A 71,756-nucleotide genomic window follows, 5' to 3' on the forward strand; every position below is an offset into this window, starting at 1 on the left:
AATGAATTATTACATCTTCCTATTGTCGCCTTGAGTCACTCCGAGCTGCCACAGCGTCAAGAAGCCGCGCAGCAATTCGCACTTCTCCGTGCTGGCAGAAAGCGCTGGTGAGAGAGAGATCTCGGGGCGCTTGGAGAAACCCCCGGGCACCGCAGCGGTGGATATCGCAACAGGTCGAAAACTGGTTATCTTTCCCCTGTTCCTCGCCTCGGCACCCCGGAGAGCCCGGCCGCGGTAGTCGGGGCAGCCAGTGGGGCGCCACGGCGGCCTCCAGCCGCGGGCGGCTCGCCCGCCCCTGGGCGCCGCTGATCGGAGGGCGCCCGGACCCCGTCTCCGCCCCTTGGGAGGCGGTGAGAGCGGCCGGGCCGGTGACTCAGGGCCTCCGGGGCGGGCGCGGGTGTAAGCGCGGCGGGAGGCGGAGCCGCGGGAGCGGAGCGGGCGGGACGGGCCGCCCCCGCCTGCGCGCTCTCCCGCCGGCCGAGCAGTTTCTGCCCGGCAGCTGTGAGCACAGGTGGAGTCGCGGCGCTGCTGTGTGAGTGGTCCCGGCGGGAGTGGGAAACTTCGGAGCGCGGGGCGGGGGAGGTACCGGGGACTCGACGGGTCCCCGCCAGCCGCCCGCTGGCCTCCGCGGCCGCGGGGTGCGGGTGGTGTTGGGAAGAGGTGCCTCCGGCGTCCTTGCACGGAGTCCCTCCCGCGCTTGAGCGGGAAGGGCTGTGCGGGATGGGGGTGGGCCCCGGGGCGCTTCCTGCCCACATCCCCCAAAGCTCCCTGGTTGCGCTTGCACCCCCAATGCCTCTCCTGCAAACCCGCGGCTGTGCCCCGCTGTGCCTGTTCCCACTCCATCCTCTGGCTGCACCCGCATCCCCGATCCCTGTCTGCACTCTGCTGTGCCTTATCACAAAACCCTCAGGCTGTGCCCAAGGTACCCCTTCTGCACCTCACACCCTACACTGCCTGGCCTGCAAGCTTTCCGTCTGCATCCCACACCACGTGTTCCCCCAAGCACCCTGCAGTGCCTGTCCCCCCGCAACCTTCTGGCTATGTTCCCCACATGCTGACCTCATCTTCCTGTCTTGAAGAACAATTTGCACGAAGGATGAGGCGTGGGGATGGCCTCCACCTTGCACAGAAGGCTGCAACACGGTTTTCATTTTTGAAAAATGCCTTTCCCCCCAGCTCACACCAGAGAGAAGCATGGTCCCAAGCATCAATAAATGAAATGGAGGCTTCTTTCTCTGCAGGGGCAAAGGTTGGAGGCAGCCAGCACATGGCCCATGTGCTTAAGATGATGATATTAAAATGTAGGGCAGGAGCGATGATGTCTAGTCAGGGGCTGTCTTGCAAGTTAGAAGTAGAGCGGCTGTCTGGCTTGCTGTCTTCCTCCTCCTCAGAGACAGGTCTCCTCTGCTGCTGTGCAAGGCGGGTCCATCCCTTAGGACTGACAGCAGCAGCAAGACCTTGAGCTGAGGAAGCAGGTGGGTGACCGTGTGGGTGACTGATGAGGCCACATTGTGCCAGTCTCTTGGACTTGCCTTTTGCAACCATTGATGTTGTGTATGTTGTTTGAGCACTGTAAATATGTTGACAATTTCTAAAAATGTTTTAAGTACATTTATATTTTGGTTGGGTTCTGGGTGTCGCTGCCACTAGGACAGAATTGTGTGGTACTTGAAAAGGTGTAGTGAGGCTGCAGACCACTGACTTCTTTGCTTACTTGTGTAGGAAATCAAAATGAGTTAATGAAAGCTGTTCGGACAAACTAGAAACCTTGCAGCTGTGTATAGATACTCTTTTCCATATTCCATTGTAACTCGGTCCTTCACAGACCTGTCTGTTCTGAACATTGCCATGTAGGAGAAGTTTGAACAAGTTTTTCTGGTTATCAGGAGCAGCCTGGGAACAGCGTGCTGCCTGACTTACTCTGCTGCTCAGCATCTGGGGTGCTGCCCAGGAAGCGTGCAGGCTGCCTTGGAGCTGCCTTGGGTAGTAGAGGCGTTATCGTTGTGTATCAACATAGCATTAGGCAGTGTGGATGTACTCTGAAAATGCTTCACTTGAACTTGTACATTTGAAGAAAAAATACAGAGACTGAGGATATGAAAACTTAGCCAAACATAGGCTTAAACTCTTCACAAGCAGCACCTCTGTTGCAAGTGTGGGGAATAACTCAACTTTATGGTATTTCATTATAATGTGTCAATCAACTTTCTATCAAATAGTATTTATTTACTGGTAGAGTAAGGCAGGTTATGGTACAGGGAACAATATTCATGGAATGCGTTGGGAAAACTGCCACAGCATTAGTCAAGTAATACATGCCAAATAGGATTTACCTAGTTATGAAGCTCACCGAGTACCATGAAATACCTATCAACTAATTACATACCAGTAAAAGAGCTAATCGGGTACATTTTTGTATCCTGACATGACTAGATGACATTTGCTGTGTGTGCTCTCCTTGCTGTGCTGTGCCCTTCCTGGCTTTGTTTCACTTCAGTGCAATAAATCGGGAAACACTTTTTTTCCCCTACCTTGGACTCCTGCTCTTCCTCTTGAATCTACTTCCCAGTGCTTCTGGTTTAATGCTTATCTTATCTCTTCCTCTGTCCTGTCCTTGTCCGATGGCTTAACACACAAATTTCTGGAGGCGTGGGCAGATGCAGAGCGAGGCGAAGGGGTGAGCAGTGCCATGAGTGCTGGAGTTGTGCGTGCTGAGAGGGAAGTGGGAGGACATCGGCTCTGTGCCTTGTTCAGGTGCAGGAGATGGGAGCCAGGATCCCTTCCTGGATCTTTGTTAGCTGCCTGTAAAATCATGTTTGTTGTATGCTGGATCTAGCTTTGCAGACTTCAGGTGGCACTTCTCCCACCCCGATGCCTCTCTGCCTCAGCATGGCTGTCAGAGGCCACTGCCCTGTAATTCTGCTGGTGAAGGCTGGTGTGAGCTCCCTGATCTGCCTCAGCCAAAATGAGATAGTTTAGTTCCCAACTATGTGTTAAACTAATCTGATTTGCTTTGCCTGCAGTGGATTAATGACCATTTGTAAGATATGGGTAGTAGAGCTGTGGCACATAGGCAAGGATGAATAGATGAGGTGGTGTCATCTTCAGTGGCACAGCATCACTTTATAAAAATAATTTTAGAGCCCAATACTCATTGACTTCAGGCTAGTGGTTGTCTGAAGCTTTAAGCTACTTCCCAAAGCCTACATAGCTGAAAAGGAAGAAATACTCCATTCCTATCACTCCTCTTCTGCCCCTCACTTCAGCTCTTCACTGTTCTGGTTTTCTTTCTCAAGGTCACAGCAGGTGACACACACAGGTGCAGTGTTTTTATCAGTTTCCCCATTGCTCACGTACATATTAAGTTTGAGAACTCACAGATTTGATTATGTTTTTCTCTATTGCAATTTATGGATGCTTCAAACAGAGTATTTATGGATGCTTCAAACAGAGTATTTAGGAGGAAGCTGGTCTGTGCTTGCAAGCTGCCCCTGAGATGGAAAGAGAGGGAATTAAGTACTGGGAAACTCAAACAGAAGCTCTTTCAACATTAGGAGTATCTGTTGCCATGAGATAGATTTAAAGGATTTCACAACAGTTTCACGGTTGTTTTAGGTTTAATTTTAGGATATTTCTTCTCACTTAAAGTTGTTTTACATATTATTTAGAGGCTGGGTAGTTACTCTGCATTGTTGGGCAGTGCTCGGGATCATGTCCTATGTGCCTGTCCAGGGGCCTCCATGCAGTATCCAGGCCCAGTGCTGCAACTAGAGGGTAAACACAGCCTAAATGGTGAAAACTAAACCTTTTACTCCTTGAAAATATAAAATTATTAGAACAAAAACGTAGCATTAACAAAATAAATTATTCACTTTGCAAGCTTGATTGTACTTTTTCTAACAGAGTTCCTTTAAAAGGGAAGAAAATGGAAGCCAGAAAGTCATGCAATAGTTTTATTTTCTGTAGCTTGTTGCCACATACTCAATTTACAAGAAGTTTTGCAAAGTTGTGAGTGATGTAGCAGTTAAGATTTTTTTTCTGTCCTTCTGATACTTACTTGAAATACAAAAAGTAAAAAAATATTTCAGCTGAAAAGAAGTATGTAAGCTTACACTGATGGGAGACACTACAGCAACTCAGGTGTCTATCTGTCTTTTGTTTCAGTGTTTAATGCTGACCATTGAACTGGAGATGTTGAAGAGGTGGTGCTTTGGGGTTTTTTGGTGTGTTTTGTTTTGTTTTTTTAATTCATTTAATAAAATGCTTTCCATATGTCTGATGTATATCCTGACTTGTAATTTTTTTTTTTTTCTGCATGTATTTTGCTATTTATGTTCTCTCTGCTTATGATGGTTACACAAAACATTACGGAAGTTGTTGACTACAGAAGATCTATAAGTAGTTCATAAATTGAGTAATGTAAGAAGAATACACAGTTTAGAGCACCACAGGTGTAAAAGTATCTTGGTTGTTTTCTTGGTTCTGGATGAGAATCTAAGGAATTGGATTTCAGTATCATTTTTAACTTTGAAATCCTGAGCTGGCACACAAAACTCAACTACTTGTAAAGCCTATGCAGCCCAAAGCAAGCTCCAGGTTCCTGCTGCAGAGTAGCACAGATGTCATGAGGAGAACAAATATAGGTGTCAATAAACTCTATGAATCATCTTATTTACCAGGAGCAATGGTATTCAGATTGCCCCTCTTAACTGTGTCAGGGCTTTATTACTTGTCACGTTAAAAGCAGTGAACACTGACTTTTATCTCCACTCCTGACACCGACGTAGGCTGGTGATGTAGTTTCACCAGCATTTCTTTTATCTTGAATGCTTTTGTCCTTGTGTCACCTTTCTGTTGTGCTGGTATAACCCTTGGTGAAGCACCAAGGAACTGGTCTGGATTAAAAATACCCTTTTCTTTTCTGTGAGGCTGGCTCCCCCACCCTGGATCTGTTTCCCACTACATTTTATTATGCAGCCAGAAAAAAAAAACAGTAGTTCCAGCACAAGTCAAGGGTGACATGGGAGCAGGTATGAGTAATGGGGGAGAGCTTGAATAAATTGACATTGCTACCACTAAAAGTGCTCTTAGAATTGCAAACTTACCCTGTAAACAGTCAGACTTGTTCTGCTTGAGAAGCTGCTTGTATCAGCTTTATGAATTCCTACATGCTGCCTGCGTGTGTTTAATTGTTTTGTGAATTCTTTGTAGTTTGGATTATCTTTTATGTTGATATGGTGCCTTGCACACTGGGCTCCATGCCTGGAGCCTCTATTCAAAGTCTTTCTTTTTTTTTTTTTTTAAAAGCAATACCTCACTAAATGTGTGTGAATATGATGGCAACTTTGTACAGTGCACTGTAAAAACCTGTACATATGAACAGTAAGTATGTACAGTGCAAAAGTTGTGTATTCTACAGGCATCAATGCCCCTATCACAGTGATGGCATGCTGGCTTTATGGATATGTCTGAGATAAAAACATAGCTTACTAAGAATAACTCTATTCCTTTTATTCTTTGTTTTCTAACAAAAAAAAAAAAAAAGGGGGCAACTCTTGCTGGAGTCTGAAACACAAAGATCAGTTTGTTGATTTGGAAATAATTTGCATTGTATCATCAATCCTGAAATGGCTTAAAACAAAGTCACAAAAACCTGATTCAATGCTTCTCTGTGTACTTTCAGAGTACTGGTATGGTTCACATTGGTACCATGCCCTTTTTTTCAGGAAAGTTATTTGAAGTGATAAGTAGACTATTATTATTATTATTTTTAATTGTGTTTTACCGGTTCAGTTAAAAAGTAAAGTGTGTGGAAATTGTTACCAATAGCTGAAGCTTATTTTTTTTCATGTGTACCTTAGCAGAGTGCAAGGTGACTGGGAAGGAGAAACTCCTTAGTTTAGAAATGGTGGTGGTGGTGGAGGAGAAAAGATCTTTTTGAGGGGGGAAAAAATTGTTTCTCTTTTAGTTGAATTTTGAAATACAGTATTTGTCAAATGAATCTGATTTTTTTAATAGACTTTAGAGCAATTTTTTTTTTTCTTTTTGGTAAAATATTTTTTGTATTGTTTTTGGTGAAAAGGTATGGGCTAAAGCATCTAGAGTATCAGGGTTATTGGCCAGATGTGCTCATTTATGCTATGCTCATTCGATTAAGTAAATACTCAGTATTTGTTTATCATGTGGCATTACAAATATATGGAGACAGGCAGCATGGAAATGTCTATAGTCTGTTCAGAGAAGTAATAACTGGTAATGTTGCCTTCTCCTGTAGAGGTGAAAATTACTTTGATTCAGTTATATTGCAAGTGAATACTTCAGTGTATTTTACAGTATTTGCATTTACAGAATCCAGTACAATCCCTTTTTTGTTTGTTTAGAAGTATGGTTGGAAACATCTGGATTAAATACATTCTTTAATAACTTTTGTAGTTAGAGTTCTGTGGCTTTTCTTTTCAATACTGAAGTAAAAGATTTGCTTTTGAAACTTTAACTGTACAGAATGGATCTGACAAGCTTAATGAAATTATGGTAATGCATTTTGATGAAGATCTGCAGAAGACACTGTGTACAAAAGCCAAGAGGCTAATGGAGTAAGGTCAGTGTTCACTGTCAACTTTGAAACTAATCCTTTTGCAAAAACTACGTGTGAGCTGTATTCTTCAGAAAGCTTGTTACAGATACTAATTCCTTCAATTGCCTGCATTATTACTTATGTGCTGACAACATTGTTTCTGTAGCACCTTTTGTTCTGTACCAAGTTAGGTTGTTAAAGCGAAGTCTGCTTGAGTTAATGTTTACACTAAGAATCAATAAACTGTAGGGCAGGGCCGTAAATAGCTTTACATGTAGCTGTGGTGTTCAGGAAGTCCACTTATTTTAACTTCTAACCATGAATATGACTCTTACATTTTGGAGAAGGGAGAATGTTGGGAGGAGGGAGTGCAAAACGTAGGAGCTGTTAGAGCTCTCTGTGTGCCCCTTCCGCAAGTCCTTGAATGAGTATTTGAAATGTTATTGGGTGAAAAAGCCCCCAGATGAATTTCAGTTTATCCTGAAACTATTTCTTATAAGCTGAAGTTGATCAGTTAGGAAAGCTTATCCAGAAGTTGCAGAAATAATGTTCCTGAGCAGGGACTGGACTGTGCAGAGTTCTCGTTTGATCTGGGGATTTTCCCAATCTGTTGAAATGAGGCTGCTACTGTATTTCAAAACTGAACAGCTTAGATACCGCATTTGGACTACGTTTAAAAGCATGGGACAGAAAATTGTCTCTGAAACTGTGGAAGTTGTGCAATTTGGTGTTCTTGCTTTTATCTTGTAAAGACTTTACACGTATCTTTGTGGAAGTGTGATTGCATGCCATTGCTTACTTTCATCCAAGCTGCTGGAGCATCAGGCGAAACTTAATTGAATCTAGACAGGCTTTTGTGATAAGGAAGGGAGCTGCTTTTACAGATGGTGAAATTATATGACCTTGACTCACTTGTTGAGACAACAGCAGTGGGAAGAGGTCCGGTCCTCCATTCCAGTCAGTGGGAAAGCATCGTGCTTTTTGGATATCATCAACTGGATGAACCTGCAGCTATATGATAGTCAGTGTAGGTGAAAGCAAACTCCTTGGTTTGAGTGTGAACCATAAAATAATCTTTACGTGAGTAGGAGAGACAGAGTGGAGAGAAACTACTGACTATGCTTGGAAGCCTGCTTGGGTGATGAGGGCTGTGGAGTTGCTTTAGGTTTGGACAGTGGTGTGTGGCCTGGTAGTTTTGCATGGTAACTGGCACTCAGCACTTCGGTTTTGTTCACAGCTTTGCTGTGCTGACTGATGGAAAAGATGTTTGGTTTTCTCTGTTCGAGTGCCCCATACAGAAAGGGAACTATACACACTGACCTCTTCTGCAAAGCACTGAAACCTGTATGTAAAAATACTATCTGAGACTTTTTTTTGGTAACTTAAATGCATAGTTATATATAAGCCTAATCTTTCTTTGTACTGGCAACAATCCAGTTTTCTTCTCTTTTACTGCCCTTACATACTGAGCAGACTATTAGACACTTGTCTGTTTCTTGTATACTCGTGTTTTACAGGAACATTAGTATTAGGCTGAGTATTCTGCTGCCTGCCAAGCATCTGTGCTGGAAGTATTATTGTATCCTGTGTTATTCTGATGTGGCACATCCACTGCCTAATGCACTTTGTTGATGGGATACATTTTGTTTTGAGCTATTTGTATTTGGCAATCTTTCAGGATTAGAAAGAGGAAAAAAAAAAGTGCAGTTGACTTGGCCACGTATAACTGTGCATCTCTACACACTGTCTGGCTGAGCTGATCTATTTTAAACTCCGACAGCGTCTTGTCATCCTGGGTGGTCTCTAAATGCTTGGAAGGATGGTAAAAGCTGCATTCTGCTGTAGTAGTGGAAAATACTGACAGAAAATCCTTACAACATACCTGTGATTAAACCTGTGATTAATATGATGTTTCATTCTGTTCTTCTGTGAAGTTATTATTTGGTGTTTTAAGCTGATTTTAAAAAGCTCAGCTGTTACAGACTCACAGCCTGCTTAATGCTGCTTTGTACACTGTTCTTGAGCTTCCTGAAAAGTGCAAAATAATGAAGATTTTTAAAAATTCCTCTTAACAGAGCAACTAAAGTCTAGCTAACTAGATCTGGAGCAGAAATAAACCTCCACAGCTGTGTAATGCTATTAATATATGTTGCCCTTAATATCAGCCTTTACTTTGCATTTTGTGTTATGTGAATTCCTTCATGTTGATTGCTTGGAAGTTGAACAAAGAGCTGATATATTTTTAAAGCTGGATTTTTATAACAAGATCTTGTTTAAAAAATGTTGTAAGACACTTTTGCTAATCAAGTCAGTTAATGTTTTTAGGTGATGGAGTTTTGTTTTCATGTAAGCCCTTGAGATTGGGTTGTTAGCTGAATACTGTCCCACACAGCATTGCTTTGCCCTTGGAGCAACCTTTTTCTTTTGCCTTCATAGGACTTTGTCTGCTCTGAGACACCTGGACTGGATGTTTCCTCTCTCTAATGCTTGTAGGCAGCTATGAATGTCCCTGTTCCATACTGTTTGAGTCCTGACCCCCAGGACTTTCACAGGAACCCTTTGGAAGTCCAACACTTCTTTAGTCTTTAGAAGGGTACCTGCACAGTAAGTGGAAAAGAGCATTTCTGGAACTGCCGTTAGAACGGAGACAAAGCAAAGTTGCTCCCTTTTTGGTGTTTTCACTGTGTGCCCAACTTCTGTTGAACTGGATTGCCCTCCAAGGGGTACAGTCACCTCAAAAGGGAAAGGTGCTATGAAAGGTTATTGATGGAAGAAGTAGTGCAAGCAGCGTACTCAAATTTCAAACAGAATCAAAACACGGTTTCACAATATACTAATTTCCATATAGCCATCCCTGAACTCAATGTACATGCACAATGCAACCCTGACAGTGGCTTTGACTACAGGGTGAATCTGCAGGATCATTTCCTCCAACTGTCCCTAACGTTCAGATATTTCATTGCCGTCTGTTCTTCATCCCTCTGTGATTCCTCCCTTGAGTACAGAGTACAATAGGCATTTACTGGAAAACATCTGGCTTTTCCACCTCACCTCCATTTCTGAAACTGTATTTCACGTCTGCAGTAACTCTGGTCAAGTATAAACTTTTTTTTTTTTTTTTTTTTTTTTTAAGTGGAGATTCTCTTTGTGATGCAGGGGAAAAAACAGGAGTGTCCAGAAAAATTAGAAATTCATTCATATTCTTACTGCTCTGTTTAGCTGTTCTGGCTGAGAGTCCTGAGTCTCCAAACGACAGTATAATGTACCTTCGTGGGTTGCCTGACACTAATAATCATGAGTATATTTTGTAGTGATTAACTAGACCTTTCATCATGCTGAAGAATGCTGATTTAAACACCACCAAAACAACAAAAAATGCAAGACCTTTATATCTCATTGCATATCCCTCAGTGATTTGGAACCTCCAGCTGCATGCAGCTGTACAAATTATCAGCTCTGAGCTGGAAATATTTAGGATGGGGCAGTGTAGTAGCTTCCTGGAGCATTCCAAAAAGCACATTCACAACAGCACTTGATGTGGCGAGGGTGAACTTGGGAGCAGCCGCAATTTTTATGATACCATAAACACACTTTCTTGGGTAGGGGGAGTGTTCTGAGACTTCAGTTTAGAAACAGATTTCCTTTAAAATGGCTTTTGTCACCCTAAATAAAGCTCTGCCATCGCCTTTCACTGTGCAGCCGCTGCCTGTGTCACACTTCCAAGTGCTGACGGTTGCACTGCGTGGGTCCTTGCAGACGGTGCCAGACACAACTGGTTCTAGCTTGCTTTTGAAAGAACCTCCTAGGGTCGACACAATTGCTAATATTTACACTGCTCAACAGCATGCCTACTATGCTGCATGGTAGCTTAAATAAAAAGGAGGGAAGGGAGGGAGGGTGTCAGTTCTAGGTCAGCTGCCTTTAAAATTTATGCCTGCCTAATGCAACGCCAGCAGAATCGGAGCAGAAGGAATGCATTATTTTGCTGCTAGGACCCAGAGGGTGGGTAGGTTGAGCAAGTACAAGGTGGTGGGAAACAATGGTAAAGGAAATAAGCCCACGTCAGCATGAGAAAGTGGTGTGGGAGCAGTTCAGTTTTTGTAAATTGCTCCATTAAAGACTGAACAAAATAATATATCATAACTCTGCATGGGTGTTATCAGTGTTACTACTTACTAATATTCTGAACCCAGCAAGATTACAGCTGGTGCAATAAAAGTTCCATAAAATGACATTGACTTCGCAATGTCATTTTGCCACAGCAATTGCAGTGGCAGTAGCAGAGTATGTGCTATAGGCTAGATGTGACTGAATATTTTTCACTTTATTTGCTCACCTCTTCTGTCTTAAGGTGAATACTGTCTTCTTATGGTAATTATTTATATTTTTTGGCTCTCCTTCCTATGAAATTTCTTTCTGCTGTATTTCTGTGTTACAAAAGACACCAACATCTCCCCATCTTTGTCTACCACAGGTGGAAATTTATGGTCTAGTTTTTACATACTTATTTTTCTCTAGTGCTGAATAGCTACTGGCACATTGCCATTGATTACTTAGTTACAAGATGTCTTTGGAAATAAGGAGGCTTGTCTGCCTTTTTCCGCGTCCCCCCCTCCCCTCCCCCATTAGTATTGGCTAGTTTAACAAGATGTTAATTGTGTAACAAATCTTATTCCCATTTGTTTTAAGGAGCCTTATCTGGAAGCTGAAGTCTAGCTCTGTGTTTCTCTTTTTGTTTAGCTTCCATGCAGTGTCCCCCACTGTGACTGTTTAAGTGATGGGTAGACACAGACTAAGTTGTTTAGTGCTCCTTGGTAGAAAGCTGCATTTATTGTAATTAATTGGATGTATGAGATTCTCATATGCAATTAACTCCTATGCATTTACACTTAACTGTTAATGAGGACAGATGATATGATGGACACAACTCAGTGACTCAGCTTGCTGCTGAAGGGAAGGGACAGTCTCACTCATGCACCTTCTTATATTTTGACATGAGTAACTTTAATCAGGCAGATAAATACAAGAAATAGTACTCCTAAATGGAGTCAGTTGTAAGCCATCCTACTTGGAGGTTCAAGAATGATACAGACTTCAGGTAATGGTATCACAGAGGACAAGGAGGGAGAGCTTTAGACTGATCACCAATCTTGGAAATGTTAGCTGAGTCTGCTTCAGTGAGTGCTTCACTGGCCTGCCCTTTGTCAAGTGTATTGGCAAAGTATTGATAACTGATATGAGGATGCTCTTATCTGTATTCCATGTGCTTCACCTTAAAAGAGGTGTCTAGTAGAAAGGTGAAGAGTCTTACCGAAGCATCCAAATAACTACAGTGTGCACTCAAGGAATCTTCATCACCACGATGAGAAGAAATTAAATGTCACTAGTCCCATTTTGTGGATGTGTCCACAAAGCCCATTCATTTTTAGTCCTACAAAATACAAGCTTTTGATGCCATCAGACATCTTTGATCTCTTTCATTCAAAGCATTTAGTTAGTAGTTGCACTCCCTCTGCCTTTTTAGACCTTACCTGTAATTGTGTCTTTAAAATAATATACTTCCTATGTAGGTTAAAAAACCCAGTCTGTGCTATCTCTTCAGTGCAGGTAAACACCACTCCTTACCCCTCTAGTTCAGCACACAGTTTTATATTCTGGTTTGCTTGGTTACTAAGAATATGTATGCACTTTAGAAACACCATAGCTGTAAATAATTCTTACATGTATTTATGAGAACTGTCCCTGCTGTAGAGGAACAAAAAAAACCAGAATAGGTAAAAGCTCAGCATGTCAACATGCAGAGGAATGAGTGGGGAGCACGGGGTGTATGAATTAGCATGAATTGTGTAGTGTGGCTGAAAATACTGGATTGTGTTTCTGCTGTCTAGTCCCTGGTTCATGTTTTGTGAAAGCCTGTGTAAAGTGACCCTAAGCTTAGCTGATCTGGTCTTGAAAGAAAAATTGAAATACTGCAGGAAGTTTTCCAGTTACATAATAAGCAAGGAGGAAAAAGGAAAATCTCTTAAGGCCTTTGGGTAAAGAGATTATCCTGAGTCAAATATAGCTCAATTATTAATTAATACTTTGTCAAAGGTTTTTGATAAGGCCGATGACATATCATTATCTAACGGAAATGAGGTTGCATCAGTAAAAACAATTACATCATAAGTGAACCTTATTTTGACTTCGAGGTGAAAGTTGCCATGCGATACATGCCACAGGACTCACCATGTAGGCAGGGCTAGGTGACTTGTGAGCTGGCTGAACTGGAATGAAACTTAAAGGAGCCAAGTGCAAGTCATGCACTGAGGGACCAATGAGAAGAGCTGCGGTTTTTAAGCTGGGTGCAAGAGCCACTTATCGTAGCAGAGGAGTAGGCAGGTAAGGCTAGCTGCCTGAAGGATGTCTGTCATGCAAATTCTCAAGTAAAGAGATTTTGGTGAAGACACTGATAAGTTAAAATTCTAGGAGCTTTTCCCCCTGCTTATGTTTTTTACTTTCTCTGAAACATTGGCAACATGGGGAGAGAAAACTCAATATGGGAAGATACACCAATGACCATGGTGTTCACTTCCCAAGTGAAACTGGGAATCTTTTCAGGGGCCTGCCCAGAAATCTTTCATGTACACGAGTTAAACTGATAATCAGGTTCAGCCTAGTACAGAAACTTCCTTCCAGGCTGTGATTGCAGGGACTGTTTGGACTTGATGTGTCTTTCTATGTGATGCTGGACGTTAGTCCCTAGGATCACTTTCACATTTATCACTGCAACCACAGATGATCCAATTAAAATAGTGGTGATGCCAGATCTTTTCCTGCCTTTCTGTAGCACCATGCAATTTTTGTGGCTTCAGTTCTCACTTTGTAGAGTGCCCCTTGTAGCTTGTGATGGACTAAGTGATGACTGGCTGAGGAGCAGTGTGTGAACTTCTTGACTACAGGTCTAGTACATGATCATCTGTGATTATGCAGGACTGGACATGATGATCCTGTGTCCTCCCTAAATGATTTCACTATCAGCTTAAAGGGATCTATGACAGGGCTGCTACTCCCACTTTTGTCCATGCCTGTGGCATTGTGTGTCTCAATGTTTCCTTTGCGCGAGCCCATTCAGCCTTTCAGGTCTGAGTTGACTGAAAGAGAACTTTTTTCTCGAAACATTAGGCTTTCAGTTGGATCAGTGAGCTGCTGTGACTTACTCTGCAGCTTCCTGAGGACCAGAAGCATCGGCAGTGATGCTGTGGGAGTGCACACTGGTGCTTCCCCATTCAGCTGTCGCCAGTGGCTGGCTCACTGTACATGGACCAGGAGAATGCCCGTGTGATTCTAGCTGGGAGCTGAGCACAAAACAGGGCTGTACCCCTGAAACAGTTCCTTGCTGTGAAGTCTGCAGTATCAGTTCTTCTAACGATGTATAGGCAGTTATGGAACAAAATAAAAATTGGTCTTTACGCAGCATCAGAATGGGAAATCCACTGGTGTAGCAGAAAACCAATCCGAAGTATGATTGAGATGAAATGTGTTTTCACTAGTTCTGCTGCTTACAGACTACTTTATTCACGTAGGTGACCAAAAGACTTGATGCTGGTTTAGAAAGCAAAGCATTAAATAAAAAAGGTACTGTGTAAGCAATTCGGTAAGGGTGATTACACAGCATAAGTATTAGATCTCTTGTTGAATACTGCCAATGGAGAATTTTACAAGCAGACATTCTAATATAGTTTCTAAACCTCTTTCATCTGTTTTTAGCATGTCTGCTTTTCTAAAAAAGGAATTCGTATTTATTTTGAAATTTGCTGTTCTCTCCCCAATGTCTACTCTAGAAGGTACATGCAGAGATTGTTGATTCACTCTAAGGAGTTAGGATTTGTGCTTTAAAATGGGCTGGCTTCAAAGACAAAGTTTGAAATTCAGTCAAGGTAAGGACTAACCTAACTCATCTCTCAAAACTGGGAAGTTTCTCAAAGTTGCACAGAGTTGCCTTACTTGCCTTCTGTCTCACTTGCGCAGAACTGTCATCTAACAGGAACAGTGTTTATAAGCAATATCAAAAAAGAAAATGCCACCTAATGCTAAGTAGGATGTAACCAGCTTTCCCATGAGATGAATCTTCCCAAAAATGGTTTGGGTAGTTGAGAGAAAGCATAAAGAATGGGCAAGGTGATGGAAACGCCTCACAGGGAAATGTGTAACAACAGTCGACACCTGGCTAAAGTTTAAAACTTTGTTGCCGAATGTAGATGAGTAATCCATGTAATGTAATGGGCAGTTTGTATTTGTTTGCAATGTGACATTAGAGCGTAATGTAGTTAAAATAACTGCAAATTATGTAAGCACACAGCCTTGGGAAATAGGAAGGGCAGAGCTGGTGTTTCCCAGGTAAAGCTTAAGATACCATCTGTGAAACATCTTGATTTGATTACCTTCTCTACTTCAAGAACAGGATTAACAACAATATACCAAGTGATTCTGAAACATGAAAGTTTCATAATTGTACCTGAATATGTAAAACAGTATTACAGTAATTTCTTAAGCTGTAATTTTGAAATCAGACTTGCATGGGTCAATGCTTTCTGCAGGCTCTCCCCATCTTCCAGTGGGCTCTGCAGGGTGGAGAGTCCTCCTGTCATTACCTGCTTGCTGGGCCGAGGGGTTATGCTCCAGATCTTTCGTTTTTGGGATCTACCTTGGCTGGAAATTATCCCTTTGAAGTTTGTACTGTATTGCCAAATTTTCCAGTCTTTTCCTAACAGGTTCCTGTAAAAGTAGCTTGTCTGTCTTTGTAATAATTACCTTTGCTCTCCAATGCAAATTCTTAATTTTATGTGTTTTAAGTTCCCCCTGAGTTTTAGAATTTGTTTTCTGCAGTGACAGAGCTTACATTAGATTGTTTCATTTTGCTTGGTTTTCTGTTAAGTCCTTTTGTTCACTTCTTTTGTTCAGTAGCCATCAACATAAAACACTTGTAAAAATTACTATTTAGAAGTAAATCTTTATCTGTTTAATTATTTTAAAACTATGTAGGGGGAATAAATGAGCATCAAGAATGGCAAGTATCTTTCATGTGGGTTAAGCAAAGGAATGTGAGAAACTTCTTGTTCTCATTTAAAAATAAGGAATGTTTGAGGCATACCAGTAATTCCCATTACAAGAATCACTAACAGTTTTGTGTGCTAGCCAAACCTGAGCACTTGCAACAACTTATTACATATACTTGTCATAATGAGGCATTCTCATATGGCTTGCTGTGGTATTTGTGGCATTTTTGGCTAATGTAAACGTCTTATCTTCTGTCCTTGCCTCTTCAGTAAAGGTAATGGTCTGACTTGAAAATGGTTCTGCCGAGCTGTATGCCTTAACTCAGCTGCAGCTGTTGGGCTTCTTCAGCTCTTCGCCAAGCTGCCGGGGACCAGAAGCCAGAAAATGACTTTGCTCTTTTAACACAGCCCTTCCCCTCAGTTGCCTCGCCTACACCCCATTTTTATAATGAAGACACATCTGTTTAAAGATACCTTCAGAAATTATATTAGTACAGCTGGGTTGAACCTACATGCACAGTATTACTTCCACTGACATTTTTAAATAAAAAGAAAAAAAAAAAAGCACTTATTTCTTTCTGAGAACTGAGTAGCTTTTTGAGATTTTGAGATTATTTCAGTGCTTGTGTTCTGAATGCATGTGCTTGAGAGGGCTGCCTCTGCATTCTTTAGGAATTCTTCAAGCTGGGTAGACTTAACGTATATTACTGCATTTTTTAAGTTATGTAAATTGTTTCCAATATGTTATTTAAAATAATCTAATTTTGAAAATCAGTCTGCTAGTGTAAGTTCCCTAATTTTGAGAGAGTTTACTGCAATCTAGACCATCTAACTCCATATCGTTACTGCATTTTAGTTGCATATTTTTTGATACAAGCAGAAAGTTTAACATTGGAAGTATAAGTGCTTATGTGCTGATTCTGTAAGTACATTAGCAGGTATGTAAACTAAATGTATATTTTTCTGACTGAACTGTGGCTATACAAATGCATAATGTGTACATGAGTTTACATCGTGAAGAACTAAAGCTGTGTAGGTAACAAATGGCCTTCTCTACCCCCAAGTCTTCGTCCTTTCAGACCAAATATTTCCAGTCTCATATTTAGAGGATAAGCTCTGTAGACTTCAGAACTGCCAAATGTTATGGAAGATTGTGTTATGGTCAAAGTATTACCAGATTACTTCTTAACAATATAGTTGTACTGTAAAAAAAGCAGTCTTTCAAAAATGTGTGTGTGTTTGTTGGTTGGTGGTTTTTGTTTGTTTGTTTGTTTTTCTGGAGTACAAGTTGTTTTCTTGTATGTGGGATTTTTTTACTCTTCCAATTAAAAAAAAAAAAAAAAGAAACAAGCCTTAAACTTGAATTAGTGTGTGAAGGAAGGCTAACGGGATAAAACAAAGTACCTTCCACGCTGCCATTAACCCTACTTGTAGCTTGTAACAAAAAATCCTGAAAACATGTTTAGTGCAAAAAATTGTTTGTAGAAATGGGCTGACAAAACTAGGTATCTAGTTAAGAAAATAAGTAGAATTATAAAGCACATTGAAAGTAGTGCTATATATGAAAGTTTATTTTAAAATAAATTTTAACAGTAGAAAAGTTCTGAGCAGCATTGTCCTTCTTGCAGACATCACTCTCACTATAAAAATAATTAATTTTAACTTATTGTGCTTTACTTACTTTCAGATTTAGAGTAATTGATCAGTCAGTATGTCTGTGGGGTGAGGCTGTGGCTGCTCCATGGCTGGTACATCCTTCTCTCAAGGATAGTAACTAAATTACAAAAGTTTTCAGAATAAGTTTAACAACTACTGTGGTTATAAACAGAAAAGTAACTTTGAAGGATAAGAACCTCTGCTGTCTTAGCTCTTGTGAAGTGTTTTACAGGGAGAAGGGCTGCGAGTGTTGAGGTCAGGAGAGGTGGGACAAATGCCTCTCCATCAGTACAGCAGGGGCTGGGAAGCATGAGGATCCACTGTTTTCATCTTCTGCCTTCTACTTAAGAGCAGAAGCAATCTATTGGGAATAGCCTGGTTCCAGATAAAAAGCTTGCTTTTGGTCCCAATGCCTAGGAGGCATAAGACTTGCTGTTTAAACATTGACAGCATGTTTGTCTAATGCAAAATTGAAGTGATGTCAACAAGTCAAATGGGTAAATGTAATGAACGAATTATTTGTGAGGTTGCAGTTGTCAGGTTGAGAGGTTTGCACTGTAAGAGGGAGGAAAAGTCAGTCAACACCCCTAAGTCCATAATAAATGGTAATTCATTTTGAGCCCACATCCACACAGAATTTTCTGTATTTTTGAGAGCATGTTTTGAAGCAGCAGCAGTTTGAAGCAGCAACTTATTTAACTTAAGTTTTGATCAGCATGTTGAGCTAGCCAGTCCAAGTTCCAGTAATATCCTCATCAGATGAGAACAGGAAAACTAACTGGCAGTGATATTGGTAATCTTACTGAACAACTGATTAAACATAATGTGGTTGTTTGTATTCAGTGAATATATTTACTGAAATATTGAGCCATACTGTGCATAAAGTGTCTGTATGCTTTGGTAGAATATCATTATAACTGCTGGACAAGGTACCTTCTGTTTGCGTTGCCTTGTCTCTGTTCTCATGAGACTGAAATAGGAAGAATACTGGATTTTAAGTATAACTTATTGTAATAAATCTAACTATTTTAATAAAATAATTATTTAAAAAATACAGATTTTTAACACTTCTCCCCAGCATGAATTACTTATAGCTGAGTTGCCTGGCTGTTGTAGTCAGGCAGTCTGAAGTAGCTGGTGATCAAGACAAGGTTGGGTTTATGTATGTTTGATATCATCCATAGTTTGGCTTATAGAGCCAAGACAGCAGAGATATTTATAATTTGTCTGTAACCATAAAATGTTTTTTCTCATGTGATTGCTAGTGCCAAAAGGAAGAGGGCCACTCAAGTTTACATTAGAAAAGGAAGACGATGCTTGTCCTGATTTTGCCAGTACCTTTATAAATATAGAGCTCTGTAGCTAACATTGTAGTATGAACACAGGGCGTATGAAAATGGTCAGCATAAAGACAGTGACACTGAGTTGGGAAATGCTGATGTTGGAGGATGGTATTTCTGGAAAATACGAACTTTAAAGTGACTTGCAGATGGAATATTTCCTGAACACTAAATTCATGGTGCTTTCAGATGTTCACACACACAGGACAGAAGTGCAAATTGAGAATTGGGAAGAGGTAGACCAGGTGAACTCTAATGAAGGGAGACTTGTATGTGTTGCATCTTGTGATGAAAGGTGGGTGTGCTGTATTTGAAGTGCCTGAAAGCTCCTGTGAAATGACAGTGAACAGTACATAATTGTAGAAGCAGGGGTAAGGGTGAAGTTATTTTACAGGAATGTTTAGGTGAGGACAAATAAGAAGATGATAGTGAGGAGATCTGGGGAGGGACGTGCATTACCATCATGAGGGCAGAACTGGCTCTCAAAACTGCAGCCAGCTGAGCCTGGAGGAGATGCAGAAGGGCAGCCAGAGGAGAGGAGCTGTTTTTCAAGGTGTGCTGCAGGCTGGACAAACAAAGGTGAATACAGAGTGAAGATTGCACAGGGGGATGGAGAGAAATTTTATGGCAAAGTGAGTGGGCATAGGAGAGATGCCCTTCAAATGCTTGGGGTTTTTAAAAAGTATTTTCTGGGGAGAATGAGGCAAGGGAAGAGCTGATGAATGCTTGATTTTGGAGGAAAAATCAGTATTCATATAAGCATACTTCTTTGAAAGTTTTTACATATGTAGGTGGTGCTGCACACAAACTGGATGTGCTGGGTAATTTTTGTGAATTGATGGTATTACTGGTGGTACTATGACACTTCATGATCCCGGTGTTGAAACAGTTGACTCATGAGTGTGATTTGCGTGCTAATTATAACATAGCTAATGATTGTATTTAAAAGGAATATGAAGACATATTGGCACCTTTCCTCCTTCCTACCGACTTCAGAAAACTACAATTTTCAATAGTAAGTGTTGCAAAGCTGAACTTCTTCACATATCAGTGACTTGAACTTTAAATGGAGATGGTAATAAAAATGAATTTAAGCAGCTGCTCTTTATTTATATCTTGCCCTTAACTGTAGCAGCTAACCACAGCATGGTTTCTTGAGATAACACTTTATGGCATGGAAGCACCTTGTTTTGTATGTAGAGATTACAAAATAATATTGTTGTGCATAACAGCTCAGCTATAAGTTGGCCCCAAGCATAGTACAGTGTGGTCAGCTAACGCTTCCTGATCTGCATTTCACATATGGGGGTCTGTTAGCCGTTTTTATATTTTTTTCCACTCTGTTTCCTGAACATCTTTTCTAAAACACTTCACTGACCTTTATTTTATTAATTACCAAAATCCATTTTTCTGTTTTGCTTTGTTTTCCTGCAGGCAGCATCATAAAATCTTAATCAAGTGAAAATGGCCTTTAGCAATCTGACATCAAAGGCTGTACTACTGTATGATGAATGGATTAAAGATGCTGGTGAGTCATTTAAATCTAAAACTTGTTAACTTTCAATAATTTTGAATAGCAATGTGTAGTTATTCTAAGAGTATCTTTGTTTTTCTGTAAATGTTTCTAAGACTTGCCAGATTACCTACTGATGTTTTTAACTGTAAAGAACAGAGTAGTTTCTTGTGTTTTAAAAAAGAAAAAAGCAAAACTCAGCTAGTTTATGGGTATAACCTCAGACTGAATAAAGTTCAGACAGTGATTCTTCCGTAAGAGTTTCTGTCTTGCCTGTATATATAGTTTCCGCTTTTCCTGTATTGCTGAGCATAAGGCTTTAACTATTTTTTAAAATTATTATTATTATGTTTTTAATTACTAAACATTGTATTTTCTCACTTAACTGAGCTAGATGCATGATGTTACTGAATTTCGCTTTTGTGAGTAAAAGAAAGAAAAATCCTGATAAGTTATATTATCTTGAAATCAGTCCTCAATGATGAACTCTCTCATTGTTCTGTTTTGAAAAGGAATGTTAGTCTCTTGTTGCAGCTGGTATGAGGATATTAAAAAGATTTTGTTTCAATGTTTCTGTTCCGTAGGTTTTCATGCTTACAAAAAAATGACAGACAAGATCTCAAGTTTGGGGTTAAGACCCATCTGTCGTAGTGGCATCCCTGTGTGTTCCTCACTGTGCTAGGCACATAGTGATGGGCATTAGCTGATTCCTGGCGAAAACTTGAGAAGCAGTTAAGATTTGATCAATCAAATTACTAATTTATCTTTTCTCGTACAGATGAGAATTATTTCTGTTGTTCTGTAGAACTACAGCATGCAAGTGAGCAGGGAGTTTTATCAGTGTGACTTATGGGGTGAAGTGGATTGAGAATGGAGATGGGGGATTGGGTATTTCTGCTGCAGTGTCCATGACTTCAGAATCTGAGTTCCTCGTCTCTCTGCCTACCAGAGCTTGTATTTGGCACCTTGTAGCATGCTCTTAGTGGCTGAACATGGTTTCCTCGGATCAAGCTGGGAACACTAATGTGAAAGTTTTGGTAGCAGCAGTGCAAGGGGTGGATACAGAAAAAGCAGTCAGCTGTGAAGCTGGTGGTTCTCTTGGAGTGCAACACATACAGATGCCTAGTGCTGTGGTTCACAGTCCTTGCTCATCTGTGTGTAGCAGCAGTGGGCACATTATAGGCTGTGAGCCGTGTTATAATCTATTTCCTCCTCAATCTGTTTTAAAACCCCCAGTGGCTGTTAACAACATCAGAAGGTCTCATGGGTTGCTTGAATGCTGTGGGTTGAAAATCACTGACTTAAGACATACAGTCATGAATTAAACACTTACCAAAAATTGCAGTGGTATAATTTCACCCTGAAAATACAGCAGCAAATCATGAAAGCAGAAGTTTGCTGTGTCAGTAGTTAAGTTTGGGATCATTCAGAAATGAATTTTCCAAGTCAGTATATAAAAATTAAAAAATATATGTTAAAAACATACATGAAGTTCATATCAGTTCTGCTGCTTATGGAGAAATATGGGAGTCTTTGGTGAGCTGTGACTTGGCAGGGAACCATGGAGGGGTGCAGTGGAATCAGGGTGAAGCTCAGATGGAGTGCCTGCCAGCCTCAGCTGCAGGGAGAAGGAGCATGGTCTGCGTAGGGGAAGGACTCTGCAATACTTCCATCTGGGATAACTGGAGAGGAACTTGCAACACTTTTGTGGTTTGGAAGCTTGTAATATGAAGGTGTGTTTTTTATTGTGCTGTGAAAGTGGTGACATGCCTGGACTGAATAGGCACAAGCCTCAGGTACTAAGCTATGAGTACCAACTGATGGGACAGAAGGTCTTCTAACCTTAAAATGCACACGTTTACTATGTCTAACGTTGTACTGCTTATAAAGCTCAAGGGTCTTGAAAAGTGGGGCTACTCCCTGTTAATGACTTGAACTTGTGAAATAAGGTTCATGCTTTTCCAGAAAAAATGAAGTCTCAGATGGAAATGCAGCCTCACTGATCTGCTTGTGCACTGCCTTCCTCTACTCCCCTCTGAGCCACGTTCATGTGTGAGAACGCAGACTTTCCATGAATGAGAGCTCTGGACTGAAAATTTCTTCACTTATGATTCTATGTCTCTTCTTCATTGCATGTGAAGAATTGATGCAGAAAGAAGGATTGAAACCTACAGGTGCTAAATCTTGTTATCTAGTTGGTATGGATTTGAGGTGAACAGACTCTGAAACATGATCAGTGACAGCAAAACCTAAACCATCAAGAATTAAGTACCTTTCTGTAACTGTTTTAAAATTTAGTAAGTACTGAAATTATCTGATTTATTTTTTTTTCCTCTCCCCTCCTCTAGATCCAAGACTGGAAGGCTGGCCACTCATGTCTTCACCTTTCCCAACAACCTTTATCATTGGAACCTACATTTATTTTGTCACTTCCTTGGGACCCAAACTCATGGAAAATAAAAAACCTTTTGAACTCAGGCAGATAATGGCATTTTATAATTTTAGTGTGGTAGCCCTTTCTTTATATATGACTTACGAAGTAAGTACTGCTTTTATTTGTAGTGTATTTAAACATTTAGTGTCTATAACTATCCTCATACTAACTTTTAATAAACTTATTAGTATAATTCCCAGTTCGCAATTCTCAAAAAACTATTATTCTGATTGTTGGAATTATATTCTTCCAAGCAGTATGCTAAACTAATTGCACTGATACTTGAAAAAAAGGAATAAGTCATACTTAGAAAGATTGTAAAATATTTTATGTGTCATTATCTATAATTTACAAAATTAAAAATTCTCATAACTTTTTCAGTTTCCTTGGGTAGCAGCTAAAGCAGACTACATATTTTTCTTAGCCTGTTGTAATTGTTTCTGCCATACTACACGATAGTCAGCAGTGATGTTTCAAACTCTGTATAAAGTATGTTTACTATGGAATAATCTTTAGTTAGATCTACCTTTTAAATGATAGAAGTTAACAAAATCTAATTTGGGGGCTTTTTTAAAAACAAAACAAAACAAAACAAAAACCAAAAACTAAGAGTGGGGGTGGGGGGAACCCAACCAACTGAAGGAAAAAAAAACCCAAAACAACAACAAAAAACCACCAAAAAAAACCCCAAACATGAAAGTCTTCAGCATTGATTTTCCTCCCCCACCCCCATTCTCCCTTTCTCTCAAAAGGAATGCTGAGATTTTCCTGTACTTCATAGCTCAAGCAAAAACTAGACTTAAAGACTGGAAAGCCTGATGAGCTGTTTAGCATTACGGTCGAATGACCCAAAAATCCTTAGCCATGAATGTTATAGGCTATGTAGAAGCTTCAGTTACAACCTTAGACCTTAATGTGTCTGTTGAATTTTTTAAATTTATTTCTTGGTTGGTTGGTTGTTTCTTTGTTGGTTTGTTGGTTTTGGTTGATTATTTTTTGAAGTGTAGCTATTTAACAATAGTATAGTGTGCACAATAGCCTTATACATTTGCTTGGTGAAGCATCACTATGCTAGTACTGATTCTGTGTTAAATTTGGCAATGCGGCTATTTCAGGTTTGGCAAACTAGTAATGAAAAGTTACCAAATTACTGTGCCAAACAGGCAGGCTACCTTTCTGTTAGCTTAACTGCATAAATTTCACCATGACTGAATTGAACTGCTTGACATCTCCTGTAACAGCGTTCCAGAGGCAGTGCAGCAGCAGCAGCTACTTTGTGTCATGACTGTTACGTGGAAAGCAGTGGGCAAGACACCTGCAATTGTTGTTTAGACTTTGTTTTGAAAAAAACACCAAACTTGCCTTTGTGATTTTGGTTTTGGATATAACCGTCAGAAACAAACAAAAAATTAAACTTCAGTTAGTATCTTACACTAACACAGAATTCAATAAATGTGCTGTCACGGCTTCCATGTCTCCCTTTTGTGAAAGAATGCATGGAGAGAGTGCAACAGATTGAATTTCTGCTATTGTCTGGTGCTCAGCGAAAAGCTGATTCTTTCCCTCTTTGGAACCAAGCCATTTGGTGGGTGCTTTGGCATTGTGTTGTCTTGGTGGAGTTTCAAATCTTATTTTATTTAAGCAACTGATTTGTTTAGGAAGTTAAACGGACTAAAACTCTCCACCTGTTAAGAGAGCTGAACCTCCTGCCGTGCATGAGTGGATGATGACGATCAATGGATGAGAAGGACTTTATAAACAGATATAAGATACAGTAGTCCCAGTGGCTGGCAGGGGAATGAGCCAACTGTTAATGTTAACAATGTTGCTCTTGTCTGAGCTTTAATTTATTCCAAGAGAAAAGATTAAATTATATGTGTTACATACAGTCCTTTGGTCATGTGTGTGCTCTCAGTTGTAAAACCTTAGTGTCTTGTCACTCTTATCAGTAAAAGACTAATTGAATAATGCAGTTTAACTAAGCAAAATTTCAGAAACTATGATACTAAAACTACAGTGTATATTGATGCATTCCTTGTCTCCAATGACATTAAGCCATATTTTTCTCTTGTGCTGGTTTTCTTTCAGTATTAAGATGATGTGCTGGTTTCTTTTCAGTATTAAGATGGTTGGCTGTGAGAGCAATTTTCAAAAAATTTCAAAATGTTTGGTTATTTTTTGTGGTCTGATTTACAAAGTAAGTTTTTTTTTTTTAACACTGGTTTTGAGATGCAGCTCTTTGGTTATTAGTGGTGAAATAATGGGTGTAGGAAGAAATCTCTTGTTTAAAGGTGTGGTCATGGAATTAAAAAATCATTAGTCTGCAATGGCAAAGGGTTTTATGGTAGCTGGCCCACACAGAGGTAATGAATGACAAGGTTGCTGATTCAACAAGTTTTTAATATTGTTTTCCTCTCCTGCTTAGTAATTGTGAAAGCAATCCAAAATAATGAATTTTTCAAAAGGCATAAAGTAAATCTTTGCCCTTTCCCTTTTCTTTGCTCCAGTTTCTTATGTCAGGTTGGGCCACAGGGTACTCATTTCGGTGTGATATCGTTGACTACTCGAGGTCACCTACAGCTCTAAGAGTAAGTTGACAGACACAAAGCTGAATTGTTCTACTATACTGACTTTATTTTTAGAAGTGCTTTTTGAACAACCAAATGCACTACTGTAGAGTGGAATGCACTAAATGGAAATTCTCTCTTGCATAATGTAGAGCATGTGAGTTAACTGGAGGGGTTGGCTGATTGGGAGAAAGAAAGAAGCAACATATTTGTTGGCTTGCTCTTCTTGATTTTAAAATTCCTTCAGGATTAAAAAGTGTTTTGTGTTTTTAAAGAAAAGCCAAACAAACCACACCTTTAGATCTTTCTATCAGCCCTGTGATGCCACTTACTTCCTTTATATAGTTACTTATTTTTCCTGCAGCTGCTTAGTTTTATTTATGACTATTAGGATTTAACAGTTTCTGGATTTCACTCTTACAGATGGTGCGAACTTGTTGGCTTTACTACTTTTCCAAGTTCATTGAATTATTGGACACTGTGAGTATTTGTAGTCTAAATGAAGTAGTAGTATTTCTTTTTCACAGTAGAAGAACAAGTGCTGCTGGGGGCATAAATTGCTTTTTATTTAGCCCTCCAATCTTCAATTATCGGAATACCATCAAGGTGTTTACCCTTATTATCTGTTCTCATCGTATTATCCCATTACACTGTCATTCCTTGATTATCAGAAAAAATGTTAATGAGGGAGCACACCTTTAAAAATTTAGGAAGCCCTGATAACTTGTCTGTTTAACAGCTAAATACACCAACCTGTTGCGCTATGGCAATGCTTGTCACAACACTGCAGATTAAAAATGTTGATCATGCTCAATTTTTTTTCCACTTCATCTTCAGATTTTCTCTTCCATATTCAGAATATTTTCTTCAGCAGCCCTGAATACAGTATTAATTGTCATACCTACCTACTCTAATTTCCTGTGTATGCCTTGGTGGTCGTGACAATAGATGTGTTTGATATCATTATGGCACTCTAACCTTTTTCAAAGGAAGTCTGAGCAGCACTGCATTGAATCAGAATATAGACCTTGCTTACCACCAACAGCCACCTTCCTTCAAACTGGCAACTTGTCATGAGTGGGGTCCCCAGGGATCAATATTGGGCCCAACACTGTTCAACATCTTCATAAGGGATTGGGATGATGGGATCAAGTATACCTTGATGAAGTTTGTCGATGACACCAAACTGAGTGGGGAAATGGACACTTCAGAAGCCAGAGTCACCCTGCAGGATGACCTCAGTAGGCTGGAAGAGTGGGCTAAAAAGAACCTTATGAAGTTCAGCAAGGAGAAATCTAAGGTCTTGCACCTGGGAAAACATATTGCAGGATTGCAGCACAGGTTGGGATCTCCCTGACGGGCAATGAATGTAGGTTCCTCCTGGGGAGATTCAAGTTGTACACAAGAGGGAAATTTTTCACAATGAGGATAATCAGCCATTAGAATAACCTCCCCATGGAAGTGGTGGGTTCCCCAACACTGGACACACCAGCTTGTCTAGACTGTGCTTTTGCCAAGAAAAGTTGGACCAAGTGATCATTGTGGTCCCTTCCAACGTGGCATTCTATGATTTCCCTCTTCCTGAGATTGACATCTGTCAGGGTTGGTTTAGCTATTCTCAAACCAGCTTCTGCATGTTGGAATCATCTGTGATTTTGTTTGCCCTGTTGTGCAGGATATAACAGTGGTGATTCAGGAGCTCACTCATGAGCAGTTAGGATGTTCTATACCCTGCCAGCAAAATTAGCCATCTAACTTTGATTTGCAAATACTCATGATTCAACACCGGAATATCTTAATTATTGAGACAAATGGAATGATAATGGAAGGGCTGGAAATGCTAAAGCTGGAAAAGCCTGACAAGTTTAGTCCTCTGTTTACCTTTACTATGCACTGGTTAGACTGCTCCTTTTTAATTAGTCCTGGGCCTGAAAAATTTTTTTTTTTTTTAAATTTGTTTTGTTTGAATATACCTAGTCAGGTACCTGTTTCTCAGCAGGTTTTTGGCTTTATTGCAAAAGTAATTTCTTAGCTGTACTTAAGTCAGCTGTTTCCAAATGTTTTCCTGGGCACACCAGGCTTCTTTTCTTCTGTGTTCCTTTGCTTGCCATCTGATACTACCCTTTGCATGATCTGACTTCTCCTTACACAGTTTTCTTGCTCTGTCTTCCCTTAACACTTCTCCCAATGTCTGTCCTTTAAAATGCGGCCTGTCAATATCAATTAAGAATACCTACATATATTCTGTCAAATTTTTCATTTTTTCAAGGGTAGCTGAGTGTTCATAATAATGTGCTATTTCTGTAACTTAATATTTTCTACTGTCTCTATCTGTTGCTAGTCCTTCCGTTAATTTTTTCAAATTATCTTGCTTTGGTAGTGTAGAGGACTTAAAATCTGATGTTTCTTGTTACTTCTCAGTCCAAGCAAGTCCCTCTTAAACTGTCTGTTACGCACACAGGTGATGGCTAAACACTGGACATTTGCTTTCACAGCTTGCCTGGCTTTTCACACTTCACAGGTGGATTTTACATACTGGTTTATTTTATTTACTTATTTTTTTTAAAGCTGGTTTGCATATCCAGAGCCCCAGTTTCCTTTCTTCTAAGACTGCAACTGTGAAGAATTTTTAAATGTATAGTAGTGAGCAACCAGCACTGATGCATACAGTTTTCTATAAGTACGTTGGGCTTTATTATCGCCTGTAACATTCTGTTCATTAAAAATCTGTTTCAGATATTTTTTGTGCTGCGTAAGAAAAACAACCAAGTTACATTCCTGCATGTCTTTCATCATTCCATCATGCCATGGACCTGGTGGTTTGGAGTCAAATTTGCTCCAGGTAGTGGAGAGAGAGTTTCAGTTGTACATATCTTCTGGTAGTAAAAGTTAACTATACTAGACAAAAATATTTAAAGAACAGAATTAAAAATCTTGCAAACATGAATGTTTTTAAACTTAGATGTCTGCAGTATTTCTTGGAACACATGAGATCACCGTAAATATTTATATGGGTGGGAGTACTTGTTTTTCCTATTTGATAGCATTTTGCATAGTGTTGGTTTCTTGGGGCATGCCGGGGGAAGGGTGCAGACGAGAACACTGTAGATAAGCAAAGAGCATTATTACATAAAAAAAGAGAGGTGACTGCAAAGTCAGAAGTGCTAAGGGGAGAGATACAAGCCAGATAACTGTTGAAACTGCTTCAAAGCCATTTGACTCCCAAAATGTAAGAACTGAGTTGAAGGGGAGGGTGGTGTTCTCATTTGGTTTTTGTCAGTTTAAGAAATTATTCAGGCTTTGTTGCAGTTATTTTTACGGGCTTTAGGTGGCATAAGGGGGGGTTATTTACATCTAATATTTTGGCTTTCCAAAACTACAGAAATATTTTCTGGACATTACTTATTACCGAAACTTACTTGCATTGTACTGAATTGAAAGTTTTTGTCCACTTCTAGCTTACTTTCACTTTCTCTTTTCCTGTTCTCCATGTCTGTGCATGCATCTTCCTATGTTACATTACAACACTAACAAATACAGCTTGCTGTCAGAACAGCCTGATAAGCACAGAGTGGAAAAACGCACAGTCATTTAGTAGTCCACCTCTAGGAGGGTGTAAGGCTTTTTTAAGTGTTTCTACTAAGATACAGATTTGTTTTGTACACGTTTCTTCATTCATGTTCTCTGACATGTTTCTTTCTCCCAGAAAACTGGTCACAAATTGATAAAGAGAACCATTGCTTACTAGATCTGACCTGTTAGTGTCTGGTTTGTGAATACAAAAACAAGACCTAGAAGCAGTCCAGAAGATTTGTAGATGGGATCTTTTGAACATGTCCAGTGTGCAGATTTTCCTAGTGTATAAAAGGATATACCTCTGTTGTATTTGTTTCTCTTATTAGGAAGCAGCAGTCTTGCTCACGTCTTTCTGAAATGTTGCTGAGTAACTGGTATTTTAAGTTAATGGTGGAATTGTGAATAATTTTCTCAGCATACAGTTCAGTGTGCTTATAGATTTGCAAAACAAGCAAACAAAAACAACAGCAAGTAACAGTCCCTCCTTTTCAACCTTGAAAAGTTTCCATTTATAGATTATTAACTTCCTGCATTTTATCTGGATATTGGATCAGTGTACCAGCTACAGGCTTCTGATTTTGCGTCAGTTGAATTTCCCATATGATAATTTGACAAATACTTTCAGCAGTGTGCAAGAACTGTTTTGTCCTCTGCTAATAATAGACACTCATATTCATGCAGAGCTATGTTTGTTTCTACAACTCTATTGCTTATCTTTATACTAATATTTCCAAATATTGTTCTGTTTGATAACTTAATTTTTTTCCAAGAATATCAGTCCTGCTGTTGATTATCTTGTATTCAGTTTCATCACTGTTTGTCCTTCTAAATAGTAGTATTAATCAAGTTTTCAACCTGTTTGTAAAAAAACAATGGGATTGGATAAACATTCTGATTTTTCTCTGATCTGATATAGACAGGTGGTTGTAAAATTGTGCTTATGTATGGTGTCACTTTTTGGAGCATATTTTTATACTTTGTTTAGGTTGTTTTTCTTTTTTCTCTGCTTTAACTATTTATTTTTTCTTTTGAATATTCACTCTGCAAGCCAAATAAAGTATGTACATTTGAACTGTAAGAACACAAAAAATATTTTTAAAAGTACAAATAGCTAAGTTTCAAAGAAAGTTTGCAATCACAGCTGGAGTTATCATCTATCAAGCTGGAAGATTACTGTGAGCTACTAAAATCACAAAATAAGTTTTATTTCTAAATTGAATGATTTTGAATGGAAAATTGGCTTTTTTTCTTGTTAAAGATCTGATTATGTGTCATCTTGTGTTCTTCCTGATGCTCAGTATTTTCATGTTCATATTTCTCTTAAAAAGACTTTGCTGACACTTCTTGCATAATTTTAACCTATAATTTCTTGTGTTTGTTAAAATAAAACTACTTCACCAGGATCATCTAACTCTGTAGTTGATCCAATGAAAAAGTATTTTCTTACTTGCTTTGTGAAATGTTCATATCCTACCAGTTTCAGTCATGAGTTTGTCCCAAATGGGGCCACTTGGCTTTAAATTTCCTTTTCACTGTAAAGTCTGTTTTTGAGATGGACAATGAATTTAGGAGACCCTCACTTAGGTCATGATTCCAAAAACTTACTGCTGGAAACCATGATTCTTTCTCTGGGAATCTGGAAATCTATGCTGGGAAGGGAATTATTACTAATCCTCCAGAGCTTTGCAAAGTTCATAATGATGTCTAGAAATGAGGAGTAAAACAGGAGGAACACTGTTTCTACTGAACTTTCTGTGTCTCCATCACATATGTGTTCTAATAAAAAATAATAACAAAAGGAACCCAAGGAACAAAAAAATTGAGTGAAATCTTTTACAGATAATTAGATCAGCTATGTTTTATTGCTGTTTTGAAAATGTTTAGATAAGCCTTTTCTAAGAAAGAAAACCGATACAGTCCCTCGGAACTGGTGTCAGCTCAATTCAGGTTAAGTACCTTGAGGGGCTAATCAAAGTCTATAGGTTTTGTGGTACCTTTTTTCTACCCCAACTCAAAGGAAACTAGTAGGACCTGAGGTGACTTTTTAAAATACCTGATGAAATAATTCTACATTTTTTTTTTTTTTTTTTTTTCCTACAGGTGGTTTAGGAACATTTCATGCTTTGCTGAACTGTATTGTCCATGTTATCATGTACACTTATTATGGAATATGTTCTTTGGGACCAGCATATCATAAATATTTGTGGTGGAAAAAATACATGACAACTATACAACTTGTGAGTAGTTTTCTGTTTGATGTAAATACATCTCAGAAAGATGACTGTGGCTAACACATTTGTATGTGTTTATGGAGTAGTCCATGTAGCCACATGTAACTCTGAATAATTTAGCTTGAATATTTATAACTTAGAGTCTTTTTGTCTTGGTGGCCATACCAGTGGATTATTAACTTGTAGTTCATGTGGAAATTTTTTTTTAAATCCTCCATTAAACAGATTTTTTTGGGACATGCAGACCTTTTTGTGTCACATGCTAGTGTGCAAGGAAAGTGGGAATTCAGGTTCACTAGTCATGTTTTTGTTTCTCTCTGTATTTTTTCTGAAGAAGACTCCCATTTGTCACAGGTCAAACACTGTTCTTTCTTCTGTGAACTAGCCAAGGTAGACTCCCATTCTCCAAGAATCGGTTTCTCAGTGCTGCTTGTAATGCAGTTTGTTCCAGGACTTCCTCTTCCTTTACTTTGTGAATCTTTTTTCGGTGGAGTAACGTTTTGCGAGAGGGGCTCTAAAGGTCCATCTTTATAATTTGAAAAAGCCTGCCCCCAAACATGCTTTCTCTTTTTCTGTATGCAAGTTATGCTGAATATTTTTAAACTTCTGTAGTAAGTTTGTATTTTATTCTAAAACTATTTATTTTCTTCACCTTTTTCCTCCAGGTCCAGTTTATTATGATTACAGCCCATATAGGACAAATCTACATAATGGATGACTGTCCGTACCAGTATCCAATTTTCATGTTTATTATTTGGCTATATGGCGCTATGTTTTTAGTCTTGTTTCTTCACTTCTGGTACCATGCTTACACGAAGGGGAAAAGACTACCAAAGGTGGCAAGGAATGGGGTCAAGAAAGATCAGTGAAACAAACTCTTGCCTCTAAACACAAAAAAGTGTATAAGTCAAAGTTGAAACTTGCACTACTTGACAATCAAGCTATTTAGGTGCACACAATACACAATGTATATTTTGTATGTTTTCTTCCAAAACAGAATTTGTATTTTTGCTGTAAGTTATTTGGGATTCAGAATTTGGGGGCTGAGAGGAGGAGCATGGATCTCTGACTTAAAAAAAAAAAAAAAGAAAAAAGGTGTTTTTATTTCAACAACTTGTTCATCGTTATCCTATAAGAAATGAACAGATAGATGATCTCTATCTAGAAGATGTGTGAAAACTAAGATATTCATTGTGAAAATCAAAATGTGTATGACAAGTACTGAGTACTTTGAACACTGAGGGGATATAATTACTTCACCTTAAATGTTATAGGTGTTGAGACTGTCAGCTGCATTTTATTAAAAGAGTGAATCTTCAATAAGTACTGTTTATAGAATCTAAAGCTTATTATTAATATAGTTAATACATAAACATTATTACATGTGTTTACAAACTATATTACCTAAAGGAATGTATGTTAATCTGTCAAGGTATGGTGTTTCATTTGAAGATCATAGTTTTTTGGATATACTGTCTTTTACTAAGATAATTCATTTCATACTCTACTCACTTGAACATTATTCTAATTTGGGGATTATACAAACTGTCTTGTAGTGTGATGATCAAAACACCTTACTCATTTGTTCACCAGGGTACCCTAATTACTTATTATTCAATGAGTCTATGGATATGTTTTGATACTGGGAGCCTAGGCTGTTTAGTGGGGGAAAAAATGTTGTAAATCAGTAGCCAAAATTGTAATCCTCAAATAAGTTTAAAAAAATATTTTTTGATTGAAGCCCAAATGTTACCTAGCATGATTGTACTGTGCTCTGTTTTCTTCCATTTCTATTATCTATTGAAATACATGCCTAGAAAGATTTTTCTGTTGTTTTTGTTGTTGTTGTTGTTTTTCATGATTATTATTGCTTCTTTTTAAGAACTCAAGGTTAAAGTTCCTCCATTAACAGCACCAGTTACATTGTCCAGAACTAGGCAAAACAATATGTGCCATTCTCTGACCTGCCAAGGGTTGGCCAGGCAGTGGTGACTGGGCATGGCTCCAGTACATGTAGTATTAACCAGTATGTTGTTTTCCATGGTTCGGCAGATTGTTAGGGTCACACGTATCAAAGTCAAAGGACCTAGCTATTTGTATACAAGTTGCATTTGTACTGTATGAGTTTATTAAGGAATTGGTGCATGCAACAGATGTATAAATAAGGAGTTAAAGGTGTTTAACTTAATGGTACCTTTAAAAGTATTGGGTTTTATTATATTCACTACTAACAGAAAAGAAGCTTGCAATATATGGTTTGTACTTGTTCTATCTGTGAGATTTTTCAAATACCCAAAACTTTGGGGCTGGTTTTTATTTGCCTCCCTGTTGTACAATTCCAAGAAAGTAGGTTTGGTTACCTGAATACTCTTATGGGAATACTGACATTTACAGTGCATTGTTAATGCTAAAATAATTTAAAATTTTTCATGGACATGAGTTACGAATGATTTCTTATGAGTTTACATACAAATCTTCTTTATGAAACATATTAAAATATTGTTCCACTATTTAGTCTCTATAGCCTCCCAGCCGTCATTGCAGATAGAAGTTAGATCCCAGAAAGGATTTGGATGTCTTGAGATGTATATTGCGACCGATAAATTTTAGATGCTTGATCCTGGAATCCTCCTTGCTAAGTTTTTGCAGTGCGTGCAGAGAGGTTCTTTAGCACAGAATCCAATACAGACAGGGTGCTGATCAGGAGCCACACACATTTTCAGTAGGAAATGCAATCACTGACTCTTAAGTCTCAAATCCTGCCAGCCTCCAGCCCATATGTATGCCCTTGACTTCCAAAGTAGGGGATCATCTCCAAAGGAGAGAGGCCTATTGCTATTTCTACAAATAGCTAGAAATGATTTGCCACTGATTTATTTTTAAAGCCTGAATGGTGCCTATTTTTTATATAATAACTTCTTAACTAAGAACTGAATAAGTGGGACAATTTGCTTCAGTTAGGCCTTGTTGAGCCTGAAGGTTCAAACATGTTTGAGAAATGCAGGGCTTTGGGTCAAGGCTGTGACAGCTCATCTGTAGTGTAAGCTGTAGGATACTACCCTCTGCTTCTGGAGGGAAGCAGGCATTTCTCTCTAATCTTGCAGGTGACTCCTGTGCTGGGGTGGGGAGGTCCTAGTTCTGCTCTCTGATTTTGCAGTTATCCCACCCCCTCCAAAATGCATGGAAGAGCGCAGCTGGGTCTGAGGGGCCAGGCACTTGTTTGTTGGTTTGGGACCTAGATCTGCAACTGATTCTTCAAACTCCCTTGGGCTTCAGTAGAAGCTGAGAGTATACGTTGGCAAAAATAAGCAGCTCTGCACAGGGACAGCTGCTGAACAAAAAGGAGACAGGAAAGCCTTTTAAGTCCAGCAGTTGTACAGTAGCCAACTGCCTCCAGAGTCAGTTTGTTGAGACTAAGAACTAACAAGCAGGAGCAGAAATGAGAGACGCTAATCATTCGGTGGATGTCAGCAAGCGTCATTTCAGATTCCTGCCACATGATTTCTTGCACACTGGTTTAGTTTCTCTAAGTTATGAAGCATTTGGAGAAAGAATGCATTGTTTCAGTGTGTTTTATGGATGTATCCGAAGAGGTTGCATACAGTGTAGCTATGCTAATGATACCGGTGCAAAATGTTATTAAACCCTGCTGTGTTGCAGCCTGTGAGAATAACAATGTGATCTGTACAGTTACATTTTTTTATTACCTAAAATTGTGCTTCTTACATGCTGATGTGTGCTATATGTTTGAGCTATAACAGAAAAGAGGAGCACAACAGTCAGCAAAATCATTAATATTATAGGGAATGTCTACTGATAATGAGGGGAATTGGGCTGAAAATTTTGTGTTCCTTAGAGTTAATGGAGGAGAAACACCAGTATTATCAGCTACTTCTCCTAAGAAATTTCACCTTGAAAATTGTGGTTTGCTTTGTTTGCTTTATTTTTTTTCTTGGTAAATTAATGAAAAGGCTGTATTCAAGGTGGCATTTCACCAAATAATAATTCATTGACATGGTTTGATTGTTTTCCATACCTTAGCCTGGACAAACTTACTGATTGAGGAAGCACCAACAACAATACGTAGTCGATGTTCGTTTTACAAGTTAAGTCGTGTGTGTCCTGGGAGCCCCAAACGTGACAGGGAGCTGTAGGGGGGTCGGGGAGGCTGAGGGCCTCGGAACTGCCCTTTCCCGCTCCCTCCGGCGTCTCCTGGCTCTGTGCGCACCGCCCAGCGGGTTTTTTTTCCAAGCTCTTTTCCGCGTAGGCTGCCCCGAGGGAGCCGTTCCCGCTCCGCCTGCCCGGGGGCAGTCGAGTTTCTGCTTCAGTGCCCCGCCCGCCAGCCCGCGGCGTTAGTTCCCGCCCCGGCCCTTCGTCCCACGGCCAGCCCTTCGGCTGAGGAGCGTGAGCACGCGTGGAAGCCTGGCAGCGCCACCGACCGCGGGGCAGCGGCCCCGGGGCCTGTAGCAGGGCAGGGGGGACATGAAGCCCCTGGCCGGGCCGGGCATGGGCGATGGCGGCGACAGGGCCCCGCCCCTCCGCGCGACCTGCCGCCGGGGGGGGGGGGGGGGAGGAGAGGGGGCGGGCCATCGCGCTTTCGCTGCCAATCAAGGGCGGTGCAGGCCCGTCACGTGCAACTGCTGCCACCCAATAGGCGAAGGCGGCACCTCTCGGGCTCGGATTCAAACGGTCGGCGGGCGCGGTGCGTGCGGCTGCCGGTTTCCGTGGAGACGGGGAGGCCCGGCCGCATCCATGGAGTCGCGGCTCGTCGGCCCCGGGCCCTACCGCGCCACCCGGCTGGTGAGTGCTCCATGGGGCTGGGGTGCCCCGTCCCTGCTCTTGTCGCTTGTGTAGCCTTATCTTGTCCGGGTGCGGCCTTTGTGCCCGACGGCGACTTGGAGGGTCTCCTGGGTACGGGTCGGCTGCCTCGGGGCAGTCTGGCCGCCTAGGCCTACCCCGCTGTCCGGATCTCTGCGACTTGAGGGCCAAGGACTGCCAGCCCAGGCGGGCCCTGGGCCTGCCCCGGGCAGCCGGTCTCCCGTCGGGACCCGGTGGGGCGGTCCCCAGCCGCCGCCCGAGTGTTGGTGCTCCCCACGTTGAGTCTGTGCGGGGCGGTTGGACCCTTGCGCCCCCGTGACTGGAGCGACGGCAGGACCCGGTACCGTGGAGCTTTAGTCCAGCGTTTTGTCAAGTTAAAAGCCAGGGCGAAGTTAAAGCTCTGTCGGTAGAGCCGTACTCGGTATGGGACTCTAGATCTTTCAGCTTCCTAAATCTGGTGTTTGGTCTCGGATCTCAAGTATTTAAACAGCAATTTCAGGTTTCAGTGATTAAAAAAAAAAAAAAAAAGGTCTGTTTGCATTCAGGTTTCGATGCATTTTGATCTCGTTTTGTACAACTACAATGCTTCTAGCAGGAGAGCTTCCATAACGGTTTGTTTTGTTCTTCTTCCTCAGTGGAACGAGATAATAGAACTTTTTCGTGCTGAGATGCCTTTACGGAAGCATCGTTGTCGCTTCAAAAGCTATGAGCGGTGCTTCAAAGCATCAGAAGCAGTGGACTGTTTACATGAATTGCTTGGCTCTAATCAAAACTTTGGCCCAGAAGTAACTCGCAATCAAACGGTTAAGCTGCTTAAAAAATTCCTGAAAAATCATGTTATTGAAGATATTAAAGGACGATGGGGCAAAGAAGACTTTCAAGATGATGGCCATTTATATAGGTAAACCTCTATACAGTGACTGAAAAATTTTGTTTTTTTGTAAACAGGGAGTAATAACTTGTATGTTGTTTGTACAAATGTTTTTGTAGAATGCCTTTGAGAAGGTGTTAATGTGTCTTCCTTCATTTCCTTTTAAAGATTGCATATTCTTTAGTGATAGGCAACGATTTAATATTTGTCTTGGTCTTTGTGTGTGTGTTGGGATTTTTTGTTTTTCATGTTCATATTTAAATATTTTTGAAGAGCACTTTTACTTTATTATGTTATATGAATAATAGTGAAAGCTTTTGCAGCTTTTACAAGGTAGTGAATTCTGTTTACTGTTGGTAGACATCAGGTTTGTCAGTGTTGGGAGAGTGCATATCAAGAAGATATTGGTGGAAGTGAGTGTCCATCTCTAGTTGTCCGCCCTCTCTCCCAGCCCCCTGACTATTTTGGATGCTGTCTCTAATCCTTCTTAGAGAAGAGGAAGACCTTCTGCGATTGAAAGTCGTTAATGATATTTTCTACACTCTTTGGTTTGGAGATTGAAATTGTCTTAGAAGAGACCAAGTTTTATTCACTCCTCCTCAAGGAGGCTTGCTTACTTATCCCTGTTTAGCCTCTCAACTGGTGGCTTGTTAACAGAGGAAAATAATGCAAAGTGATAGGGAAAATAGGTCAACAGTGCTGTGTATCTGCTTAATATATCTACGATAATATACTTTATTTGGTATTTTGTTTTCCTAATGATTTCTTAATATTGTCCTGGGAAAATGTGTGCAATAGTGAATTTGCTCTTGATGTGGATAAAGTCAATTTTTCATTTTGCTCTATGATCTTAACTAGTTTGGTTGTAGAGTGTGCCTTAGTGTTTTTGCTGTCTAGTCTGTACACCCATACTGTAAGTGCCATTGTTCATTACTCTCCTAATTTCATTTATTGGCTTGGAATAATTTAAAAGAGGTAAGTATGATGTAATCCTTTTACATTGTTGTAACCACACTTGAGTCAAGATAGGTTCTTATGAAAGAACCGTGGTTTATGTTAAACTTATTCCACTGAAGTTCAATTGGATTGGGTTTGTGTTTAATTCCAGTAACATGTTAATTAGCACTGATTCAACTTTCCGTAAAAGTGGTAGCTGATTTTTAGCCTGCCTTCTGAAGGAAACAAACATTGAATGCTACAGCTTCCCAGCCAAATTAGTTAAATATATTTTATATATATAATTACATAATATGTTTTGTATATATACAATTCAAACCGGTTTCAATCAGCTTTAATGAAAGAAATTTTAAATAATTGGGGGGGGGGGAGGATAAAAAAAAATAAATGTTCTCTCCAAATTTTGCTCCATAAAGGGTAATTCCATATAACAATCAAGGAAAATGTTAAATTTTAGAATTTGGGACTCAAATTCGAAGGACCCAGTGTATCAAAGGACTTGTATCTGAAGATCTTTTGAGAAGCTCACCCAAGACAGTCTGTTGCTAAGTATCTCAAAGCAATATACACTGTCTGTGAGCTGAACATGACTGGGGACTGGGAAAGGGTGCTGAAGAAGTATCACACATGTTTGTCCTGTTCTTAAATTCTTCTCTGGCCATCTGCTTATGACTGCTATAGAACAGCAGATATTGTGGTAGTTTACCTAATCATCCAGTAGTTCATGCTAGAAAACAGGCATGGAAGACAAGAAGAACTGCAGAGAATCTTGCGTCTTGACTTTGGCCTGGAAAATGTTAAATGTGAAGGAGTAGCATGGCATGGGCTTTTAACTTGTTTAAACTGAGCTGGGAAACCAGTTAGTTGTTGGCACAACACATGGTGATAGGTGTGTTACTGGTTTAATATGTTCCTAGCCCAGTCCTGTTTTGTCTGTTCTTCAGACAGCACTACCTGAACAGTTGTTTTTTTTTTTTTTATCCCACTGGTGTCATAGGTGTTAAGTACTTTGTCTCCTTTCTGGACATTGCCTCTTTGTCAAAATTTTGGTAACCACTGGTGTTATGCTATATTTCATTGCTTTGAGTTTGTTGTGTTTGTTTTGCATTGGCATGATGACACATTAAAATTATTTTATCCTTTTCTCCTTTGTATTTTCAGCTATGACTTTTCCTGAGCTGCAGACTCTGGAAGTTGGTTGGGTGATATATTTCTGTGCTTTTCATTTTCTACATGCTTTGTCTAATGGTCTGCCACTGAACAGGAACAGTCTTTTGTTATAGCCGTCCTAGTGACATTCTTCTTCTTCCACCTTCTATTCAAAAGATAACTAAGTTACTAATTGAACAGTTTTTTTACTAAAACTGCATATAACTTTCACACATCTTGAATTGGAGCCAGCTTTTTCTCACTGGGCTTGGCACATAAATAAACTGCCTATGCTACTCATGGTTTTGCGTTTGGCCTTAGGTATTAAAACAAGCTTTTCACCTATTCATGGAGCTAAACATAGTTTTCCAGCCTGTCTTTATGCATTTATTTAATGTCCTAGCAGCTCCCTCTCGTGGACTTCCCTAATACATTCCTCAATGAGTTGAAACAGGTGGCAAATACAAGTCACTTTTAATTCTGCTGACAGTGCTTACTCTGGAAACCTTGGTGTGCATCATACCTTTCTATAAATTCCTGTGTTTATTTACTGTAACCATACACTGTGTTGCACAGTTGTGTCATTCTTTAACTTTGCATGCAAGTGTAGTTGTCTGCGCTTATTCATTCCACAGAGTATGCAAAAGAGTTGTTGCCAAATGTTTTGTCTGTGAGTACTGGGCAAGTATTAAATGTGAAGGTGAGAACTAGTGTGGTTTCTGAAAAGAGCAAAAACTATTTGTCTGTATGGCCTGACCTACTAGCTCAGTGTAGTCTACAATAATAAACGAGAAGTTACGGTTTGGGAAGTTGTCAGTCTTTATGTTTTTTGGAATCTGAGGAATTGCATTGAAAGTAAAAGCATTAATATACTTGCATTGCTAATAAACTTCCAATAACTAGAATTCCTAAACTAGAACTAAACTCCTCAAACTAGAGTTGCTGGCTGTAAACCATGCTAATGTTGACATATCAGCCTTAAAACATTCCTCAGTTGCTAGCTTTAGGTAACATTTTGTTAGTAATAAAATTACAGGCTTTTTCTTGTTCATCCAAAAACTTGTCTCTGTCTAAATCTTGCTGTTGTTCTACCTGAAAAAGGAATGTATCTCCTTTTTCTGCTTGTGAGAACTCATTCATTTACTGGTTAGTTGAGAATCAGGGCAGCAAATGACATAAAGCTAAGAATTGTGAAGAACTGGAGGGGAAACAGTGAACTGTTGAGAACACTGTAAAGCAAAGGGAAAAAAAGCTGCAGATGTTATAATATTAAAATCTAAGAAATAACAAATGGCTGAAAAATAACTGAGAAGACTCAACAGCTGAAAATCTACAATGTAATCTGGGTTACTTTTAAAACGCAGAGTAAATTTTTCAGGATTGGTGCAAGGTGCTTCTCCCCAGGGTTTGTCCAAAGGAAGCGGTATCTCCTTGTATTGCAGAGATTCTGTTGAAAAGTGTTGTGGAATATACCAAATGGGCTCACGGTGCATGGTCAAAACCATAACATGTGCAATATAACACTACTGAACTAACGAAACTGTGATACAAAGCTAATTTAAAAAATAATTAATTGTTGGAACTGCCTTGAGTAGATGGGGTTACATTTTACAGAAAACTTGAGGACTCCTTGAGCATGAGAATCTTTCTGGTATTATATAAATGCATGCTTTCCAGTGGTGTACAAGCTCTTGTTGCAAGGTCACAGACATTACAGTCTTTTACGTTCTGATTAAAACAGTTAGGGAGGCTGAAGCAATTTCTTGAAGCATAAGGAATCTCAGCATCTAAAACCTAGGAGTGCAGGTAGATAAGATCTGATCTGGGCCTATCTGATGATATGTTGCCTTTAAACTGATTTGTTTTTCTGATGTGCTGCCATTAATTCCTTTGTACATGCTCTGACCTAGGTTTGACAGTAATTTAATTCGGGTCAAGCTGGAGATGTGACTGAGCTGAATGTGATCTGGGATAGTTTGTTTTTCTTGTTTTCATAGAATCATTCTGCAAGGCCTAGCTTAGGGTTTATTTCTGCTAATTTCTTCAAGGTGCTTCTTGAAATGCCCTGAAAAATGAATGAATTTCCTGCGCAACCAGCTGGAAAAAGACTCCAGAAAAGAGCTACAGGATAGGATCTTCACATAGAAAGCTTGTAAACACAGGACAACATTGTAATGTGGACAAAATTTTGTGTGGACGCTTGCAATGCACACTAATTAAATCCAAGAGTTAGTCAGGTGACTTGGTTATGTAGCTTTGCTTTAGGACATGCATGCTAGCAGTGTATTTGTTATGGGCAAAATCTATCTACACCTTTTTCGGCAGAATCAATGTCTTCTAGTGAAGACCTAAATCAGTTGTCTACGCATAGGCAGCTGGTGCTCTTTGAGGTGCTCTGTGATATCCGATGTTCACCCAAAACTCAGCTGTGTCATGAGAGGTACAATGGACCTTAACTGCTCTGAAGCAGCAGATGAATGCCAAGCAAGACACCTTAGGATGTTTTATGCATCACTTAACACTGATCCTCAGGCAACTAAGTTGCACTGTGAATGTCCAAGGCATTTGTTGTATTTTTGCATGTGAAGGCTTACTACGGTTTTGCATTGGTAAATATGGAATTGGGTGGAGTTCAGAGGCTTTAAAAATCTTCTCTAATCGTAGATTTCCTCCTTCTTCACCGCTGAAGCCATATCCAAAGAAACCTTCATGTGGAAGGGAAGTCATTAAATTTCCAGACTGGAATGAACCTAAGGCTGGCACTTCCCAAGAACACATCCCAGTGAAGTCAGTCACAATGGTAAGGCATTCAGTTTTCTTTTCCCTGGACATAAGCACATTTGGAAAGCAAGACTGGACTAGCAATCACTTTGTGGCACAAAATAGTTACAAAACTAAATACAAAATACTTTAATTTCAACGTATGTGAAGAAAAGTTGTTCTTAATGATTTGCTGGGGCTTTTGGCTCTGAGTGTTCTTTCTGCTATAGATCACAATGTCCTGAGCATTCTTAAGTTCAGTATGGCTGTATTTGCCAGTACGCTTGCATTCCAGTTTGCTCAAATACTCGTAAAGCATTTATTATACTACAAGACAAATTAGTTACTTTACTGTCATTTACACCGTAACTCTTATTCGGACACTTCATTCAGCAGAATACATATAGTACTACTCCCTTCCTACCTGCTTTGAGTTTGTTGGTGATTTCCTTTCTCTTTTCCAGAAGGAATATATTGTAGCTAAGGAGAAGTGGCCCTGGTTTCATTGTTATCCTTTGTGAGCTTGGAGAATTATCCTGCCCCATACTTAACTGGATTGATCCAGCCCTTGTAAAATTGTGGAAAAAGCTGTTGCTTTTATTATAAACCAAAATCGTGTCAGCTCTTGGCACCTAGACATCTTAAAGCCTAGGCTTCTGGAGTTCTGTGTGTTCTACACCCTTCATTTAGTGTGTCTTGTATGTGAGTGTTCTCATATTTTGTGCACTCTTGGGACTCTTCTGGTAATTTTGGCCTTTTTATTAATGCTTTTCAGTGTGGGACATTAGCCTTGGATTTCTTTGTGATCAATAGTCTTTTTGGAAAAGTAGCTGCTACCATTTTGCTGGACATCTTGAAATCCCGAATGAATGCTTATTCTCTATTTGTAATTCAATTACTCACGTGCAGATTGAGTTCACCTTTCAGGTACAGCAAGCTTCTGAAGAGAAAAAAGCATAGCCCTTAGAACTTCAATAGCAAGTAGAAGATTAAGAAGGAATAAAGAAAAGATAGTGCCAAAGACAAGTAAAGAGAATAGAGTATTTTAGTTACCGAGCAAGTATCTGCTGCAGTTTTAACATGTCTCAGCCTCCAACTGTCTGCTTTAAATATCCATCCAAGTATGCTGGCCAGATAAGAGTTAGCAAAAGACTGCCTTTATACATCTGACTCAGATGTGACAGCATACAGTCTGGCATAGCTCAAAATCTGTTTGCCAGTTTGGGTTAATACAGTGGACTGTGAGTTGAAGTAACTGAGGCAAATGCATAAGCTTCTTTCTGCTGGTGCTTTTATAGAAAGGTGTATGTTCCACTAAAAGGGTGCAGTAGACATGCAGTGGAAAGTGGTGACACCTTAAATAGCTCCATCATTGATCAGAGTCCTTATTAGCTGTGTGTGGGTTGATGGGCATGTGTCTGGGTAGCAAAATACTGATGTATACTGACCAGATAGTAATTTCAGAGGGTGCTATTTGTTTCAAACTAGCTCTAGTCTAGAGTTATAGAATGACAAGATGACTAGTGCTTAGAATAACTAAAGGCATTCCTGGAGTGTATTTTGTGGTTTGATTGTGATCACAAGGTATACCGTTAAGGTGCTTTAGGACTACTCTGTGATGTATATCAAAGAACTGGGAATGATTAGGTGTTTTGCCTTGAAAATATATTGCTGACACAAACTGTATTCTATGTCCAACTGTCAACATGTTGATGACAATCTTCAAGCATCAAGCTTGGATATGAAGGCTGAGTAAAAGATAGTAGTCTCTTGCATTCTCTGTTTTACTTTATTCTGTTATGATGGTAGCCTAGATATGATGGGTGTCTTCAGCTGTAGCTCTTTGCTTTTACTTTCTTCATGTATAGAAACAGCTAATGAGCAAAGTTTAGTTATGGTCAATATATGCTCAATAAGGATGAATATAAGTCTTTGATATCTCATCTAATAATTCTTCAGTAATTTTTCCACAAAAGTTGTTTAATTGAAGACAAGTGAGCTGAATTGATTCTAATCATGGTGAGGATCTCAACACAGGACTGAATTTAAATTGCTATTCTGACGACACATAATTTTTCGGCTTTGGAGAAGTCATGTAACTGAGAAAAGATGCTGCACAGCTGTGAAACCTAAACACTCACTTGATTCCTGGACACTTTACTAGAATTTAGGAATATTTTAAATACTTGTAATAGGGACCATGTTTTACTATAAAGCTATTATACTGTTTAATACTTGAAAAGTCACCAGTTAATGAGGAGTGTTTTTTCTGATTTCAGAACTCTGAGATGTGGTACAAGCGACACAGTATAGCTATAGGGGAAACACCGGCATGCAAACTTGTGTTCCGCAGAGAGCTAACACAAACAAATATAGAAGAGATATGGAAATCCATGACTTTGTCACGGTGAGTATGATTGTGAGCCATTTGCTGTTAGAGCAAAACTGTGTAGTAGGTAATAGTCTTCTCTGGTATTGCTTGTAATTTCACCCACTCACCTTTCATCACTGCCATCAAAGCCATAGTGGCTTAGCTAACTACAGCACTTGTTATTTGGCTAACGAATTCAGCAAATAAGGTTTGCAAAGAACCTTTATTGTGCTTAATACCTTTTGACTTTTCTTTTAGCTGTTGTGTTACATAAGTCCTTTTTTTTTTTTATGTGGGCTTTCCCTTGTTATTCACTTTTTTTCTTGAGTCTTTCTCTTTCTTGTTGCTATGAAATAGAAGAACTTTTGAAGAAGCATGATACCATGAAACTTTTGGATGACAAGTACAATACTTCATCTGAGATAAGAAATGGAATAGCTAATTCAGTGCAGAAGGCTTTGATATTCAGATATTCTTTACTACATTCAAAAGGAATATACTACGCAAAGCTAAAGGCACTGCTTTAAACTATTTAGGCAGAAGGAAAAAAAATATATACATTAGCTATTTTTATAGCACAATTGATGCCTTACTAGTGATCACTTCTATCTAAAACTGGCACGTTATCTCTATGTAAAAAACTTGGTGCTGAGGTGAGCAGCTCCAGTGCTGGCATGATCCTTAGCCAAGGATGTAGGCAGAGATGAAGTTGTAATAAAAAGTCCAAGGGCAATCAAGAGACAGTTCAGGGACTTGGGTTGACTAGTTAAGGGATCAGGAGGACAAGTAGTGTTCTCCTCTGTCCTTGCAAGGAATGATGAGGAAAGAAGTAGGAAGATCTAGCCAATTAATACCTGTCTCTGAGCCTGGTGTCACTGGCAGAGTTCATGGGTTTTTGGTCATGGGTTGGTCTACATGACAGCAGGCCTGCTGGCAACAGATGCGGTACATCCGTCTCAAAGGGAGAAAATAATCTTTTTGCAGGAGTTAGCAGGGCTCATTGAAAGAACTTTAAACTAGATTTGAAGAGGGAAAGGGATAAAAGCAGCATGACTAGAGAGAAACTCTAAGGGTGTCACATCAATGTTTGAGGGACAGTGTGCTAACAAGGTCCTTCAGGCTGCTGCACAATGTTCTGACTGCACTGGAGCACTTTGTAATGCCTTTATACTAATGTGCACCGCATGAGGAATAAACAGGAGGAAACAGAAGCTTTGGCCCAATCCCAGAGCTATGACATCATTGGCATAAGCAAAACATGGTGGGGTGAGTACTGCGATGGGGTGCTTTTATGAATGGTTATAGGCTTTTCACGAGGGCTAGGCTGGACAGGCAAGATAGGGGGATGACGCTGTATGTAAATGAAGGACTCGATTGTGTCGTGCTTACATTTGGCAATTAGATGGTTAAGAGCCTCTGGGTAAGGATGAAGGTGAAAGCAAATAAAGTGGATGTTGTTGTGGGAGTCTACTATTGACCACCTAGCCAGAACGACGACACCAATGAATTATTCTACAAGGGATCAAGGCCTGTCTCTAGATCAACCACTCTTGTCCTTATGTGTAATTTTTAACTTCCTAGACGTCAACTGGGAGTATCATACAGTGGATACAGGTGCAGAACATTTCTGAAGGATGTTGAAGATAACTTTTTGGTGCAGGTACTAAGAGAGCTGACTAGGAAAGGTACTCTCAGAGATTTGTTGCTTGTATAATAAATAGAGAGGGACTTTTGGGAAAAGTGGTGATTGGCGCCTTTCTTGGTTACAGTAACTGCAGAGTAGTTGGGTTTCTAATAATTGGTAATAGAAGAAAAATTGCCAGCAAAACATCCAACCCTGGAAATGGTAAGAGCAGATTTTGTTCTGCAGAAGGAGCTAGTTAGTAAAGGCCCCCTGGGAATCTGCTTTTGAAGGTTTTGGAGTCCATGAATGCTGGTCACTTTTTAAGAGCCGTCTCTTGAGAGTGCAAAAGCAGGCAATTCCAAAGCATGGGAAGTAAAGCAAGCAGTGCAGAAGGCTAGTAGGCTGAGTAGGAATCTTCTAGAACTTTGGTGGAAAAGGAAAGTGTATGGACATTGGAAGCAAGGATGGGCAACATGGGAGGACTGCAGAGATTCTCTTCACCACTGTAGGGAGAAAATTAGTGTGACCAAAGCCCAATTAGAGTTCGAACTGGCCACCACTGTGAAGGAAACAAAAAGGCCTTTTAAAATTGTTAACACCAAAAGGAGAATCAAAGATAACATTGGTCAACTGCGTGAAGAAGTCAGTCACCCCAAAACCAGGGACACAGACAAAATGGAGGTTTAACGCCTTCTTCACCTCTGTCTTCCACATCGATAGGGGATACTGGGACCCATAGAAACCTGTCCTGGAAGACCATGACTGGAGGATGATAAGCTGCCAGCTGACCCTGAACTTGTTCAAGACTTGCTGCTCCAGCTGCATGCACATAAATCTGTGGGCCCAATGGGATAAGGGGAAAGTCCTGCTTAATCGGTTTAATTTTCTTTTATTACAAGGACACCCATCCAGTTGACCAAGGGAAACCAGTATATGTGGTGCTTTTGGATTTTAGCAGAGCTTTTGATACTGTTTCTCACAGTATTCTTCTGGACAGAATGCCCATCAGAGAGCTAGAGAAGTCCATTAATATGCTGAGTGAGCAATTGGCTAACAGGTCGGGTTCAAAGGGTTATAGTAAATGGGTTTACACCAGGCTGGTGGCCAGTCACCAGTGGAGTTCCCTAGGGCTCAATTTTAGGGCCAGTGCTCTTTAATGTTTTTATAAATTATTTGGATGCAGGAATTGAATGTGCATTAAGTATGCTGATGATACTAAATTAGGAGGAGGTGTGTACTCCTTTGCGTGTAAGGAGGCCTTACGGAGAGATCTGGATAGACTAGAGAGATGGGTAATCACCAAACATATGAAATTAAACAAAAGTGTTGGATTCTGAGAGAGCAACTACAATGTACTAAATTCTGCCCAGGAGTGGATGACGAGCGAGTTGAGAGTGTATGGGTCAGGACCAAGGGGCAGGCTGGCAGGGGTGACACTGTTGTGGGCGTCTGTTACAGGCCACCAGATCAGGCTGAGGAAGTTGATGAGGCCTTTTATGGGCAGCTGAGAGTGGCCTCACAGTCACAGGCTCCAGTTGTTGTGGGGGATTTTAACTTCCCTGATGTTTGCTGGAAGGACCATTCAGCCAGCCAGCCACAGTCCAGGAGGTTCCTCCAGTGCATTGATGAGAACTTCCTCATGCAGATGGTGGAGGAGCCGACTAGGAGAGGTGCTCTGCTGGATCTCATCCTCACTAACAAGGAGGGCCTGGTCGAAGCAGTAAAGGTTGAGGGCTGCCTGGGTTGCAGTGACCACGAGATGGTGGAGTTCAGCATCTTGTGTGGCAGGAACAGAATAGCAAGTAGAATTGCAACCCTGGACTTCAGCAGGGCTAACTTTGGCCTTTTCAAGCAATTGCTGGGGGAAATCCCATGGGCAAGACTGCTTGAAGGAAAAGGGGCCCAAGATAGCTGGATTGCATTCAGAGATTGCTTCTTCCATGCTCAGGATCAGAGCATCCCCACACGTAGGAAGTCAAGGAAGGGAGCCAGGAGGCCTGCGTGGTTGAATGGGGATCTGTTGGGTATGCTCAAGCAGAAGAGGAGAGTTTACAGGTCATGGAAGCAGGGGCTGGCCACTTGGGAGGAATATAAGGCTGCTGTTCAAGGATGTAGGAAGGCAGCTAGGATAGCCAAGGCCTCCTTAGAATTACAGCTGGCGAGAGGGGTCAAGGACAGCAAAAAGAACTTTTTCAAATACATAGCAGATAAATGTAGGCAGAGGCAATGTAGGCCCACTGATGAGTGGGGTGGGTGCCCTGGTGGCGGAAGATACAGAGAAGGCAGAATTACTGAATGCCTTCTTTGTCTCTGTCTACTCTGCCGGAGGCTGTCCTGGGGAGCCCTGTACCCCTGAGACCCCGGATGAAGCCAGGTCAATGAAGGAGTTTGCTTTAGTCGATGAGGACTGGGTTAGGGAGCAATTAAATAGTCTGGACATCCATAAATCCATGGGTCCAGATGGGATGCATCCACGGGTGCTGAGGGAGCTGGCTGAAGTCATTGCAGGACCGCTCTCCATCATCTTTGCCAAGTCTTGGGAAACGGGAGAGGTGCCTGAGGACTGGAGGAAAGCAAATGTCACTCCAGTCTTCAAAAAGGGCAAGAAGGTACAAGACGGTAATTATAGACCGGTCAGCCTCACCTCTGTCCCTGGGAAAGTAATGGAACAGCTTATTCTTGGTGCCATCTCAAGGCATATCAAGGATAAGAGGGTTATTAGGGGCAGTCAGCATGGCTTTACCAAGGGTAAGTCATGCTTGACCAACCTCATAGCCTTTTATGAGAATGTAACAAGGTGGATGGATGATGGCAGAGCGGTGGATGTGGTCTACCTTGACTTCAGTAAAGCCTTTGACACAGTCTTCCACAGCATCCTCACAGCTAAGTTGAGGAGGTGTGGTCTAGACAATAGAGTAGTGAGGTGGGTTGCAAACTGGCTTGAGGAGAGAAGCCAGAGAGTGGTAGTCAATGGTGCGGAGTCTAGCTGGAGGCCTGTATCTAGTGGAGTGCCTCAGGGGTCAGTACTGGGGCCAATATTATTCAATATATTCAGTAACGATTTAGACGAGGGAATAGAGTGCACTATCAGCAAGTTTGCTGATGACACCAAGCTGGGAGGAGTGGCTGACACGAAGGCTGTGCTGCCATCCAGCGGGACCTGGACAGGCTGGAGAGTTGGGCAGGGAATAACCTAATGAAATTTAACAAGGGCAAGTGTAGAGTCCTGCATCTGGGCAGGAACAACCCCAGGTTCCAGTATAGGTTGGGAGATTACATATTAGAGAGCAGTGTAGGGGAAAGGGACCTGGGAGTCCTGGTGGACAACAGGATGACCATGAGCCAGCACTGTGCCCTTGTGGCCAGGAAGGCCAATGGCATCCTGGGGTGTATTACAAGGGGGGTGGTTAGTAGATCGAGAGAGGTCCTCCTTCCCCTCTATTCCGCCCTGGTGAGACCCCATCTGGAATATTGTGTCCAGTTCTGGGCCCCTCAGTTCAAGAAGGACAGGGAACTGCTGGAGAGGGTCCAGCGTAGGGCAACAAAGATGATTAAGGGACTGGAGCACCTCCCTTATGAAGCAAGGCTGAGGGAGCTGGGTCTCTTTAGTTTGGAGAAGAGGAGACTGAGGGGTGACCTTATTAATGTTTATAAATATATAAAGGGTGAGTGCCATGAGGATGGAGCCAGGCTCTTCTTGGTGGCAAACAATGATAGGACAAGGGGTAATGGGATCAAGCTGGAACACAAGAGGTTCCACTTAAATTTGAGAAGAAACTTCTTCTCAGTAAGGGTGACAGAGCACTGGAACAGGCTGCCCAGGGAGGTTGTGGAGTCTCCTTCTCTGGAGACATTCAAAACCCACCTGGACATGTTCCTGTGTGACCTCACCTAGGCGTTCCTGCTCCAGCAGGGGGATTGGACTAGATGATCTTTTGAGGTCCCTTCCAATCCCAAACATACTGTGATACTGTGATTCTGCACCTGGGATGGAATAATCCAGGTTATATGTACAAACTGGGGGAAGAGAGGCTGGAGAGCAACCCCATGGAAAGACGTCTGGGCATCTGGGTTGATAGCAAGTTGAACATGAGCCAACAGTGTGCCCTGATAATCAAAAGGGCCACCTGTGTCCTGGGGTGCATCAAGCACAGCATTGCCAACCTGAATGATACAGGTATATTGACCTTGAGTGTTGCATGCAGTTTCGGGCACCTCAATAGAGGATGGACATCAAACTATTGGAGTGTGTTCAGAGGAGGGCTAGGATAGGGAAATGTCTGGAGGGCAAGACTTAAGAGGAGCGGCTGAAGTCACTTGGTTTGCTCACCTTGGAGAAGAGAAGGCTGAGGGGTGACCTCATCACAGCCTACAGCTTCCTCATGTTCCTCATAGAACTTAAGATGTTCTATGATTCTGTGAAATTGAGACATCTCTTTTTCAGAATCTTAGCTATCCGAAGGCTACATGTTTGCCTTTTTCAGATTAGATGGTGTATGAACTATGTTTTTGTGTATTTTTGCAGGTTACAAAAAGTCTTGGGTTTGGATTCTCTGGATGAAGTCTTAGACACAAAACTAGTGAATTCAAAGCATATAGTCCAAAATGCGTACAATGTAAATAAGCAAGGGATTGTCACTTTAGAAGACAAATCAAGTGAGTATTTTAGAAGTTTTCATTTCACTACTTCATATTGTAGATTACTAGTATTAAAAAAGCATTTGTTCTAATCTATACCAATATGTAGCATCTTCATACTTGTATGACCATGTCTATACTAAAGCCTTTATAAAGTAGGTCATTGGTGTCCTCTGACATCCCAATACTAAGAATCAGTGTTTACTACATATTTAATCTCTTAGACATATTTCTACTTTAGCAGGGTTGAAAGAAGAAGGTGAAAGGGCAGCAACTTTTCATATAAAGAGACAGAGATATTATTTACTTAAACCTGGTTTTGTCAGCCCAGCACTTAACTGCCTGAACAGGAGTGTTTACATAAGGGAAATATGTATTAAAAATTGGGAAATATTCAAATGGTACACTGGCGGATGTTTAAAATCTCTCCATTTTGAATTTTCAGTTAATGTGTTTGATGAGTACCAAGTTTAAAACTGTTGGACATCAGGAAGAAAGTAAAGCATCTTTGCTGCTGTAATATATGACTTACAAAAGTATTGCCACAATGTTTTCTACAAAGTTCGTAGAGAAGTGAAATATGAGATTGGAACCTTGTTTCATTTATGAGTGAAACCTACTCCAGAGCATATACATGTTTATTTTAAAGACTATTGGAGCACCTCAAGATATTAACTTCCTCCTTGCAGAAATGACAGAACTGATGTATGAGTGCTTTTGAGCATCTTCAGCACAAAGTAAACACTTCACTGTAATGCACTAGCGAAGGTGTAGCTTGAATTAGTTTGGCTGATTTTTGCAGGGCAGGTTAAGTATTTGTGATGTGATCCATTTTGCTGCTTGAGTTTTAAGAGCAGTAAGCATATCTGGTTGATGTTGAGTACTCAAGGTACTAAAGTGTAATTTAAGCTCAATCCCACATAAAGGTATAGCCTGCCTTTGCATTCTGTTGATATGCTATACAGGAGGAACTTCTTGAATTTCCAGCTTTGCATTTATGTTACATTTAACATTTTTCTCAGTTTTTTCTACTTTTTAATTTTTATGTTTCTCCCCCATGCAGAAGAACTACCTCACTGGATATTATCAGCGATGAAATGTCTAGCAAATTGTAAGTAAATTCAGGAAGGGGGGAAAAAAGGCAACCACCCTCATAAAAATTGTTTGAACTGACTGTGCCTTTATTCCTTCATCAAATCCCATGTATATTCACAGTCAATATTTTTTCTCATCACTGCTTTAAACAAAGTTCAAAATGATGAGCCCAGTATATGTTCTCCTGTTAGTGCAACTTATTTAAATGAAATATATATATGTTTAACTATTCTATTACTATTTTTTGTCATCTACGTGTTTTTACTAGACCCGCTGGAAATAAATCAATTCAATAGATCAATAGAATTCATTTATATTTTGAAGAATGAATTGAAGTTTGTTTTTCTTCTGCTTGAAGTTGCGTTTGTCTTGGCTGGAGTGGAAAATATGGCAATCTGGTTGGTGGCTGCAAATTCATTTCAATTTTTTTTTTTTTTCTTTTTTCTTTTTTGGTAGGGCCTAGCTGCTCAGACTTAAAGCAGCCTACGTACTCAGGATTTGAAAGAGATGTCTTCAAAACCATAGTGGACTATTTTGGCCAGATGAAAGAACCTCTTCTCACATTTCATTTTTTTGATGTTTTCGTTAGTGTGTTAGGTAAGTAGTTTGGGATGTAATGAAAAAATTATTATTTTGAATTAATTTGCCATACCCAAATAGTATCACAACTAATTTCTTTAGGATCTGTCATGTCCATTTTACATAGAGAGCAGTTTAATATTTAAATTTATTTTGTATCACAAGGCAGTTTTATACTTGTGTCTTTTTGATCACATTAGTCCAAAAATCTTCCATTGCTTGTCTTTAATTTTTAAAGGCCTCTGTTCTTTGCTTAGCACTGCCACACATAACAGATGGATTTTAACAGACTTTTTTTTTTTTTTTAACGAATGCGTAAATGTCTTAAAAACTAACGTAAGCTTTTAGAAATTGATTGACTGATGTCTAGATTAAAAAGGATTAGAGCTGTAAGGACTGTTTGACAATATGACATCTGAAGGAAATTGAAATCCTTCATTGCTTAAATTCAGAACAGACATTAACTAATCTAATGCTTTAAAGAAACTAGTTTAATTGTAAACTGTATACTTTTTAAGGGTTCACACCATATCACATTTGCCTATCCTGTAGCTACAGGTGGCCCATTGAAAGACAGTAAATGTGAAAATATTTTATTACATTTGGTGGTTACATTTCAGAAAAGAACAAAAGTAAAAGTAAGTTGAAAAGTAAGCATGCTTTGTAGCCTGTCACTTTTTTTTCTGAGCTTCTTTAAGTGGGAGAAACATTACTTTTAATAAACTGTTGAGGTGAAAAAGGAATCCAGAATAACATTTTTACCTCTGGAATTTAGTATTTTTATACTTTGTTAGCTGACAGTTTTGCTTCAAACTGAATATTGTTCCTTTTTTAACTTCTTTTTCTTGGACAACAGATATTCTTCTGATTCTAGTGCTATTTAGGCAAATGTGTGTGAGGGACATGTCAGTGTTGTCATAGCTGTCTGTATAAACAAACACAGGTATGTGGCAAGAAGAACCAGAGACCACAAATGCATTTGCAAAGAGCAAGTTTTATTTTAGTTACCTCTCTACCAGGGGATCTCTAAGTAGCACCTAAGCTCCCATTCAGAGGTAACACAAGCAGGGACGCAGGCGCTGCAGCAGTTCAGCCCTGGTAAGAAGGTCACTGGGCTGCCTGCACTTGCCTGTATATCAAAGCTTCAAGCAGGTGCAGCCTCTTGCTCTTTCTCACAACAAAGCAGGAATCTCAGGCATGATGATAAGGTGCCCAGAGTTTCTCACAGGAATATTGTGTCCAGTTCTGGGCTCCTCAGTTCAAGGACAGGGAACTGCTGGAGAGAGTCCAGTGTAGGGCAACCAAGATGATTAAGGGAGTGGAGCATCTCCCTTATGAGGAAAGGCTGAGGGAGCTGGGTCTCTTTAGTTTGGAGGAGATTGAGGGGTGACCTTATTAATGTTTACAAATATACAAAGGGTGAGTGTCACGAGGATGGAGCCAGCCTCTTCTTGGTGACAATGATAGGACAAGGGGTAATGGGTTTAAGCTGGAACATAAGAGGTTCCACTTAAACTTGAGAAGAAACTTCTTCTCAGTGAGGGTGACAGAGCACTGGAACAGGCTGCCCTGGGGGGTTGTGGAGTCTCCTACTCTGGAGACATTCAAAACCCACCTGGACATGTTCCTGTGTGACCTCACCTAGGCGTTCCTGCTCTGGCAGGGGGATTGGACTAGATGATGTTTCAAGGTCCCTTCCAATCTCTAGCATTCTATGATTCTATGTGATCTAACACAGAGGTTCTACTCATCAAGCATACGAGGTCAGTAAAACAATTAGTGTGATGCATTTGCTTTTTCTACAGATAGCTGCAATTCACTTGAGCATATTTACATTTAACCAACCTCCTCGCCATTCTCCCGCTACATTCCCATACACTGTCATTGATGCATAAGCACCTGTTTTATTTAGATTCTCTGATTGTTTCCCCAGACTTAACTTTTTTATGTGGTTGCTACATCTGTGAATACATCTTGGTTGTATTTAGAGCTGAGTGTTATAAAAAAACAAAGGATGAACTGAAATTTTTATGGTTGGTTACAGTTATTAATATCCCAATGCATCAGAAGGAAGTAATTACTTAAACACAATGCCCTGTGTGAAGTGAGTCCAGTTCTAGGGATATCTTCCTGGACTTTTGGGAGAGTGGAATTCTAAGGCAGTCTTGAATAGGTAGGAAAGGAATTTATGGAGACAGATTTAAGACATGTTAAATGTTATGGAAGTATGTAATTGAGAAATGTTGCCCAATGTCTTGATCTTGTATAAACCAGGTCTGCTGCAAAAGCACAGCAAGGCCATAGAAGCTCTTCAGATATCTTGTCTCCTACTGCCACCCGAAAATCGGAAGAGACTACAGCTGTTGGTGAGGATGATGGCAAGAATTAGCTGTAACAAGGATTTGCCACCTCTTTCTGAATCAGTGAGGACCAGAACCTTGGTATGTATGGTGTAAGGGGAGAGGTGTAGACAAGGTTTTTGAAGTAGCACAACTAAAAGATTCTTACTGGAGAATGAAAACACATTTTACTTGTTTGAAGAACAGTTCATCTATTCTAGCTATGCAGAAAGCTACTCTGAATTTGAATAAATTTGGATTTCTTGGCAAGTTGTAAGCAAATGAAGAATTTGCTTAGAATTTTTATGTTTCCTTATCTTTTGAAGTTAAATCACCACTGATTTCACTGTTGAGTAGAGAAAACAAAATAAAGTAGATGTGGTCTCTGGTGTTCTTTATCACTGCAGACAGTGTGACAGCAACACACTGTTTCAGTCTTAGTTAGAAATATGTAGCTAAGTGTTTTGATTTACTTGTTTACATCCACTTGAAAAAATCCTACCAATTTTTTTCAGTACTAATATATTTTTCATCACTAAACTACAGAAATCTCAAAATAATTTTAATCAGATTTTGACAAACCTCTAGTTTTTGCTAATGCTCTTTCTGTAGGGATACTTGTTGCATTATCAGTGATGTTCAAAACAACATGTTATTATGAAGCTACTCAGCAGTTCCAACTGGCTAAAACCATGTATTTCTTTTGGATAAGTTTTCACTCTTTTGCAAGAAAGGCAACAGAAAATTTTGCTGTACAGGCATTCCATAAAAATCCTGTAGTAGCATTCAATAATCTAAATTTTTTCCACAGCAATTAAGTTTTAAATTAACTCTGAATAGTATTTTATTAAAATAATTAAATTCTTGATGGCTAAGGTTATAATTTAATTAGGAGTAAATGCTCTTTGATTAAAATAATTATGTTCTAATCTAAGTGTTATTTTTAGAAATGAATCCTTTACAGTCCAAATACTTTATGTTCAGTTTAATTCAGCAGTGTAGTCTGTGGTACATGTCAGAAAACCTTGATTACCAGCTGTACTTCCAATGTTAAAAGTGACTTGTGAACAGACTGAATTCTTGAGCATGGGGCTATATGAAGTGAGCTGGATTTGAAATTCAGTTTGATTGAAAAATATTGGTATTAAGTTTTCCCTCTGGTGGTTAACTTCTATTAAATTCCTGTTTATTTTTTTTAAATTTCTGAAATAGTTGTGCCCTTTTCAACTGGAAAAGCCATGTGAAGTCTTGATAATAAAGTGGAGTTCAGCCATTCTAAGTTTAAAGTCAGGATTAGATTATGTACGTAAGACAAGAGCCATATGCAGTGCACTTGAATAACATCACTGTACACTTTTTAAATTGATATTGATGTGTTGGAAGTAAGGTAAGTATTATGCTGTTAAAATAATTTTCTAAAATGTCACATTTTAAATACAGTCTGATTCCCCACAGAACAGAAAATATAAATAGTGATGTCCTTTTTTTTTTTGTCTCAGATGGTTCAGGCATTTTCCCGTTGTATTCTCTGCTCAAAGGATGAAATGGACTTGGATGAACTGCTTGCTGCTAAACTAGTATCTTTTCTCATGGACAATTATCAAGAGATCTTAAGCGTTCCTTCCGCCTTAAAATCTTCTATAGAGGAACATGTTGTACATCTCCAGAGAGTCCAAGTAGGTATCTAGTGAAAAAAGCCTCCTATGCCTCTGTGCTTCTAGAACAAATTTATCCCTTCTGCTCCAAAGTTTGACATTTCTTAAAGACTTTGTTCTGTCTCTGCTAGCTATGAAGAGCTAATTAATTTTAACTGCTGATATTCAACCATAACTATGTATTTAAATGAAACTAAACAGACCTTGAATGGTTTAGAGACAAGAACTCTAAAATGTGTTTTCCTCTTGGTCAGTGTTATCTTCTCCATAGAATGGAGAACTATGTGCTAGTGAGGAAAGCTGTGAACGGTAAAAAAGCACTTCCATTAGTGTTCTGATTTTCCTTTTGAGTTATCCTTGCTTGTTCAGCTTTTTAATAACTTTTTTGGTTTCCTTAGACCATATTTTGTTTTGTTCAAATCTGTTTTTTACTTCTTGCTCCTTTAATTTGCACTGAGAAAATAACTTTTAACTTCTTCCAAGAGTTAAACAGGCTTCCTTTCTCTCATATTTTTTGACTTACTGGAACTCACTCAGTGCAGGAGATAGAGGCAGAATTTTGGATATTTACTCCATATCTTCTCTACTCAATGACTTTAGGTGGTTAATTTGATTAAGCTAGTTTTTGCAAATTTATTCCAGAAAACATTTTTTACTCTTTCTTCAGATAAAATATGCTGGAGCTGATAGTGATGGGACTTTTCCTCCTCCATCATTTTGTCACCAAATCAGTACAGATGAATTTGAATACCAAAGGGCAACTGGCTCTCAAGAACCACTGGCAGCTTTATTGGAAGAAATTGCAATGAACAAAGAAATATCTGTGAAAGACAAGAAGAAGCAGCTCAAGCAAGTAAATAAAAGTTCCTCCACATTCTTAAATATTAACTGAAAAAGCTTTATAGTGTCTTAAACATGTAGCCTTCTAGTCAAATACTGAGATTTAAAATAGCAGGTACTGTTGGGGTTTTCTAACTTTTTAAACGTTTAATATAGGGGTACTGTGGTGAATTGAGACCCATATAACTTAATTTTATATATAAAATATATAAAAGTAGAGAAAGTCCATTAGAGAAATAATAATTTTCTTATTTCATGGGTGGAGGTTGCACTAAAATGTTTTTTTTTTATATTACAAGTTTGAATTAATTCTTTATTTAAATGGATGTATTTTTCTAGTTTCAGAAATCTTACCCAGAAGTGTATAGAGTACGATTTCCTACCCCTGAAACTGAAGCAGTGCTATTTCCAGAAAAAACTAAACAGAAACCACCTATACTGATGTGGGCCTTAAAAAAGCCTTTTCAACCATTTCACAGAACCAGAAGCTTCCGGATGTAAGTTGTTTGAAAGATATCAATGAACTGAATCAAAGTATATTATCAGTGGATTTTATGCAAAAGGAGCCTGAGCAGCATGTAGTTACTCAAAAAAACTACTGGAGATGCTGCTGAGATGATAGAAAAGGTCAAAATAAGAGTAAAGTATTGATGTGGTAGAAGTGTGAGCCTCTAGCAGTATTTTTTTTTGTAAATCATTCTTTTTTGTGTCTGTTATTTAAAAATAAAAACAAAAAATTAAAAAAAAAAAAAGAAAAAAACAAAAAGAAAAAACAAACAGCAAACTCAAGGGGATTAATCTACCTGGGGGATAAAGTACACTTACAGTAGTGTGAGTTGATCATAATTTCAAGTTCTAAATGTATTTGTGTGTGATGTACTGTTGGTAAACAATCAATAGCATTTTTTTTCTCTGAAAATGAGTGTCTACTGTATAAACTGTGCTGTGTTTGTTCACACGTAGCTTGACGAATTAACTTACTGTACATGCTTGAATAAGCACGAAACACTGGATTTACTCTTCTACACCTTAGTGTTCTTGATATGCAAGATTTATTTTGGAAAACTGTACAAACTTATTCTTATGATGCATTAAAGCTGAGCTATTGAAATTCAATGATCTTATAGTGCAGACCCATTCTTTTAAGGAACTTGGTATTCAAAATATTTTCGTGTATGCTCTTACTGCATATTGTGGTACAAAATTGGATGCTTGACAATAGAACGTATTTTATCAGGAAAAAAATGAAGCCTTGCATTTCCTCTGGAAATGAAATTCAAATAATAAAGCAACATTGAAGAATGCATGTCTTTAATACTTTGTTTTGCATTATGAAATCCACTGTACCTATAACTTGACTGTGCATATAACATACTTGATTTTAACAGATCTTTTGAGCTATTAGAGCACCAGCATTTTCTGACATTTACTTAGAGTAGTGATTTCATGTTAACCATTAGAGATTTAAAGAGCAGCATTTCATACCTTATTGAATGTCAGAGTAGTCTATGCAGAAGACAGCTGATATCTCAAAAAATGTCTATCTGCCATTTTAGTAAGCAACACAGTGACTATCCTGTAATGTAACATTGACAGTATTTTCCCTTTGCTAACCTCCTAACTAATCAATAGTTTTAAGCTGTACGTTACAAAGTTGTTGGTTTAATAGATTAGGATATTTCTTCGGCAATGTTATTTTGAACAGTACATGTTTCCATGATCTGTTTTCACACATTGGTTATACTTGGACTTCATGTCAATACTCTTTATTTCTTAAGCAAAATAATAAGGGAATGTGTAAGTTAATATTAAAAGTAGATGAGGCCACTTCTTACCTTTTGTACTAGGTCTTCAAGGACAACTTAACCTTTTGGATGTGTCTTAGTATTCTGTGCATGCTTATGAGCAGTCAAACTTTGACTATGACTAGACTACTCATATATAATAATTTGGTTAAAACACTAATCTAGGAGTAAGGCTAATGGGAAAGCAAGTCTTGCATGAAAGTGGAAACCCACCGTAAGTGATCACAGAATCACAGAATCGACTGAGTTGGAAAAGACCTCAGAGATCATCAAGTCCAACCCTTGGTCCATCTCCAGTCCATTTACTAGATGATGGCACTAAGTGTCATGTCCAATCTCAGTTTAAAAAGCCTCCAGGGACGGTGAGTCCACCACCTCCCTGGGCAGGCCATTCCAATGCCTGACCACTCTTTCTGTAAAGAATTTCTTTCTAATATCCAGCCTGGCCCCAATACTGACCCCTGGGGGACACCACTGGTGACTGGCCGCCAGCTAGATGTAGCCCCATTCACCAGCACTCTCTGGGCGCGGCCCTCCAGCCAGTTCTTAACCCAGCGTAGAGTACACTTGTCCAAGCCATGGGCTACCAGCTTTTGCAGGAGTATATTATGGGAGACAGTGTCGAAGGCTTTGCTGAAGTCTAGATAGACCATATCTACAGCTTTCCCCTCATCCACCAGGTGGGTCACCTGATCATAAAAGGAGATCAGGTTGGTCAGACAGGACCTGCCCCTCCTAAACCCGTGCTGGCTGGGTCTGATCCCTTGTCCATCCTGAAGGTGCTGTGTGATTGCATTCAGGATGATCTGCTCCATAACCCTGCCAGGCACCGAGGTCAGGCTGACAGGCCTGTGGTTGCCAGGGTCAGCTTTGCAGCCCTTTTTGTGAATTGGGGTAACATTCACCAATTTCCAATCATATGGGACCTCCCCAGTGAGCCAGGACGGTTGGAAGATGATGGAGAGTGGCTTGGCAAGTTCTTCTGCTAGCTCCCTCATCACCCTAGGATGGATCCCGTCTGGTCCCGTAGACTTGTGAGGATCCAGATGGCTCAGTAAGTCACCAACGATTTCCTGATCTCTGACATCAGTTCCTAACTTTCAGAGGGGAATAGAAACCCATTTATTTCCAATGGCAAATAATCTCACTGCCTGCCAATAAGCATGCTGCTGTCATGTTGAATTTTTTTCCTGCATTGTAACTTTTAAAAACTTTGTGGACTTCCTGAGCTTTAAACAGTAAATAGATGACCAAGTGTCAGTTTCTGTATCCCTAAGCTATAGTCAATAGAAACCTCAGTTTTTATATTAACTTTCTCAGGAAATTAACCTTTACCTCTGTGCTAAAACCTGGCCAAAACTGGATAACCTGAGCTCTTTTGTGTTTGTTTCCCCTGAACCCCAAAGACCATAAATCATTCTTTTGCTTAGCCTAGTGGCTGTTTTCTGAAGAGGCTGACTCAATGGAGTACTAGTTGACATTCTTTTAAAGCACATTAGGTGGAAAACTCAATAAACGTATAAGATGTTGTTTCTGTTGCTTTTTCAGTCTACTTAGACCAATGTTTGTCATCTAAGAGAAGCATCAGAAATACCCACCTGTAAGCTAGTAAGTAGGAGCTATTTCTTGCTAAATTTGGACAATGCTTTTTAACTCCTTAGTACTGAAACTTCTAGTGTAATGCCATTAGCTGTCATGGTACTGCTAGGGGTTTTGGACAAGATCTTTGAGTATGAACTTCTACCCATGTTGCTGAGTATTTTGTTTGGCTTTGTGGCAGGTTTTTGTTGTTTATTTTTTCCTTTGCTAAGTTTTTTTTTGCCCCCAGCAGAGCAATCTCTTTTCCCTCACCCCTTGCCCCACCTTGAGCATAACCTGTCTATTGATACCTAATCACACATCTGTGATGGCTTTGCTTCAGCATTTCCTGAAAGAGGGAAGAAAAGTATTTAACTTCCTTTCAGGGGAAGGGATCTGGCTCTTTGCTTAATATTACTCTTTGTTGCTGATTGTTGCATTGCCTGCTTTCCATAAACAAACACAGCTTCCTCCACCTCCTAAATATGCAGTCAGTCATCTTGGTTCACATCTCTGTTTCCGCTCTAGTCCTCTGATGTTTTTTGACTAATAGCTTCCATTGTTGCTAATACATAAAGTTTATTTAATTGTTCATATTTTGTATGAACTACATTTAAGTCACCTAATTTACCAGGCTGTGATATCAACTGTTTATACTTTCGACTACAGACAATAGTTGATGTTACTTTCTGAAACTGTTTTCAGATTGTTGCTTCACTTCATATCAGAGGAAGCTTAGGCAATGTCTGGGTGACGTGATCTCATCTCATTCTATTAAGTGGAAATAAGAACTCAAGTGAAAAAAGAAGTATGTTAACATACCATGCTTTTTATGTTATTGGTGTGATATACTAGAACTTCTCCCCCCTCTTTTCTAGAAAGGTGCTTTACATTGTAAGAGGGTCTTTCTTTCACAGAGACTATTCTAACTCAAATGAGTTGCTATATCTCTTGATCACAATTTATTAAGTCTCCCGCTGCCTCAGAATGTTTGATCTATTTTGGCTCTAAGTAAGCTCCTACTTCTTAGATTTTAAGTCCACAAACTAATTTCTCATCGATACCATTTTGTAGGTATTCAAGTGCACTTTTGAATTAATTTTATTAGCTTGGAACAGCTGGTATACTTTATACTAGCTATAACGTATTGCCATTACTGTTTTCATAAGTTCATTAGACTTGAAGCAGAAGTGTGAGGTGACAAGCTTTTCAGGAAAACAAAGCCTGTAAAAGGGGATCAGAATTTTTACAAGTTTTTAACTCTGTTTTCAAGTATCTGCTGTATGATATTCATTCATCAACATCTCTTTCTGTGTTTTCCTGTGTTAAATGTCAGTTCTGTGGTGTTTGCTTTGTTTTTCCAGAAAGCCGGATTATAGAATAGTTATTCTTCTAGGACAGTATCTATCTCCTATTTCTATATGAATAATATTTGAGAAGTGAGAGTAGCATTCTATTGTCTGTGAAAGGAGTTGACAACTTTATGAAATATAAAATTAAGCTAAGTCAGTCCCTCATCATGAGTTTCTATCTGAGTACCTAGCTCACATTTAATTTTACCAAGATAATTGAATAACCAAAAGGAGATGCTCAAGTCTGTGTTTAAAAAGAAGGAAGCTGATACATGTTTGTGAAGTCCTTTTGGAAAGTAATTGAAAGAAGCTACCTAAAAAAAACTTGTGCTTTTCCTAGCAAAAGAAGAAAAATAACAGAATACACCCGTATTCAAGAGGATAATTGAGAATAATCCAAATAGCCAATAGCAAATGGGTCTGATGGCAAACCTGAGCAAAACAGTGGAAAAACTGATACAGAATTTTAGTGGGAAAACCTAGACCACAGTAATACAGCTAAAGCTTCGTCAATACATTGTTTTATTTCTTCAGATAGTACACTATCTCACATGGCAAACTTGCTTTTGTTGGTGATGAAGATTACGAGTTTGTTTTATAATGTGTGTCAGTTTTTGGCTCCTGAAAATTTTTCCATGAAGGTGAGATATTTATATACCAAATGTAAGTAAACTGATGATAGACTTAGGTGCTTTAATTCCACCCCCCCCCCCCCCCCCCAGATTTATTGCAAGTACTGATGAAGCCATGAAAATTGTGGATATAACAGGCTTTTAATGACATTTCATTTAGTAGCATCTGATAAATTTACTCACAGATAATGTCAATGAGCCTTTAAATGATCAGGAACTACCTAATTATAGGCACAAGTGAATCATGATGGAGATAACCTTTATGGGTTTTTGCAGGAAATCAGTACTAGATTTTCCTATCAGTGTTTTCCTTGAAGATGTGAAAATAGATACAAAGACCACTGCTAGCATGTGGCAGGATGAAAACCCCCATCTTTCTCCCCCTCCCTCCTTCATCATGGAAGGAGTGGGCACATCTCCCTCCCTCTCTGCTGTTTGAGGCTAACAGTGTCTTTTGTTTGGCCCCAGAGCACCCTGGCCAGGACCCTGCTGTCCCTTAAACTAACCTCGGAGTGCCTCCATGACATAGCATCATCAACTAATCCCATCCATGTTTTCAAATTGTCCAGTTAATAACAGAAGCATCAATATGGAACAGTGCAGGTTGAAAATGAATTCAAAGGTGTTTACTTCAAAGTTGTATGTATGAAAACAAGATATGTAGGTAACTTTAAAAAGGAGGGGGGAAAAAAAAGTAGGAAAGGCTCCTTTCTGGAAAACTATAGCTGTGTAAAATGTTGCTCCCACGATGAAAAATGCTTCCCAACATTAAGCTGAGGCAAACGGCTGGTGTAGTTCTTGAAGGTCTAAATTGGAGGTTGTTATATAAAATCAGCTGACTCATCTTGTGTGACCTCTACACTCAGTACTGACTGACCGACACTGAAACATTGCAGATTTTGCAGCTTTTGTGAAACTGTAAGTGACGCAAGGTGAGTATTTGGAATTATTTCCTTTAAGTGAGGGTTTGCATTACTTCAGTCTTTCCCATTTATGAACAGGAGGTCACTTGATTATCTTGTGGAGTATATTCACTTAAAGAAGTATGTATACTAGTGAGCAGAAAAGACTTGAGAAGAGAGTAATACTCAGTGGATAGAAGATAGAGCTGGATTTTTTTTTTCTGTGTTGGAGGTACTGAATGATGGGAATGTGAGGAATTTTAACTTTCCCTGATGTCTTCAGAGCAAGATCTCTCTGGTGGATATTTGATGAAACCCAAGTCATTGTGCTCAGGGCAGGGTGAGCAGAGGGGAAGAACAATAACTTGTGTGGAAGACTGGACAAAATCTCAGGACTCCTCAGTCTTTGCATGCTATGGATTTTCACATGTGAGTCACATCTGTTCAAATTCATTATCTTTACTCAGTGACTTGATATTCAGGAGATGATGTGAAACAGTTGATTTGTCACTCCTCTCTTGATGTTTGAAGCAACTGAAGAAAACAGCATTTGCTACTTCTTCAGCCAAACCCCAGTGAATATAAGCAAAGAGAGGTCACCTTTTGAGTTGCCAGGGCACAGCTGCTTCTAGGGACAGCACAGCTCTGTTCTGCCCAGTGCTCTGGTTAAGGAGAGTGGGGTATGTCTCTGGTGTGCTGCAGATGCTTTGTCTGGAATTGAGAGAGAATAAGATACGTAGAAATGTGATCTGGTGGCTGGTATGAATTATAGTAATACAGTCGTTGCTGCTTTAGGATCTAAGCAGGTATTTTAAAATGTGTGCCTTAATATTGTGGGATTTTTTGTTTGTTTGTTTTAACTGTGGTACTGAACCAACAACAACAACAACAACAACAACAACAACAACAATAATAATAATAATAATAATAATATCTAGGAAAGACAACTCTTAAGCAATGAAAGCAGCCTGAAGTATCTCTTTTCTTAGCTCTAACTTAAGGTTTTCTATAGCTACTTCTTCCTGTGGAATTTTTACACTTTCTCTATAATTGTGGTTTGAAATCACTGCAAGGCTTTCTGAAACTTTAGCGGTGACTGAGAGAGAATCTTCTGGCCATGATTCTTGAGCTTGCCTGCTGCAGAGAGAATTGAATGACCTTGGCACTTGACAGATTCCAAAGGTGAATAAAAGGCAGCATGTAATGTATTTACATGTTTGCAAATCTTTTGTTTCACTGGTTAACCTCAGTGCTTATTCATGAGAGGATCTGGCCTTGTGCATGACTAAGATTTGCTATGTGTTTTTAAAGCTTATATGCAGTGCTAGCTTTTAAATTTAATTTTATAAAAAGGAATAGTTCTGAAACCTACAGCTGATTTCGTATTCAAATAGTGGTGAAAGGATGAGAGGTGGGGTTGTTAGGTCCTTGTTCGTTATAATGACTTGCAGTATATTAATTTCTTGTTGTGAGAGACTGTGTAAATAGCAATAATATGTACATTTTATTTTGGAATCTATGCAAAATGTTTTGGGATCCCATGAAAAATTGCTTCATTTTCTCCTCCTTTATAATTATTTAATGTTTTGTGTAACAGTCTAGATGCTTGGTAATTTATGACCCAGCAGAGGTCAGCCTTGTGGCATTTTTCAAAATATGCTCAAAAGAAGTAGAGACAAAGTTATTTTTACAAAAGCCTTTGGAATATTTTTTATAAAATATATTCCTGCAAATTCAAGTCGGTGTGATATTACTGTGCTGTAGCTACACGTGCGGCTTAAATACCTCAGTGTTATAGAAATTGTTTCATATAATTGTTACAAATTGTCTCAAATGTTAGCCTCATTGGTGCACTAAAATACCTACTTATTGATTAGACTGGATAACAGTATCGCACTTCCAGAGTTGGTTATGTAGTTTAGTGAAACATCAAGAGGGAACACATAGAACTGTCATTTGAATGCTACATTCTTCAGGTTCACGGTGTAGTGTGGTGTACCTGTGTAACACTAATGACTGGGGCAGGGCAAGAAAAAGCAGGGAGGAAGGTGGGAAGAGTAGGCTAGTATTTAATAACTTTTTCCTAAGAGTCTATGAGAATAAAAAGTGTTCTTACCTTTCCATAAAAGAGCATTTTTTTGTTTTGTGATGCTTAAAAAAATTAAAGACAGAGAATGGAGGGAAATATTTGTCCCCTACACCAGCTCAGAAGCACAAATGCTTTGTTCACAACATAAACCGCTATTCCTATGTTGTATCACCATGCGAACGTGATCAGTGGTGGTTACTTTGATGCTAATAAGGGTAGCACTTGGGTTGTATATGAAGTTGATGATGCAGATTATAATCCTCATCAAGAATAGTGGCAGTCCTGTCACAAATTGGCTGGCTACCTGGTTTGTAAGGTCAGTTTCAATTGGCAAACTCAACAGCAGCTGATGTAATTGCTCTGCTCTGCTTGAACACGAATTTATGTATACGTTAAGCTACCTCTGAAGCAGTTTTATCCAGTTAGACAGTAGAACTGAATATGTAATAGCAGCATTGTCAAGGCTTCAGCTGAATCTTCTGCAACAGAACCTGTTTAAATGGCTTGAGCACAACACTGAGAAATGGGAAAACATGTTGCCTTTTTCATTCAACCAATTTATTTTCTGAACTTTGCAAAGCTGGTTACTCCTTTATTGTTACTGCATTTTTTGTGTACTCTGAAGTTGTTCTTCAGAAATTAAAAACCCACTGTGATGAGAACAATATTCTGAGGTTTTGGAGTAGCTAATAAAAACATTGTGTCACTCACAGCAGCAAGGCTGCAAGTCAGAATCAGCCTCAGGAACAGAGACTATTTTTTTTAACACTTTGCTTTTAAATACCTCTTTTTTTTTTTTTTTTTTTCCTTTCTAAAATTTGCCTTCAATGAGGCAATATCAGGTTGGAGCAACAGCAGCTACTACAAGTGGTTTTTTTTATCTTTTGCAAAAACACAATTACAAACCACCCAAAATCTTCCAGAGAGCATAATCTTATATGAATGTTCTCCAATTAGAAGGAGAAAATAAGAACTTTGTCAGATGGAAACCTTTCCTGAAACTGAAGTGTTCATTAGTGAGCTGTGACAAAAATGCCGTAACATGTTCTTTTTGAATATGTTACGGAAGACACAATGTTTATTATTTGCTGGAGAAGAGGAAAGCCAAGATATTAAGATGAAGAACCATATTTAATGTTAATCAGCAACAGTGTATGTTGGTCTTGTTCCTGTCCACTCACTCTGCTGAAATGAAAATTGTGTTGAACGCTTTGAGTATCCTGTGAACTTAATAGTATGTGCTTATGTAATTAGGTCGCAACCTGATGGATATACAAAATAAAATATATTGTGAATTAATGTTGCATGAGTAACTATCATTTTATGGTGTTTTCTAGCTTTTGAGTACTTGACTCTGCTGTCTTATCACACACTTTTGAATGAGAGACTGTTATCCTTAGGTCAATGGTTTTTGACCAGTTTAAATAGGTGACATTAAACAGTCAAGGAGGTAGGAGGGATATTTGCCTCAAGATTTTTGAATGATAAGACTAACACGCTGAGGAAAACAGTTCCTTGATTTTTTTCCTGAATTTTTATTTTTGTTTACAAAGTAGAGTACTGTCTCCTGTCATCCAGCCTGGGTAAAGAAATTGCCCTAATGCTTGTGGGTGTAAGGTATCTTGATAATGATGCTTCAGCATGTAATGAGTGTAGCAGAGAAGACTGGCCACCACTATTGATACAGGTAGGTTGTCTCAATGACTTTATAGAAGTAACACTACTGATACCATTCTGAAGGCTTAGCATGGAGTCGAAGCTGTCTTGACAGGCATTGAATAAACAAGGCTTAATGCTATCAACAAGCTTCAGATTGAGAAATACACAAACTGTGAATCACCCCCCTTTTTAAATTTTCTTTTTTGTTTGTTTGTTTGTGGGGTTTTTTGTTTGTTTGTTTGGGGTTTATTTTGTTTTGTTTTTTTAATACACTTATCCTCTGAGGTGTTTGCTTCTGGTACAAAAAGTTTTTCAATACATGTAACTGTCTTTGCTCAGGGAAGAACAGCCACTATTAACACAAACTTCTGTCAAAAAGCTTCCTATGCCACTGAAAGCATTAAGTAAGATGATGTTACAGTCTTCAGCTTCCTGTGTCTTTAGTCCTTGCCCTAACACAGTTATTACCTTGTTGAAAGTTGCCTAAATGTAGTATATGTTGAAACTCATCTTCTCTCACAACCTTTTTGATGCTGAGGTATCAACTACTTAGGTGTTCTCTGTTACCAGAGTAAGGACCAGGTTCTTTCTCTGGCCTCTGTAAGTCCAGCTTCTAACTTGAATCTTGTGAAACCTGTTCTCCAAATGTGGTCATAATTGCACTTGACTGCCTCAAGAGTAGCAAGTCCTTCTTAGTGCTATCTTGAAACACCACACAAGACCATTACGCAAGTTTCACAGATTAAATAAAAATTGTTGAAGGTCATACAAAAGGAGGATGGGGCAGTAAAGGGGTGTGCGGAGAAAGGTGAGCCATGAGATTAGATGTTGTTTGGACAAAATCAATGGAGTAATGTTATTGGAAGGAGATGTAACCTTTCAAGATCCCTGTTATAGCCATGTGAGAATTATCTGGCCCTGCCAGTAGTTACTACAGTTTCATTCAGCTTTATACATGATTGTATGAACAAGAGAAATTAAAATAATGCACAAGAAGGTAATAAAAAAGATTCCATAAATAGACTAGCTCAGTCTTATATTCTCTTTACTTAATGAAATCTAAACTAAGAGAAGACTTGGAAAGTAGAGATGGCTACCTGTGGGTACCTGGGGGTTTACCAGGGAGCAGGACAGTTTCTTTCCATAGGTTGCTTTGAAGGCTTGCAGTTGGCTGAGTTTCTTTCTACTTATGGCATGCTTCTATCTTTACCAAAATGAAATATAATACTGTGGGAGGCAAAAGATGTCCAACAGTTCTCTGTGAAGAAATGCTGAAAGCTAACATGTGCTCAGGAAGCAGGAAAGCATCTTTCAGGCAACTTTTTTAAGGATTGTTATTTTGCAGTAAACAATAACTGAACTATGCAGTACTCTGTCTTCAGAAATCCTCTTGCAAGTTTATTTGAAAAGTGGAATAGAAAAACCACTAAGCATCTTCAGAAACAAAGCTGAAACTATGAATGGCTCTGCATTACCTTTTAGGATGAGAGGTACGTCCCCACTGTTGCAACCTTTCTATGGTCTTACCAGTGTCACATGCATTGCCTTACCCAAAGAACACAAGAGAAATAAAAAAGATGTCATCAAGAATGCTTATAGTCTTTTTAGTATTTCTCTCCAAATCGCAGACAACATTTTCTGTAAGGATGCTTGCTTTGCAATACTGTGCTGTAGCTTAAATTGCAGTTAACCCCCTCAGGTTTCAAGAAGAAGACTGATGGGTAAGCTTCTGCATCTGTAATATCTCCATGAGCAGAGATACGCTTCTTTTTTGGACCCTGTTTTAGGACTCTTCAGAGTAGTAGGACTGATATTTCCTCAGATTGCCTTAAAAGCTTAACAGGTGTTAATTGTAATCTTGGTTTTGGGAAGCAGGGTTTTTTAAATTATATTCTTGGGCAGTACAAACTGGTAAGTTTAGTTCGGAACTTCATCACAATTTAACACACATAGTGGAGTAGCCAATGAGGAGAGGTATGCTGTTGGACCTTGTCCTAACAAACCAAAGAGAACTGGTTGGAGATGCCAGGTTTGGGAACAGCTTTGGCTGCAGCAGCCATGAAATGGTGGAGTTCAGGATCCTGTGTGGAGGAAGCAGGGCAATAAGTAGGACTAAAACCATGGACTTTAGCAGGGAGAACATTGGCCTCTTCAGGGTCCTACTTGGAAGAATCCTATGGGCTAAGGCTCTAGAAGGTTGAGGGGTTCAAGAGAGCTGGTTAATATTTAAGCATCCAAGTTCAAGACCCATGCATCCCTATGAGCAAGAGATCAAGTCAAGGGAGTAAGAGGTCAGTGTGGATGAGTAAGAAGCTCCCGTCAAAACTCAGGTGGAAGAAGGTTGTTTATGTAATGTGGAAAAAGGGACAGACAACCTGGGAGGAACACAAGAAGGCTGTTAGAGTGCACAGGGATACGATGAGGAAGGTCAGGCTCCACTTGGAAGCAAACCTGGCCAGGGATGTCAAGGGCAACAAGAAGAGCTTCTTCAAGTACATCAGCAGCAAAAGGAAGATTAGGAAAAACGTAGGTCCTCTGCTGAATAAGGTGGGTTCCCTGGTGACAGAGGATACAGAGAAGGTGGAATTACTGAATGCCTTCTTTGCTTTCGTCATTGCTGCTGAGACCAGCCCTCAGGAATCCCAGACCCTGGAAATAGGAAAGAAAGTCTGGAGAAAGGAAGACTTTCCCTTGGTTGAAGATGATCAGGCTAGAGATTGTTTAGGCAAACCGGACACCCACAAGTCCATGGGTCCTGATGTGGTGCACCTGCAAGGGCTGAGGAAACTGGCAGATATTATTGCTAAGCCACTCTCCATCATCTTTGAAAAGTCGTGGAGAACAGGAGATGTGCCTGAGAACTGGAAGAAAGCCAACATCACTCTAGTCTTCAAAAAGGACAAGGAAGATGATCCAGGAAACTGCAGGCCAGTGAGCCCCACCTTCATCCCTGGAAAGATGATGGAGCAACTCATTCTGCACGTCATCTCGAAGCATGTGGAGGAAAAGAAGGTTATCAGTAGTCAGCATGGATTCACCAAGGGGAGATCATGCTTGACAAATCTGATAGGCTTCTATGATGGTATCACTGGCTGGAGAGATGAGGGGAGAGCAGTGGATGTTTTCTACCTTGACTTCATCAAGGCTTTGGACAGTGTCTCTTACAACATCCTCATAGGTAAGTTGAGGAAGTGTGGGCTGGATGAATGCATGGTGAGATGGATGGAGAACTAGGTGGATGGCAGAGCTCAGAGGTCTGTGATCAATGGTGCAGAGTCTGGTTGGGGGCTTGTAGTTAGTGGGGTTCCCCAGGGTTCAGTACTGGGTCCAGTCTTGTTCAAACTGTTCATCAGTGACCAGGATGAAGAGACAGAATGCACCCTCAGAAAGTTTGCTGATGATACTAAACTAGGAGGAAGGGCTTACACCAGAAGGCTGTGCTGCTGTTCAGCAAGACCTGGACAGGCTAGATGACTGGGCAGAGAAGAATCTGATGAACTTCAACAAGGGCAAGTGTAGGGTCCTGCACCTGAGGAGGTACAACCCCAGGCACCAGTGCAAGTTGGGCATTGACCTGCTGTAAAGCAGCGCTGCAGAGAAGGACTTCAGAGTTCTGGTCAACAATAGGTTGTCCATGGGTCAGCAATGTGTCTCTGTGGCCAAGAAGACCAGTGGTATCCTGGGGTGCCTTAGGAAAAGTGTGACCAGCAGGTCAAGGGAGGTTATCCTCCCCCTTTACTCTGCCCTGGTGAGGCTGCATCTGGAGTACTGCATCCAGTTCTGGGCTCCCCAGCTGAAGAAGTCCAGCAGAGAGCTATGAAGATGATGAGGGATCTGGAGCATCTTTCTAATGAGAAGAGACTGAGAGAGCTGGATCTGCTCAGCCTGCAGAAGAGAAGGCTGAAAGGGGATCTTCTCAATGTCTGTAAATATCTCAGGGCTGGGTGTCAAGAGGATGGGGCCAGAATCTTTTCAGTGGTGCCAAATGACAGGATAAGGGTCAATGGGTACAGACTGAAGCATGGGAGGCTCCACCTGAATATGAGGAGAAACTTATTTGAAGGGTGCCAGAGCACTGTAACAGGCTGCTCATAGAGCTTGTGAAGTCTCCTTATCTGTAAACATCAAAAACTGACCTGGGCTCATTCCTATGCAATCTGCTTTAGGTGAACCTGCTTTAGCAGGTGGGTTGGACTAGATGATCTCCAGAGGTTCCTTCCAACCCCAACCGTTCTGTGATTCTGTATTTTTCATAGTTGTCTATTGTTGTCTGTGGGGGGCATGTGGACATGTTTTACTGTTACTCCACAGTTGTCTCAAAAATAGTAAGGACAATAAGTATGTTATATTGTATAAAATCCAAGGCATGTTCCTAGAACCTTGACCAGGACATTATTTTCTTTGTTTAAAAAGCTCTAAAAGTTGGAGACTTATAACTGATTATTACTAAAGTTAGTGCCATCTGTTAGTATTGTGGATTTTTTTTTTTTTTTCTGTTTTTACACACCCTATTGCACTTTCTTTCCCTCCTCAGACTTGACGACGCTTCTCTCAGTGAGCTTATTTCATTGCCTGTGCTTTTGGAGGACCTTAGAAAGCTTCTGATATTTAGTGCAGTTCTAGGCTGTTTGATGCTGCTGAAACACCTAATGTTTGGAATTCTGTTTTGCTGTATCTTCTTTCTTTAAGGCAGCTTTGAAGATACTGTTCCCCTTCTAGAGGACCACTGTATTTTTGGGACATGGCACTTGGATATAGGCCTGGGAAAACAATTTTTCTGCATTGCAGCTGTACTGATGCTGCAGGAAGATCTCCGGAGGCACTGGTAAAGAAGCATGAAGGTTTCTTTCATCTTACACACACACACTACTAGTAATGTTCAAAATTAATCATCCTTTGGGTTTTCACTGAGACATTGGTTTTCCTTTCCTTGGACTGGTTGCCCGTAAATCTCACTGAGTTGGCACTGTGCAGCGTGCTGCAATTGCCTTTGCAGGCCTGCCAACCCTCCAGTATATGCCAAGCTTGTGCCACACCTCTCAAAATGCACAAAACCATGTTCCCAGGTTCTGTTTCCAACTGCATTTCTTTCAGTTAATAGGTAAGCCTTTCCC

At 39.8% G+C, this 71,756-nt stretch overlaps 2 protein-coding genes across 3 annotated transcripts; both read left to right on the plus strand.

Moving 5' to 3' along the window:
- Window positions 1–376: 376 nt before the first annotated feature.
- ELOVL7 (ELOVL fatty acid elongase 7) lies at window positions 377–32,752 on the plus strand. Of its 2 annotated transcripts, none has more exons than XM_082075741.1 (8): window positions 377–532; window positions 20,043–20,136; window positions 22,470–22,660; window positions 25,063–25,143; window positions 25,546–25,602; window positions 27,859–27,964; window positions 30,799–30,935; window positions 31,595–32,752. In XM_082075741.1, exons 2-8 carry the CDS (start codon window positions 20,073–20,075, stop codon window positions 31,796–31,798), a joined length of 840 nt encoding a protein of 279 aa, XP_081931867.1. In that variant the 5' UTR covers window positions 377–532; window positions 20,043–20,072; the 3' UTR covers window positions 31,799–32,752. The 2 variants fall into 2 exon arrangements, with proteins under 2 accessions (XP_081931867.1, XP_081931868.1); XM_082075742.1 differs by having other exon boundaries at window positions 471–532; window positions 20,047–20,136.
- A 2,820-nt stretch (window positions 32,753–35,572) lies between these two features.
- DEPDC1B (DEP domain containing 1B) lies at window positions 35,573–57,409 on the plus strand. Its single transcript, XM_082075419.1, has 11 exons — window positions 35,573–35,729; window positions 36,383–36,648; window positions 41,389–41,524; window positions 43,764–43,891; window positions 50,005–50,135; window positions 51,181–51,228; window positions 51,669–51,809; window positions 54,066–54,232; window positions 55,630–55,806; window positions 56,453–56,638; window positions 56,965–57,409. The coding sequence occupies exons 1-11, from the start codon at window positions 35,682–35,684 to the stop codon at window positions 57,124–57,126; spliced, it is 1,590 nt and encodes a 529-aa protein (XP_081931545.1). The 5' UTR covers window positions 35,573–35,681; the 3' UTR covers window positions 57,127–57,409.
- Window positions 57,410–71,756: the final 14,347 nt, after the last annotated feature.

This window comes from Streptopelia decaocto (assembly GCF_964273445.1).
Source record: "Streptopelia decaocto genome assembly, chromosome: Z".
NCBI classification, from domain to species: domain Eukaryota; kingdom Metazoa; phylum Chordata; class Aves; order Columbiformes; family Columbidae; genus Streptopelia; species Streptopelia decaocto.

Coding starts and splice junctions, on each gene's coding strand:
- ELOVL7 (XM_082075741.1), top strand. CDS start 20,073: ATGGCCTTTAGCAATCTGACATCAAAGGCTGTACTACTGTATGATGAA. Junction 22,661..25,062: donor CTTTATATATGACTTACGAA/GTAAGTACTGCT, acceptor TCTTTGCTCCAG/TTTCTTATGTCAGGTTGGGC. Junction 30,936..31,594: donor ACATGACAACTATACAACTT/GTGAGTAGTTTT, acceptor TTTTTCCTCCAG/GTCCAGTTTATTATGATTAC.
- DEPDC1B (XM_082075419.1), top strand. CDS start 35,682: ATGGAGTCGCGGCTCGTCGGCCCCGGGCCCTACCGCGCCACCCGGCTG. Junction 51,810..54,065: donor TGTTTTCGTTAGTGTGTTAG/GTAAGTAGTTTG, acceptor TGTATAAACCAG/GTCTGCTGCAAAAGCACAGC. Junction 54,233..55,629: donor CAGTGAGGACCAGAACCTTG/GTATGTATGGTG, acceptor TTTTTGTCTCAG/ATGGTTCAGGCATTTTCCCG.